This window comes from Moschus berezovskii, chromosome 8 (genome assembly GCF_049115385.1).
Source record: "Moschus berezovskii isolate FMDL1 chromosome 8, NW_MosBer_1.0, whole genome shotgun sequence".
NCBI classification, from domain to species: domain Eukaryota; kingdom Metazoa; phylum Chordata; class Mammalia; order Artiodactyla; family Moschidae; genus Moschus; species Moschus berezovskii.
In genome coordinates this window covers 68407680-68476146 of record NC_142467.1, presented here as the reverse complement: position 1 = coordinate 68476146, position 68467 = coordinate 68407680, and the positions used below count along the sequence as shown (strand labels likewise).

Here is a 68467-nt window from a genome sequence, read left to right as displayed (position 1 = left end):
ACCCTGACCCCGGTGTCTGCATCTGCCAAAGGGCTCTAACAGCACTGTGTGTCACAACCTGGGGACAGCATCTGTGCCCGCACCTGCTTTCACTGAAAGGTGGCTTGCATGCTCCTACAGATGGGAGTCTCACCGCTTCTGTGACTGGAGGGCAGGCCGAGCATGTGAAGGGGGTCTCCGCATGCCCATGACCCTTCATTTTCTGTCCAGACCCCCAGGAAGGCGACTTTCTGCCTGTGGTCCCCAAACTCAGAGGGAGTGGTCCCAGAGGAGCATGTTCGCACCTGCTGTGCAGAAGTGGGGAAGGAAGGGGTGGGGGCGTCCCTGAGCCCGCCCTGGGGGTGGACCCACCTGATGCCTGCAGCCCAGTGGGGGCACTCAATCCTCCTTGTCCACTGGCCGGGCCCTCCCTGGACCTGCCCCACTCTGCCCATTGGACCAGGCAACCTGCACCCACAGTCCCCAGGGAGGAGAGGGGCTGCATAAGTCCCTGCCCTCATCCACCCCCAAGTGCATCCATCTCCTTTTCCTAAAGGAGGTCCCGGAGACCGAGTGGAGACTGTGTGGGGCAGAGGCCAGAGAGGTCATGGGGGCCAATGGCCACACGGTGGTTCGGAGACACAGAGACACAGGAGGATCTGGGGCCGGGTTGAGGTTTCCCAGTTGAGAGTTTCATTCTCAGCTCCCAACCCCCCAAACCCCATGCCCTGACTGACCATGACCTGTTCTGTGGCCTCAGGTGGGAGGCCACCTGACCCCTGAGTCTGGGATCAAGGGTGAGCTGATGTTACCAGGTCAGGGCTCCTGGGAGTTCAGGGGCCGCTTCATGGCCACTCCCAGTGTCCGGAAGCTCTCGGGTGGCCCCATCTGAGCACCTGCTGAATGTAAGCCACAGCCTCAGGGACTGGGGAAAGTGCTGGGACACCTTTGGGCTCTGCCAGGCCTGAGCACCCCAGGTCCCTAGGAAGGGCTGCTGGGCCTGATCCTGGAGCTGAGGGGGGACCCTCTTCTGTTATTTTTTGCTGCACCATTCAGGATTTTTGTTCCCAAACTGGGGATTTTTGAAATATATTTAATTAATTAATTTTTGGCTGTGCTGGGTCTTCGTTGCTGTGGGGGTTTTTCTCTAGTTACATGGAGTGGGGGTTACTCTCTAGTTCAGGAGTGTGGGCTCTTCACTGGGGTGGCTTCTCTTGTTGCCGAGCACAGGCTCTAGAGTGCAGGCTCAGTAGTTGTGGCACACCGGCTTAGGTGCTCCGAGGCATGTAGGATCTTCCCAGACCAGGGATCAAACCTGGGTCCCCTGCATTGCAAGGCAGATTCTTAGCCATTGGACCACCAGGGAAGCCCCTGAAATGAAATTTTAGAGGATGATAAACTAGGGACTTCCCTGGTTGTCCAGTGGTTAGAACTCTGTGCCTCCCTTGCAGGTAAGTGTGGGCTTGATCCCTGTTTGGGGAACTAGGATTCCACATGCTATGTGGCATGGCCAAAAAAAAAAAAAAAAAAGATAATAAAATAATGAAGACAGAGCAATCCTGTCCTCAGGGAGCCTGCCGGCCATGAGCTCCACAAGCTGCCTCTATCTCTTTGGGTCTCTCCCTGTCCGTCTCAACAAGCTCCAAGGGAAGGGGCAGGAGGCCTTCCCAAAGGAGGTATCATCTGAGCTGAGGCCTGAAAGGAGAGGAGTGTCTTGAGGTGAGTTGGGTAGAAGGCTTGAGAAGAGCAAAGGCCCTGAGGTGGGGGCACAGCTGGGTGTGTTTGCAGGTCTACTGAGTGGCGGGTTTGGCTGGAGTGAGGGGCTAGGGGAGGGAGAGGTTGGCACGAGGAGGCCAGTGAGGGTTTGGGGAGGGTTCCAGGGAGGAGTTTGCTTCCTCCCCCGGCTCTCTGAGGTCCCTGGGCAGCCATGGCAGAGTTTGGAGCAGGGGAGGGACATGATCTGGTAGTGGCCCATCAGGAGAACCACGCACAGAGGGCTGCCTGGAGGTGGTGGAAGGAGCCCAGGGCAGAAATCCTACCAAAAGGAACTTGGGTGGTGGCTCCTGTGCCCAATGGCAAGGGTCCTGGTGCCCACAGCCACTCACTGAGAAGAGGGGCCCAGCCTCCCTTCCAGCCCTCAGCTGTTGTCTGAACTCTGAGGGAGCACCAGGCCCAGCAAGAACCCAGGGCCGTGACCAGCTGCAGCAGGGGCAGCTCCTCCTCGCCCTGGGCAGGTGGAGGGGGCCTGGTTTGCAGAGGGACCAGCATGTCCCTGTGGCTGGCACGGCAGAGTCTCTGCTGGGGGAACTGCCCCTTATGGCCCCTGGCATGGCCAGCCGGTCACCTCCACCTGCTAGGGCCTGCAGCATTCAGTTATTTAGTGGCTCAGTCATATCAGACTCTTTGTGACCACATGGACTGTAGCCTGCCAGGCTCCTCTGTCCATGGGATTCTCCAGGCAAGAATACTGGAATGGGTTGCCATTTCCTGCTCCAGGGGATCTTCCTAACCCAGGGACTGAACCTCCATCTCCTGTGTCTCCTGCATTGGCAGGTGAGTTCTTTACCACTGAGCCACCCGGGAAGCCCAGAGTCCAGTGTACAAATTAAAAAACTGAGGCTGGGGCTCTGACCTTGGCCGTACTGCATCTTAGGCCTCGTTCTGGTTCCCAGGCCCTCCCTGGCCCAGGACGCTGTTCCCTCCTGGAACACAAGGATTGAAATTCTCAGGCCATGCACACTAGCAGAGAATCCATAATGCATTGTTTAGACAGATGCCTTTAAACCGCTCTGTGGCAGGGGGTTGGAACGGCGGGGAGGGGGGCTGCGTTGGGAGGGTCACCCTTTTTTCCTGCACAAAGGTCAGCTGCAGACTGTTGCCAAGGCAACAGCCAGCTTGAAGATGGAGGTTTAAGGAGAACAGACATTCCCCTCCCTGAAGAACCCTGTGCGAGGGGCCTGGTCATAGGCTCTGGGGGAGGGGGGGTTGGGGGCCAGAGCCCAGGGAGGTACAGAGTGGCAGCCCTGGGAGGAACATGGGGAACCAGGGGCAGATCTCAGCCCTGCCCTGGCTGGGTCTGGGGCCTGCTGAGACTCCCTGAGCCTCGGTGTTCTCAGTGGTGAAGTGGGAACAACAGGACCCCTGGCCCAGCTGGTGGTGGAGTCACCTCCTGGGCCCTCCAGTGGGTCTGATGCAGCCAATGGGACCTGGGGCTTAGAGGGCATCCCCATCTCCCGAGGGTATGTCCCATCTGAGCAGTGCCCCAGAGGATGAGCTGGAGCACGGGAGAGGCCAGGGTTCTCCTTTCCTGATTCCCGAGCCCAGGGCAGGAACCCTGCCAGCCCCCTGGGTCTGAACAAGACCCGAGGCTCAAATTTGCAAACCCCAGGGCAGTGATCTCCATGGAGAAACCATCCCCCACCCCGCCCAAGAGGGATGATGGGGACTGAGACCCTTGGGTAGCAGCCACTTCTGATTCTGTGGGTTCCCAGGTCCTTCAGAGCCAGCAGGAGTGGACGTGAGCAGTCCTCAGCTTGGGGACCACATCTGTGGCTGACATTACTGTTTGGCTGTTACATAAAAACAGCCTGTCTGCACAGACATCTCTCCCAGAGAGAACTTTGAACTAAGGTGTGCGCCTCCTCGCAGGCTACAGTCTTTCATGACAGCTTTAGTTAACAGTGACCACGTCTGACTCCTGTGATACGAGGGACGGAATTAGGAAGGCAACATTTTCGTTGAGATGAACTTCACACAACATAAAATTAATTGTTTTCAGGCAAATAATTCTGTGGAATTTTGTACATTCACAGGGTTAGGGTTACTAACCATCACTTCTATCTGATTCCAGATCACCCCATCCCCCCAAAAGGAAGATTGTCCCCATCAGCAGTCACCCCACCCCCTCCCCAGCCCCTGACAACCAGGAGCCCACTCTCTGTGTCTGTGGATTGGCCTGTTCTGGACATTTCCCCTCAGTGGGATCACACCCTGCGTGTCCTTCTGTGTCTGCTTCCCTCACTGAACATCATGTTCTCAAGGTCCGTCCATGTGGTAGCAAGTATCAGGGCTTCTTTCCTTTTCGTGGCGGAGGGATGTTTCCGTGTGTGGAGGGACAGAGGCACCTTTATGAAAACCTGTGCTGAATCAGGCTCTACACGCTGATGGCACCCACCACCTAGTTGGGTCAGAGCTGCCCCAGGGGAGAAGGAGGGCCCAGGACAGTACGCACGGCCACAGGGTCCAGGGTCCCTGCCCGAGACTGTTCTAAGGGTGCTGGCCCCAGCCAGGGCTGGGGGGTCAGCAGGTCGATTAAGGGGACCCACAGCAGGTTCTCATGTGTTTGATGAGTATGTATATACTGTATGCTAGGCACTGCTCCAGGCTCCAGCTTCCCCTGGAGGCTCTGGGGGAGGGTCCATCCTGCCTCCCCCAGCTTTTGGGGGCTCCAGGCATCCTGGACTTGTGGTCCCATCACTCCAGTCACTGCCTCCATTGACACGTGGCCTCTTCTGTCTCATGAGGAAGCTTGTCAGTGGACTTGGACCACCTTAATCACTTGGGGCTTCCCAGGTGGCTCAGCAGTAAAGAATCTGCCTGCCAATGCAAGACACATAGGTTCAATCCCTGTGTCTGGAAGATCCCCTGGAGGAGGAAGTGGCAACCCACTCCAGTATTCTTGCCTGGGAAATCCCATGGACAGAGAAGCCTGGCGGACTACAGTCCACTGGATCTCAAAAGAGTTGGACTTAACAATTGAACAACAAATCAGAGCAAGGACCCCAGGGCCTTGACTGGCTGCAGTGAAGGCATCTCTACTTGGGGAATTGCTCTTTACTGGTCTGTCCAGCTGTTCATCTTCTCTTCTCTTTTCTTTAGATCCTTAACTTAAAAAAATATGGCCTGTGTGGACCACAGAGTCAGGTTGGGGGGCATTCAACTCCAATTCTAAAGTCAGAGTCACCCCCACCACATGGGTCAGGACACCAGGAGGCCTTAGTCCTCTTGCAGAGCAGCGGGCCCTCCCATCTGGGACCTGCGGGGTTGAGTACCAGCAGCTTCTTCATTTCCATATTTTAAAAACTTGTGATAAGATACATATAACATTAAACCTATCACTTCAACCATGTTTAAGTGCATAACTTGGTGGCATTAAGCATATTCTCACTGTTGTGCAACCAGCCCCCCATCATCTCCAGAACTTTTTCATCTTTCCAAATGGAAGCTCTGTCTCCATGAAACACTATCTCCCTCTCCCTTCCCCCACCCTGGCCCCACCATCTACTTCCTGTCTCTGGATCAGACTCCTCCAGGGACCTCCTGTGGGTGGAATCAGATGGTGTACGTCTGTGTGTCTTCCATATCTGGCTTCTCTCACTGATCATCATGTCCTCAAGGTTTGGCCACAGTGTAGGAGGTGTCAGAACCTCCTTCTTTTTTAAGGCTGAGTAATATTCCAGTGGTTGAATGGACCATCATCCATGGATGGACATGGGTTGTTCCACCTCTTGGTTACCATGAATCACAGTGCTGTAAACATGGGTATGCAAATATCTTTTTGAGATCCTGCTTTCAATTGGGCAAATACGCAAAGGTTACCCAGAAGTGGGATAACTGGGTCACGTATGCATCTATGTTTAATTTGGGGGGAGGGAGTGCTGCTATCCTGTTTTGCACAATGGCTGCCCGTGTTGTGCTCCGTCAGCCGTGCACCACCCCTCAGCCAGCCTGGCTGCCCAGCACTGTGGCAGAGATGCCACATTTGATTACTGAGTTTTTGCCTGCTATTTCCATAATAAATACAGATGTGGGGCACCCTCTGTAGGGGAAACTGTTTGGAGACACACCTGCTTGGGGGATCCCTGTCAGGGGAAGCTCCAAGGCAGTACTTTGGAGGGTGCACATCATGCCTAGACAGAGTATTAAAAAGCAGAGACATCACTTTGCTGACAAAGGTCCTTCTAGTCAAAGCTACAGTTTTGCCAGTAGTCATGTACAGATGTGAGAGTTGGACCATAAAGAAAGCTGAGCACTGAAGAACTGATGCTTTGGAACTATGGTGTTGGAAAAGACTCTTGAGAGTCCTTTGGACTGCAAGGAGATCAAACCAGTCAATCCTAAAGGAAATTAACCCAGAATATTCACTGGAAGGACTGATGCTGCAGCTGAAGCTCCAGTACTTTGGCTATCTGATGCAAACAGCCAACTCACTGGCAAAGATCTGAGTGCTGGGAAAGATTGAAGGCAGGAGGAGAAGGGAACAACAGAGGACGAGATGGTTGGCTGGCATCACTGACTCAATGGACATGAGTTTGAGCACACTCCAGGAGATAGTGGAGGACAGGGAAGCCTGGGGTGCTGCAGTCCATGGGGTTGCGAAGAGCTGGACACGAGTGACTGAACAAATACCAACACCACGCACTGCAGCTATTCAGCATCCTCTGGCTCTGGCCCAGTGTGTGGTTTTCTGGGGGCGGCTTTAGCAAATGACCACACATTGCATGGCTTCGAGTGACAGGATTGATTCCCTCCCAGTTCTGAAGGCCAGAAGGCAAAGGTCCAGGTGTGGGCAGGGCCGTGTGGCCCCTTGAGGCACCAGGGGAGGGTCCTTTGGGCCTCTTCTAGGGTCTGGTAGCTTCCTGATAATCCTGGGCCTCCCTTGGTTTGAAGCTGCAACATCCTGATCTCTGCCTCCACTCTCACGTGGCCTCTCCCTGTGCATCTGTGTCCCAATGTTCCTCTTCCTACGTGGACACCAGCCGTGGCATCAGGGCCACCCTTATCCATTGCGATTTCAACTTAACTTGATCACGTCTACAAAGACCCAATCTCTAAATAAGCCCTAGATCCCAGGTTCTGAGACTTGGGACGTGGACCTATCTTTGGGAGGCATACATAGCAACCCACAATACTGAGGTATGAGAAAACCCACCTTTATAGATGAGAACTGACTCTGCTGCTGCTGCTGCTGTCACTTCAGTTGTGTCCAACTCTGTGTGACCCCATAGACGGCAGCCCACCAAGGCTCCCCCGTCCCTGGGATTCTCCAGGCAAGAACACTGGAGTGGGTTGCCATTTCCTTCTCCAATGTGTGAAAGTGAAAAGTGAAAGTGAAGTCGCTCAGTCGTGTCCAACCCTTAGCGACCCCATGGACTGCAGCCTAACAGACTCCTCCATCCATGGGATTTTCTAGGCAATAGTACTGGAGTGGCTTGCCATTTCCTTCTCCAGAGAACTGACTCTAAGTTTGTGTAAATTTCATGTCAATGCCCCTGGGCGGGAGGAGTCAAGCAGATTCTTATACAACAGTAAGATCTGGCCAGAGGAGCCTGGGGATGTGAGAACGCTGAAACATGAAATGAAACATGAAATCCTAGATGAGATCCAGGAGCAGAAAGAAGAGATCAGTGGAAAAGTGGGTGAAATCAAAGACAGGCTGGTTTCCTTGTTAGGGAACTCCCCCTCCTGTCAGAGTTTCCCATGAGGATCTGGGTGTCAGGAACCCAACAGGTTGGCTTTACAACTTTTCTGAGAATCTCAAATTATTCCACAATAGACAGCTCACTTGGGAAAGACATTCTTGGATCATCTGTAGATCCATAAAGTCCTAGAAGAAATTTTAGATAAGTTTCTTTTTATTTTTGAGATGAGGGAATCCTTTTAAAATTTGCTTGAAATGCCAGAATCCATCAAGAAAAAAAAACAAATAAACCCTTCAGAGACTTCCCTGGAAGTCCAGGGTGGTTGAGACTCCATGTTTCTACTGCAGGGGGCTCAGGTTCCATACCTGGTCAGGAAACTAAGATCCCATGTGATGCTCGGTGTGGCCAAAATAAAAGGAAAAACCTTCAACTATCAGCTCATTGAAAAGTTTACAACGAATTATATATGGATAACCATTGGGACACACAATTAATAACATTAATGTAAAAAACTCTGCTGCGAATCAACAAAGACTGGCAACCGAGGAGAAAAAATGGGCAAAGTCGGTGAAAATACAGTTCTCCATGCGAGAGATGTTCAGCTCAACAGCCAAAGAAATCACTGAAAAGAGATGTCTTTTTCATTTTTTTCTGTGTTTTTTTGGACAAGGCTGAATGACTGATAGAGATTTAAATGGTTACACTCTATTTATCCTTCATATATTATATATATTGGTTAAAAAAAACAATTTTTTTAACCAATGGTCTGAATCGTCTATTTTTAAAGATTTAATGCATGCTCAGTGAAATAAGTCAGAGAAAGGCAAATACTATTTGATCTCAGTGCCAATGTAGAATCTGAAACAAAAACCAAACTCACAGATGCAGAAATCTAATGAGTGGTAGATAGAGGGGATGTTCAGGGGAATTGGTTGAAGCTGAAGGCATTCAGAAAGTACATTATTCCAGTTACGAGATCGGTAACTTACAGCTTGGTGACTATAATCAACAGTGCAGCCTATATTTGAAAATTGCTAACAGTGATCTTTAAAGTTCTCATCAGGAGAAAAAATAATTTGTAACTTGGTGTGAAAGGATGTGAACCTATCACGGTGATCATTTCTTAACATACACAAATATGGAATCATTCTGTATACACACAATTAGCACAATGTTATATGTCAATTATATCTCAATTTAGCAAAAAAAAAAAAAAAAAGGCAACATAAAAATTGTTTAAGGCCAGTTGGGGTGGGGGCATGTGGCTTCTCATATCAACACCAGCTTGGGTCCTGGGGTCGGTGGTTCTACTTTTAGGAAAACATTGTCTGAAAGCCGCAGCAGTCAGGGGGCAGCGTGTATCCAGGGCTGTGTCCCTGCCAGTGACCTGAATGTTCATCTCCAGGGATCCTAAGGATTCACTCCCTCCTGTGTGGAGGGATCCCCAGCAGCCACTGTAAACAAGTGAGTCTGGCTGTGAGGGACGCTGTCCTTGATAAGCTGGTGTCAAACTCGCCAAACAGCGTGTAAAACACTTAGGACGCGCCCCAGCCATCGCCGCGTTCATCCCTGGCGTTCATCCCAGAGAAGTGAACATTCACGTTTTGCTCACAGTCTGTGCAAGAACATGCAGGGCAGCTTATTTTCAAAACCCCCTAGTGGGAACCAACCCAGATGCCCTCAATTGGTGACTGGCCACGCTGGCTGGGACGTATGCACCACAGAAATTTCCTATGCACCACCTAGGAACAAGCCACAGGGACGGGCAACACAGTGTGTGTAACACGGGTGCCGTGCAGAACTCTGAGGGCTCTGAGCTGCACGGTTGTATCTACAGAACAGTCTCGAGATGAGAAGAGACGGAGAATGGACTTGGGACTGGGGGATGGGTGGGGTGGGGGTTACAGGAATCTCCTCAGGAGATAGTGATACAACCAATTCACACACCTGTATACAATGGATACAAAGAAGTCTGCATCCACCCAGCCTTGTGTAGCATCGTAGTATCAGATGCCTGGTTTTGACCGTGGAGGGAAGCTGGGTGATGGGTATATGGGCTTCTCTATGCTGTCTCCACATCATCATGTGATTTTGTCATTATCTTCAAATAAACAGTAAGAAAAAAATATAACAGCATAAAAAAGTATGATCCTGTTTGTGTGAAAGCACAGACTCCCTAACAGGGTTTTCCTGGGATGGTGATGTCTGTGCAATCCAGGGGAATGTCTCCTTTCTCCCTTTACTGAACGCTCACAGAGTTTTTCCATAGGAGTTGTATTTTTTATCATACAAAAAAAAAAAAGAGCAATTTTTCATTTTTTGGAAAAGACGCGCCTTTGTTCTGGCCAGCCTCCGTGTGTGTGTCATGTCCTTGGTGCCCAAATGGATGAATGGGAGCCGCATTACATGTGGTCCCCGTAGACGCGACAGTGTGATTTAACACTTGTCACGGCTTCCTGAGGAGGGTCACGCAAGGGCAGGGGTTAACCCTGCTCCGACAGGGAATTAGTGTCAGCCCCGGGCTGGGGTGCGAGACTGGCCGCCCGACACCTGCCCTTTCCCTGGCGGGCCAGTGACCCCCGGGTCTCCCTGTGGCTCTCTCTTCTCCTGGCCATGACAATGGGGCACCGGCATCGTAGAAAGCGTGGAGAACACTGAAAATAGTTCTAGACCAAGCCACAAACTCTCACTCGAAGGTCTTCACCCAGGACCCACTCTGGCACCAAGGAGTGTATACCCCCCTGCCCCTCCTCTCCCGGATCTGCATGCACGCGCGTGTGTGTGTGTCCGAGTGCCTGTGTGTATGTACGCACCCACTTTTCCTCTCCTGATTAGGGGTGTTTTGCCTACTGATTTGTAACTTGTTTACCTCCTAACAATGTCTCTGGAGCTACCACGGCTTTTCTCTCATGAGGATGGTGCTGGGACAGAAGTTTTGGCGGCTGCAACCATCATCCTTCCGATCTGGGCAGTGGTTTGATGCTTGCTGGGACTTCTCCCTGGAGGCAGCCCCCTCGCCCCCCTCCTCCAGGGATCTGAACAGATGTCCTTGATCGCCCTCCAGGAGGGCAGCTCAGGTCCACACTCCCGCTGGCCATGGAGGACAGGAGAGGCCGGGCAGGCGAGGCTGATTTAAAAAGCCCCAGAGGTAGGTGGCTATCTAACATGGGTGGGATTACAGGCGATGCGTGGCCTCTTCCTCCCCCCAGGTATTTTTAGTGGTCTTGTATCTTCTGACACCTGCTGCCGTGTCTCTGGTTTGTTTTTCTCTCCGGAGTCTTTGTTTCCTTCCCTCTGGCCAGGCGGAGCTCTTTCATACAGCCTGGGAGTGTGGTGGTGTTGAGCAGTGTGGTTTAGGGGTGACTGGACAGTTTCTCCTTTCTTGATGGCCCCGGACCCAGCAGGGGCTGATGGCCTGCCTTTGGGAGTGGAGAGGATGAACAGCTTGGGGTGTCCAGGTTGGCTGCCCACCCGGTCCCCTGCCCAGAAAGCCTCACTCAGGTCTGAGTGAGGTCCTGCCCCCCATTTGGCTCCAGGCAGAATACTTCTTTCTTTTTACCCTTCTGGAAAATTTCCTGCAGATTATATTCAATTCTCCCTAAACACCCTCTGCACATTCACCCCCAGCCACCAGGCAGAGCCCCTCAGATCTGATGCAGACTGGAGAACAGGCTGGTGTCTGGAGGTGGCCAGGAAGGACCCCTCACAGCTCGGCTTGTCGTATGATCAGGGGCAAGACCCAAGCCTCGGCGCCCCGACCCCGGGCACGATGCTGTGCGGGGGCCCATGCTCAGCGGGACCCCAGGCATCCTGGAGGGGGTTGGGGCGGGTGAGGAGGGGAGGTGGGGACACAATGGGCCCCTGAACCCTCCCTCGGGGTCCGGTTCTCCTGAAATCAGACGGACACGGCTGTGGAAAGCCGAGGCTTGTGGTGCGGTGAGGCGCTGGGCGTACAATGAAGGCTGTCGTCCCGAGTTTTCTGCCATCCCTGCGGCCACCATGGAAAGTGGGGGCCAAGGGCCCTTCCAGGCCAACTGTCTTTGTCCCCTTTCTGTGCATCCCTTGGGGGAGACAATAGGGACACCTTCCCTGCCACCCTCTGGACAAGTCGGGTGACAGCTCTCGGTTCATAGCGGTCACGGTCGGACTCTTGCCATGGGGCACTTGGGGGAGGAGTGGGAGTGGGGGTGGGGTGGCTGGCTCAGTGGGTACCGACACATCCCTGCTCAGCAGAGTTCTGACCTGGGAATAGAGTGTTTCCTGTGGGGACATGGGGTCTCCCTCCGTGGCCAGCTAGGGGAAGGTGCGAGCAGTGACTAGCTAGGAGGGGCTGGAAGCCAAGTGGGCTTGGGCTGAGGGTGGGGACTGGAAACACGGGTGATTATCTGACTCCTGCAGATCAGGGGCTCCTTCGGGTGAGCAGGAGGGAGGGGGGCTCTGGAACCCCCAGCCCAGCCCAGGCCAACACCTCAGAGCTGCCTGGTGCAGAATTACAGAATGGCGCTGAAAGGCAATGAGCACAGACCCAACTTCCACGATGGTTGGAGACCAAAACTCAGGCAGCAGTAAACTAAGCTTCTCCTTTTTTATAAAATGAGAAGCCCGCTGCCCCCCATCAGCCGGTCCCGAAAGTCCCTGGGATTGGCACATTTCCGACCAGAGCCTCTCGTTCTCGGGGCAGGACCCTTGGTGGGCGCTCCACCCTGGAGATGCCGCTGCTGTCCTTCCCCTAACCTTCAGAGTGGCCATGGCATGGGGATCACAGCTCCTGGTGTCTGTGGTCCTGGCCTCCCTGCTAAAAACCTGTAATGGTTACACAGTGTCGGGTTCCATGAATAAAACAGGAGGCCAGCCTGGCGCTTCCTCTCCCACGGTGAATGTATAATCAGAGCAAACTGCAGTGGCTGTGGCGGTGCGTGGGGGCCGCGCCCCAGCGACAATCATTGATTCATACCCAGTGGCTGATGGCCTGCCAGTCGGTGGGTTATCCTCGCTCTGGTGCGTCTGCCAGGACGGGGCCTCTGAGGTATGCATAAGTTACCGTGGGAGCCCCCAGGGCCAGGCAGCACCCTCTTCCTCAGGGTACCTGTTTCACGGAACCAGGGTTGCGGGTCGGGGGAGGAGGGGAGAAGCTGGCAAACAGGGTCGAATTCTCAACTGAGAGGTGGTGGCTGTTCCCCCCCGGGGGAGTGGGGGCGGGAGTCCCCGTCTCTGTGAAGCCCTGGGTGAGGTGTCACAGCCCCACCTGTGGAGAATGTCCTCCAGCCGGCAAAGTGGGCCCTGTTGGATGCCAGGGCTGATGGGACAAATTCCCCCCTGAAGTGGTCCTCTGAAGTTCTTTTTTTTCCCACTGATGTGAAATTTGCATAAAACGAAAGTAACCGTTTTAAAGTGAACAATTGTGCTTAGTACCTTCATAAGGTTGTGCAACCATCACCTCTACGTAATCCCAGAACCTTCCATCACCCCAAAGGAAGCCCTGTCCCTGTCAGCAGTCAGCCCCACCCCCCTTCCCCCAGCCCCTGACAACCAGGAGCCCTTTCTCTGAGTCTGTGGATCTGCCTGTGCCTGGCTCCCAGGAGCTTCCCAGGTGCACAAACAGCATCACAGAGACCTGCTTCCAAACCATGAGCGGGGGGGCGCCCATCGTTCACCTGGAGCTGAAAATGTAAATGGTGTCAGAATTGCATCAGGGCTGTGGGGGAGATAGAGTCCCCACTCCCCTGCCGTGTGCCTTCTGGGGTGGGAATGGGCGCATGTGGCTGCCGGCGGTTACAAAGGAACCCCTGATTCCCAGCACAGGTCTAGGACCCGACCTCCACCTCAAGTCAGGAGGGCTTTGGTCAGGGCAGGAGGACTGGTGACTGTAGGGCAGGGATCCCCAGTCTGTTTGGCACTAAGGATGGGTTGCATAGAAGACAATTTTTTCCACAGACCGGGGTGGGGCGGGGCTTGTTTCGGAATGATTCACGCGTGTGACATTTATTGTGGACTTTATTTCTATCATTATTACACGAGCTCCAGTTCAGATCATCAGGCATCAGGCCCCGGAAGTTGTTGTTGTGGTTCAGTCACTCAGTCATGTCCGACTCTCTGCGACGCTGTGAACTGCAGCACAACAGGCTTCCCTATCCTTCACTATCGCCCAGAGTCTACTCAAATTCATGTTAATTGAGTCGGTGATGCCAGAAGTTGGGGACCCCTATTCTAGGGGACAGACATAGCGTAGGCCTTAGCTGGGTGTCCACTGACCCCTGGAGAATGACTCCTTGGCTGCCCCCGGGACCAACCTGGGTGACTGCTTCACAGGACAAGGAACACTGTGCTTGTAAAGCATTTTCTGAACGTTTGATTACTCTTCTTACTGTTATTAATACACTCCACTTTTTTGGAGAGTCTTAGAGTCACAGAAAGGTTGCAAAGACAGCACGTGGCTGCCATATGCCTGTCCCCAGTACCTCCACTGATAGATAGCAGCTCACCTTGACCTGATCAATTGATCACAACAAACAGGCCAGCACTAACTGCTGAGTCAGGGCTCTCCGATGCCCACATGTAGTTCCCTGACATCCTCTCTGCCCCAGGGTCCCTCAGGCTCCCCCTGTGACAGCCAGGTCTCCTGTCTCTGGGGTCCCTCTGGGCTGTGATGGTTTCTCGCATGCCTTGTTTGCTGCCCTGGGCAGTTGTGAGAAGGCTGGGTCAATTCTGTGGATACCCCTCTACTGGAATTTGCTGATGTGTTTCACATGGTCAGACTGTGGTGATGGCTTTTGGGGAGGAAGATCAACACATCACACATACTGACAATCAATAAAAGCACTTAAAATTTTTTTTTAATAAATAAAATATTTTTAAAAATAAATTTAAATAAATTTATTTAAATAAATTGAAGTATACTTGATTTACAATGTGTTAATTTCTGCTCTATAGTAAAGTGGTTCATTTATACACATAAGGGGCTTCCCTGGTGGCTCAGACAGTAAAGAATCTGCTTTCAATGGAGGAGACCCAGGTTTGATCCCTGCATCGGGAAGATTCTCTGGGGAAGGAAATGGCAACCCACTCCGGTATTCTGGAGAATCCCATGGACAGAGGAGCCTGGCAGGCCACAGTCAATGGAGTCGCAAAGATTTGGACACGACTGAGCGACTAACGCTTTCACTTTCACTATACACATATATATACACATTCTTTTTTATATTCTTTTAAAACATTTTTATTTGTTTATTTATTTTTGACTGTGCTGGGTCTTCATTGCTGCATGCGGGCTTTCTCTAGTTTCAGTGAATGGGAGCTACTTTCTAATTTCAGTGCACCAGTTTCTCATTGCCGTGGCTTCTCTTGTTGCAGAGCATGGGCTCTAGGACGCATGGGCTTCAGCAGTTATGGCTCGAAGGGTCCAGAGCACAGGCTCAATAGCTGTGGCGCACGGGCTTAGCTGCTCTGCAGCATGGGGGATCTTTCCGGGCCAGCGATCAAACTCATGTCTCCTGCATCGGCAGGTAGATTTCCATCCACTGTACCACCAGGGATGTCATCTTTTCAATATTCTTTTCCTTTATAGTTTATCAAAGGATATTAAATATAGTTCCCTGTGCTATACAGTAGGTTTTTGTTTATCTATTCTATATATAATAGTTTGCATCTGCTAATCTCAATCTCCCAATCCTTCTCTCCCCACCCCTCCTGCCTTGGCAACCACAAGTTTGTTCCTCTATACCTATGAGTCTGTTTCTGTTTTGTAGATAAATTCATGGAAATGATATCATATGGTATTTGTGTCTCTCTGACTTACTTCAATCAGCATGATAATCTCTTTTCTCTCCTTTTTTTTTTGCTACATTGCATAATTTCTGGGATCTTGATTCTCTGACCAGGGATTGAGCCCATGTCCTTGGTAGTGAAACTGAGGAATCCCAAGCACTGAACCGCCAGAGAATTCCCTAGCATGACAATCTCTAGGTCCAATGATGTTGCTGCAAATGGCATTCTATCATTTTTTTATGGCTGAGTGAGAGTCCCTTATACTGCAAGGAGATCCAACCAGTCCATTCTAAAGGAGATCAATCCTGGATGTTCATTGGAGGGACTGATGCTAAAGCTGAAACTCCAATACTTTGGCCACCTCATGAGACGAGTTGACTCACTGGAAAAGACTCTGATGCTGGGAAAGGTTGGGGGCAGGAGGAGAAGGGGACGACGGAGAATGAGATGGCTGGATGGCATCACCGACTCTGTGGACATGAGTTTGAGTGTACTCCGGGAGTTGGTGATGGACAGGGAGGCCTGGCGTGCTGTGATTCATGGGGTCGCGGAGAGTCGGACACGACTGAGCGACTGAACTGAACTGAATATTCTGTTGTATACATGTATCACATTTTCTTTATCCATTCCTCTTTCGATGAGTGATAAACGTTTAGGTTGTTTCCTTGTCTTGGCTATTGTAACTAGTGCGGCTATGAACATGGGGTGCGTGTGTCTTTTCAGATTATAGTTTTGTCTGGATATGTACCCAGGAGTGGGATTGCTAGATCATATGGTAGTTCTATTTTTAGTTTACTGAGGAACCTCCATACTGTTCTCCATAGTGGCTGAACCAATTTGTATTCCCACCAACTGTGTAGGAGGGCTCCCTTTTCTCCACACCCTCTCCAGCATTTGTTATCTGTAGATTTCATAAAAGCAATTTTTAAATTACAAACTTTTTAAGTGGTAGAGATTTCGGAGAGAACAAAACTCAGAAAAGAGAGCAAAAAAAAAAATCTATCAAACTAACAATACATATACAAACATGTGTAAAATATAAACATACATATGTATATATTTTTAAAAATTAAACATAAAATTTAAAGGTTAAGATCATAGCATAATACTGAATTTTTAAAAAACAGGTTTATTAAAACATGATTTACATATCATACAATTCACATATTTAGAATGCACAATTCAATGATTTCTGGAAATATTACATTATCAATTTTTTAAAAATTGCGTCAAATATATATATCACAAAATGTACCATTTTAACCACTTTCATTGGTACAGATTCTTGGTATTTTTTTTAAAAAACATGACAATTTGGAGTTAGTCCCTATTTTCAATTTCCTGCTGAAGATAAAGATGTCTTTCTCCTGAGTCAGTTCAAAGTGCAAAGTGAAGTGTTAGTCGTTCAGTCATGTCTGACTGCGACCCCATGGACTGTAGCCTGCTAAGCTCCTCTGTCCATGGGATTTCCCAGGCGAGAATACTGGAGTGGGTTGCCATTTCCATTCTCCAGGGGACCTTCCCGACCCAAGTTGATTAGCCATTTGTATATCTCTTCTTGTTGGCCTCCTGCTTGTCTTTTCCTTGGGGACCTGCTGGCTCCCCACGGTAAGTGATGAAGCCTTTCCCAGCCAAGCCCTGCAAACCTGCTTCCGTCCTCCACTCTGCAGCCAGGCTCCCATCCTGGGAAGTAGGTCAGGGTTTCAGTTCGTGGTCTACTTCCAAGGACTCTGGCAGCTGTTGAGAGGAGGGTTGGAAAAATACCTTGGGAACGGCTGGACCATGAGGCTTGTTGGTTTCCCATCAGGTATAGAGCGACACCAGCCTCTGTGTGCGGCTGGCGGTGTGTGGAAGCCTCCAGCGGCTATCTTCAAACCTCCTCCACGTCCCCCACCCCGCTGCCCTGGACCCTGCGCTCCCAGCCTCTGGCTGGTCCCTCTGGAGTGCTTCCTGCTTTCCAGCTCTGGCAGGAACGTATATAAAGTGTTCTGAGAGGCAGATTGTGTTTTTATTGTTTAGAGCGGGCTCTCATTGAAGTCTTAGGTCTTTGGAGTCAGAGGGATCTTGAGGCTGATTCCTGGGGCTTCTCTCCACAGCCATTGGGTTTCCTACAGGGGCTGGAACAAACCACTGCGATCGTGGTGGCTCAAAACACAGCTTGATTCTCTGACAGTCCTGAGGTCAGGAGTCCAGCTCGGGCCTCACGGGGCTGAATCCAGGCGTGGGCAGGGCTGGTCCCTCTGGAGGCTCCTGGGGAGCACCGGTTCCCCACTTTTCCAGCTTCTGGAGGCGCCACATCCCTGGCTCACGGCCCCTCCCTCCATCCTCACAGCCAGCAGAGCAGGCTGTCTCTCTTGGGTCTCTCTGCCTCTGACCCTTCCCCTCCCTTTTGTGAGGGTCCTCACCGTGTGAGATGATGCCTCCACAGGCCCTGGGCCAGGGAGCGGACACCTCTAGAGGCTGAGTTCTAACACCTGCTCCAGGGGTTGGGAACATTCTGTCTGGGCTCTCGGCACCCTGTCTCTGTGGCCTTGAGACAAACTGCATACAAAGCTCTTACGAGCTGGGTGGGCCTGGGGTCTGGGGAATTCCAGGCATGGCCAGCGGGCAGACACGGTGCCCCTCCATCCCCTAGGGGCCCAGTCTGAGGCCCAGGCCTCAGAAGGTGGGTCCTTCCTGGTGTCAGGGGCACAGGCCGGCCCTGAGAGACTGAACGGGGCAGAGAGGTCCCTGCAGGCCGGGTCTGGGGATCCCGTCCAGAGAAGGGCTGGAGAAAGCCGGGAGTCGCTGCAGAGGCATCAGTCCATGAGCCCAGGGCCGGGGGTTTGTGAGCTGTCAGGCCTCATGCCATGCTCTCTCCTGGCCATGGTATATGGCTTCAGGTCGGTCTTTGAGCTGCCACAGCCCCTCAGCCAGCTGGAAACTGTGTCATTGCAATAGGAGCCGATAACCAAGGAGCACAACTCGTGGCTGGGCTGTGGGGATCAAGGTGGACCCTGGGGCCTCAGCATTGCTGGAGTGTACACAGCCGGGGTTGGGGCCCACACAGGAGATTGAAGCTCCCCCAGAGGCCCCCTCAAATCTGTAGTGGTAGGGGGAGAGAGGGGGGTCCCCTGGCAGGAGCCAGCCTGGGACCCCCTCAAAGCTGCAGAACTCATGGGCAGCTGTGGGGGAGCAGGTGAGCATCCTGGCCCAGGAGGTGAGACTGGGCACCAGGTGGGGTCCAGGCAGCGGGAAAGAGCAGGAAGGCACCCGGCCAGCCCTTGAGATCCCGAATGAGATGCCCTCAGGCCTCATCACATCATGGGGCCACGTGGAGCTGCATGCTGGGGAAGAAGGGAAGAGAAGGTTCCAGGTGCCCATGTTAGCTCCCAGCACGTGTGGACCAGTGTCCTTAGAGTTCAGGTTCTGTTATCAGTTGAATTGTGCAATCCCCCACCCCCCAAAAAATTCCAAAACTGAAGTCCTGACTCTGAATCTCAGCACGGGATCTGTGTGTAACGGGATCTCTGCAGGAGGAGTTAGTTAAGGGGAGGCTGCCCGGGAGCAGGTGGTCTTGATGAAGCAAGACTGGGGGCCTCATGCGAGGGATGCTTGGACACAGACACACGGGGAGGGGCTATGTGAAGGCAGAGGCAGAGTTGGGGTGAGGCCCTTTACAAGCCCAGGATGACCAGCAACCCCCAGGAGCTGGGAGACAGTGGGGTAGGGGAAAGAGGTGGTCCCTGGGCAGGAGCCAGCCTGGGACCCCTGATCTCCAGCATTGTTCAAGTCTGTGCTACTTTAACTTAACACGGGTGTTGATTTTTAATGTTATTACTGAAGACAAACCCGTTGTCCATGTTCCTCCCTCGGGGTCAGGGGAGAACTGAGTGTGGACACTGTCATCAGCTCAGTGTGTAGCTTCCCCAGGGGGCCGAGGGGCTGGGCTGCAGGGGACCTGCGAACCAGACCACCCAAATGCACACCTCGAAGCCCCGGTCCCCTCATGCCATCCATTTGTCACAGCCAGTAGACTAGAGATGCTTAGGACTCATACCCGTGCTTCGATTGCATTGGCTCGGGTTCTCTGATGTCCGAGGGGTCCCCGGTGATGTCCGGGCCTCCCGTCTCCTGGGCCCCCCAAGCTGTAATATTTGGTGCCCTGGGCAGTCAGGAGGGTTTCACTGGCTGTTTTTCTGGTGATTATCACCCTGGGAGGTGGTTTTGGGGAGGTGTCCTTAGTCCACACCCACCTTTGTGGTTCTCCTGCGAACTCGGGTCACATATCTTCAGGATCCAGGTCCTGGAGAGAGACCCCAGGACACATACCAGCATCTCTAGTGTATTTCACATTGTTGATAACTGGGCTTTTCCGTTTCCTAGACTTATTTTGTTCTGGTGTTCTGTATGTTTTACTCATATTTTACGACCTTTAAAAATGAAAGGATGCCACCTGTATCTGTAATTCTAAATGAAGTGTCTCCTTCGTCCTGCTTTTGAACTTTAAAGGGAATCATACTATGAAAAAAAAAATTAAAGGAAAACCTCAGATCTCAGAATCTGAAAACAAAAAGTAACACTTTCGTGTCCCTAAAAAAAACTACTCAAGTGTTTGGTCATTCATATTGAAAAAAAAAAGTGCCCTTTCTCGAATTTCAGAAGTTAACACCGCTTTTAATCGCTGGTGGCCTCTCTCTAGGACATTTTAAAGGAAACTGCATGTTCTTTAAGCTGAAAAAGGCAGCACTTTAGCTGAGATGAGTTTAATAGAGGTTTATCCACAGCTATGAGAGTCGGACACGACTGAGCGACTGAACTGAACTGAACTGATGGGTCTCACTTGGGCAGTCCTGCCTCCAGGGGATGCTAGGTGACATCTGGGGTGTCTGTGGTCTAGGGGGGCTCCTGGCATCAAGGGGGTGGGGCCAGGGAGGCTGCCCCACACCCCATAGCAGCCAGGATGTCCCCCCAGACATCCTGAGGGGGTTCCTCAGGACCCCAGAGGGGTCCAGAGGATGACCAGTGAATGTCAGCAGCCTCAGGGGATGGGGCAATCCTGCCCTATGCTGACAGAGCCCAACCCCGAGTGTGTCTGTGTCCAAACGTCCCCTTTTTATAAGGACACCATCCTGTTGACTTAGGGCCCTAATTACACCAGCAACAGCCTTATATCCGAACAAGTTCACATTGTGAGATTCTGGGGCTCAGGTCTTCATGTGTGGACTTGGGGGTCGGGCTCATGCCCCACCACTGCCCTCTCTTCACACAGTGGACTCGCCACTGCCGAGGGGGTCTTTACCTTGTCAAGGTCACCTGGAATCTAGTCCTGTCCTTGCCGGCATCTTTGTGTCAGCACCATCAGCCTCAAAAGGCAGAAGCAGCATTTAAAAGCTTCCTTTCAACTTGCCACCTCCATCCTGGGCTGGCACGGTCTCTGGAGTGGCCTGGAGCAGCCCCACATGGCTGCCTCCCTGATTCCAGACGCAGTGCCCTGGAGGACAGGCACCTTCAGGGAGCCCTGGACATGCTCAGGCCCCCCCAAAGCCAGCATGGGGGTGGCGGAGGCGCTGCTGCAGTCAGGCACCTTGTTTTAAGACCCCAAGGGGCCCAGCTGTGGCCTCCCTCTGGCCTGGAGTCCCAGAGTCCTGCAGTCCCATCGAGGCTATGTTTTCAGAACAGCATGTGTCCATTACTTCTGGAACCTTTGGTTGCCAGTAGAATATTGGAAGTGAAAGTGACAGTTGCTCAGTCGTGTCTGACTCTCTGTGACCCCATGGACTATAGTCCATGAAATTCTCCAGGCCAGAATACTGGAGTGGGTAGTCTGTCCCGTCTCCAGGGGATCTTCCCAACCCAGGGTTTGAACCTAGGTCTCCTGCATGGCAGGCATATTCTTTACCAGTTGAGTCACCAGGGAAGCCCAGTAGAATATTAATGCCCTCTTTCATCCCAACAAGGACACGGGCACTGTCTCTGTGTAGGGCACTCTGACCCAGACACGGGTTTGCGGAAACATGACATGCTGCGGGGTTCTAGATGCCTTACAGGGCTCGGTCCCCATGGAGCTGGGCTCTGTCAAGGATACCTGTAGTCTGGGGCCCCTGAGTTCCCTACTTGCAGATCTGGGTGGAGGCGGGCATACTGGGAATGCTGAGGAGGAAAGGGGCTGGCAGGGGTAGCCAGGGCTGCTCCGAGACCCCCAGTTGGACAGACAGCAACAGGTCCTGACTTGAGTGTGAGGGGAACACAGTGTCAGAAATGGTGCATCCCCCCCAGGAGGAAGGACCTGCCTGCATCCCCAGGCATCCTGCTCCCCGCCCCACTGTTCCCCTTGGGGTGGGGTCACACAGGTGTCCACTCACCTCTGTCTTCCTGCAACTCTGCTGGCTTGGAGAGAGAACTGATTTCTGGAGTGTTGTGCTCATTTTTTTAAAATGCATTTTCAAACTTTTTACTTGAAATAATTATAGTCACAGAAAGGCACAGTGAAATACACAGGTAGTTGTGCACGTAAGTGTCCTTGGCCCAGCCTCCACCAGTAGCGACACCTGGTAACCATGGCACCAGGACCTTACAGCATCTGGTACCAGAGCCCCAGAAGGAAGCTGATACCAGAGTAAGCAGAGTAACTAGATTAACTAGGTACTAGTGCACACAGATAGTAACTAGGCACCAGAGTAAGCAGATGGTAACTAGATCACCCTGGTACTAGAGTGCCCAGAGAGTAAGGAGATCCCAGGAGAGCCAGACAACAGAGTAGCTGCCCTGCAGAGCATCATCAAGTCCAGGATGCTGCTATTGGCCCAACCCCAAAGCCCACTTGGCTCTGCCAGGTCCATGCACGCCTCTGTTTGTGTTTCCCTGCCATCCAGTCACAAGCACAGATGTGAGTAATAGCTCCCAGGGTCAAGTTACAGGAGGATGTGGGCCCCCTTCCTGCCCCCCCACAGGTCCACCCTCACCTGGGTGCCCTCCATCCTGAGCTCCACTTCCACCAATGCCGTGGGTGCCCGAGGACTAGGCAGATTCTGGAGCGGGCGGCGGGAGGATTGAGAACACAGAAAATGCACTGTGTGTCTGAAAGTCTGTTCTGATTATCTTTCCTCTCTTTCCCTCACTCCTTTATATTCTGATGTATGGTGTCGATTAAAGTAGGCATCAGAGCCTAGGATTTTCATACAAAAAAGGTGAGGAGATGGTTTATGGAAACATTCACAGCTCCACTGTACCACCGATGAGGTGTGTGTTGATGAGCAGTGACCGGTGACGCGGGGCAGCTCTGTGGCTGGGCAGAGGGCATTGGCGATTGGTGCTAAGCCCTCTAATGAGGACAGAGGCTCCCTAACAATGGGAGATGGTCAACACACAGATCCAGGTGGCCCAGGAGAGCTTTGCACACGGGAGATGCGAATGTGGTTGGTCCTCAGCTGGAAATGTGACTTTTCCTCCAGTTGCCATCACTCTGATAGGCGATCGTGGGCTTTCACACTCTTCATTGATCAGTTTCACATTCAGAGAATGAAATTCTGGATGGTAGGAAGATAGACACCTCCCAGCACCATCCCACTTCATTTTGATAAGATTGTTGAGCGAAGTTGTCTGGTCCTTATCAAAAGAATTAAGAGCCTAAATACACCACGGTTCAGGTCATAAGCTGACCCGTGAACCGTGGCAAATACAAAATATGACTCAACTAAATTAACTAGACACTTGCAGTTTTCATCTCTTAACCAGATTTATGATGGCCTCTTCTGTCCAATGACAGCTTTGGATGGACACAAAAAGTAGAACCCAAGCTTCTAAACAGGCCCTGAGTAGGGGGTTGGGGACAGGAGAATTTCATGGGGACAGGGTTACAGTTTGGGAAGATGGAAAGTTCTGGAGATGATGGTGGGGATGGTTGCCTGACAATGTGAATGTGCTGAGTGCCACTAAACTGTGTACTCAGACAGTAAATTTAAATTATGAGTGTTTTACCATAATTTTTGAAAACTACCCTGTATAAGAATTAGACACAGAAATAAATAAACCCTTCTCATTCACCTTGAATCTATACCACGGAACTGAGGTGTATCTGCCAGATTAGAGGCAAGTGACAGTCCCTCTTCCTCTGGCGTGCAGCCCGGTTCCCACCAGGGTCCAGCCTGGAGTGAGGACCTGGCCCCGTGCTGCAGTTCTGGGTCCTTTGGGCAGCTGTTGACTGGGAGAGGCGGCCAAGGTTCTAGGGGACTTAGAGAGGCAGAATCCTTATTTTTGCTCAGTGTGTCTTGTGAAACTCGCCCAGCTGTGTCCGACTCTTTGCGACCCCACGGACTGTAGCCCGCCAGGCTCCTCCATAGAAATCTCCAGGCAAGAATACTGGAGTGGGTTGCTATTTCCTCATTCAGGGGAATCTTCCTGATCCAAGGATTGAGCCCCAGTCTCCTGCATTGCAGGCAGATTCTTTACAGTCTGAGTCACCAGGGAAGCCATTGTGTCTTGGGTGGAATGGAAACAAGGTTGCGGTGACCCTGAGAATTTGAGTTTTTGGTGCCCCGTCAGAGGGCTGGCTTGGAGCCTGGGGGGACTGGAAGGGGACGGTCAGTGCTGTGTCCATGTGGACGAGCTGCAGACAAAGAGGAAAGTTACTGCCTGGAACAATGTGAGATAATATGATAGAGGACCTTGAATAAAACAAATAAAAGACGGTTGTAGATTACCGACGTCTGGGAGAAGAACAAGGAAACAGAAAAAAAGCAAGAAAACAAACCCTCACAGCGGCGCTTGTTTGAAATGCAGATGACACTGTGCAGCCTGCCCTGAAATGCCTAATAGTTAAAATGAAAGGCTTTTTTAAAAAAATCAAAGGCAAACAGGATGGAAACTCAACGGGGCCTAATCCTTGACTCTTTGTTGAAGAGACACTGCAGTGCGCCGCCCTCTCCTGGTCTGGGGACGCGGGGATCTCCATGGAGTGGGGGACGCAACGACAAGAGAACAACTGAAGGGGGGCTGCGGAGGGGTCACTTTCCCAGCAGGGTGTCTGCTGCCCTCTGAGCCGAACAGTGAACAGACATGGAGGTGTCCACACGGTATGGGAAATGCTTGCTGGTAGGGATGAATTTAGAGAAAAAATATTTTTTATGTGGTAAAATATACATAGCATAAAATGTACCATTTTTAAGTGCACATCTCGGCGGCATTAAGCACGTTCACACTTTGTGCAACCAGCCACACTGTCGCCTCCAGAACGTTCTCATCTTCCAAAACAGAAACTCTGTCCCTATGAAACACTGACTCCCCAGCCCCTGGCCCCACAATCTACCTCCTGTCTCTGTGGATCTGACTCCTCTAGGACCTCCTGTGAGTAGAATCAGACAGTGTGTCCTTCTGCGTCTGGCTTCTCTCACCGAGCATCACGTCCTCAGTGTTCATCCCTGTTGCAGCAGGTGTCAGAACCTCCTTCTTTTTTATGGTGCAGTAGCATTCCAGTGTGTACATGGACCACATTGTGTTTATCCGTCATCCATCCATGGACACTAACACTGCGTCTACCTTTTGCCTGTCCTGAATGGTGCTGCTAAGAACATGGGTGTGCAGATATCTCTAAAAATTCCCTAATCTCCCTTCTTTTGGGTCTGCAACCAGGAGTGGGACTGCTGGAGCATATGGCGATTCTATGTTTAAATTTTTGAGGAACCTCCAGACTGTTTCCACAGCAGCTGTACCTTTTTACATTCCCAGCATTCATGGAAGAGGTTTCCAATTTTCCTGCATCCTCATCAAGTTGTTATTTCCTCTGTTGTTGTTGTTGTTTAGTATTTGCCATCCTAATGGACATGAGGTGGTATGTGTTTTCGAACTCCATTCTTAATAATATGACCAGGCTCAATATTTTTTACTTCTATAAAGGTGGCTTTGGAAATACGTAAAATGGGGATTAGAAAGCATGGGTAATTTTCTTATTCCATTGTCCACAAAGGCAATTTTTTTCAAAGGCTTAAAACTACATACATTGATTATCTCATAGTCCTTTACAGTCCTGCAAGTCAGGAGTCTAACATGGGTCTCTCAGGCTGAGATCCAGGTGTGGGCAGGGCTGTGCTTCTTTCTCAAGGCTCTAGTCTGTTTCCTGCCTTTTCCAGCTTCTAGAGGCATCTCTGTCCTTGTCTGGTGACACACTTGTTTCTCCAGGGGTAGCCAGAGTGCTCCATAGACAGGGTCTGTGGCCAGGTATTGTAGCTGCTGCCCAGTTAGCATTTCATCTGCAGGGCTAGTCCCTGGACAGGACAGTGCCGTGAGTGGCATTGAGTCCCAAGCCCCAGGAATGACCGTTCAGGAGCCAAATGCACACGGTTGATTATTGACGTGCTCGACTGGATCCGTCTTGGATCTCAGGAAGAAAGGTTTTGGGTGAAGAGGAAAATCAAGCTGTTTGCCAAAATCAGTTTGGGAATGCCGGGAGATGGCAGGCGGGGTGGGGGAAGATGGGGTGGGCTGACATTGGGAGCTGGCGAAAGACCTCATGGGATATGCCACCTCACCCCGGGCTCTCCCCTCCTCCTGCTGTGGCCCCTGCCCAAAGGGCAATGCTGACCTACGAGGGGAAGTTCAGGAGATCTGTCTGCTACAGACGGCTGCCTTTCATTTGTTCAGACACCAGGTGGAGGGTGCACACTGGGTGCCGGCACCGGGCTTGTCCCGAGGACACCCCAGGAAGCGAGCTGACCCAGGCGTGGCTACTTCCAGGGCTCCGGCAGGGATGCAATTAGTCTATGGCTGTGGGTCTCCCCCGAGGGGCACTCTGCTCCCCTAGGACACGGGGCCATGTCTGGGGACGTGTGTGGTTGTCATGACTGAGGGTGCCCCCGGCATCAAGTGGGTGGGGGCCAAGGATGCTGCTCCATCCCCCACAGTGCCTGAGACAACCCCCTCCCCTCAGAAAATGACAGGCCTCAGCATCAGCAGAACTGGGGGAGATGCCACTCTGGCATTAAACTGGTCAGCACACAATGGGATCAGTGCTGAGCAGGATACACAGCTCCTTCACAGAGGTCAGTGGAGCCACGGATGACACCCAAGGTCAAATGAGGAATATGGGCTCCCAGGACAGCTGGCAATGGGGCAGCTGTGGGAGAGGGTTAACAAGGTGTGGGAAACAGCAGTTAGCTCAGTGGCACCTGATGACCCTTGGGGCCTGGATGGAGGCAGACACGGATCACGGAAGAGCTAGCATTGTATAACTGGTCTTAAAACTTTTTACTGTTTTTTTTTTTTTTGAAAGAGCAATACAGGGAATTTCCTGGCAGTCCAATGGTTAGGACTCCGAGTTTTCACTGCCAAGGGCCCGGGGTTGGATCACTGGTCGGGGAACAAGGATCCCAGAAGATTCACACTGGGGCGAGCAAATAAATAAACAACTTTTTAAATAAAAGAAGAACAATACAAAAGTAACACAGGCCAAAGGCAATGGGACAAAAGGAACAAGATGGAACCCCACTGGCCCTTCCTTTAGTTCACTCACATCTGGCTGACATCAGCATGAGATAAGCTGGAGTCTATGGGGATGTGGGCATGTTAGGGTTTCGTTGTTTTAATCGGTAGCATGGTTCTCCTTGGGCTTTTGTGAATCGCAGGCATCTTCTAATAACCACGTTAATACTCATCTTTGTCAGACATGATTGTACCACACACCTGCTGAGTGATGGCCAGGGAACCTGGGTGCCAGGCTCCAGCCAGCTGGCTGACTGGGTTGTGCAGGCTAGTTCTCTGCTTTAGCTGAGCCAGTCTGGCTCTGCCAGGATCTGGCTGATCCTGCCACATAGTGCAGGGCATGAAAAGGGGATGTTGGAGGTCCCTGACCACACCTGCTCTGCCATCTCCCGGCTCTCTCTCTGTCTCTTGATCTCCGTGGGTCCCCACCTCTCTCGGCTCCTCTTCCTCTCCTTTCAAATAACAGCTATTTTCTCACACAGAGGTGTTGAGCAGTCTCTCTGAGTGCCCTTTCATCTCACATCCTCAGGGCCTCACTCACCGTCCCCAAGTACTAATTAAGGTATTTTCCTAAACAAGCCCAGTTGCATCTCTAAAATGAGTTCTGGTGCCAGCCGGTAAAATTAATTTCTTTCCTAACCATCCTCTATGATACAATAACAAACGACATGCCGTCTCTCTTCAGTGGGAGGTCAGCGTCTGGGGAAGATGAGCGTGTAGACAAATAATTACATTACAGCATGAGCCAGCGAGGCTTCGCGCAGTGCTGCTGCAGTGACAAACACCCCGAAGCTCGGCATCTATAAACAACTAAGGTCCGTTTCTCTTGGACACTAGCGGGACTGGGTTGAACATCGTTCCCCCCAATTCACTTCTACCCAAAATCTCAGAAAGTGACCTTGTTTGGAAACAAGCCTTTGTTGACATTAATTTATTGAGAAGAAACTGTACCGGGTCAGGGTGGGCCCTAAATCCAATAGCTGGTGTCCTTATAAGGGGAGACACAGGGACACCAAGCAGGGAAAAGGGCCAAGTGAAGATGGAGGCAGAGAGGGAGTGGTGTGTCTACAAAGTTAAGGACAGTCAGAGCCCCAGTAGCTGGGAGGGGGCAGCTTCTCCAAGTCCCCAGAGAGAACCAGCCCAGCCCACACCTCAGTCTTAACATCTCCACAGATGTGAGGTCATGGACACTGCTGTCTGCATCCAGGGGCGCTCATCCACCAGAGCTGACAGGGTCCCTCTGCGTGTCACCGTCTTCCTCGATCTCAGGCCCAGCTAGTGAGGCAGCCAGCATCAGCAGTAGAGCCAGACCCCAGGGTGGACAGAAAGGGGAAATGGGGACATGCATGCTTGCCATGGCTCTCTGCTCATATGTCATCAAAGCAAGTGCCCTGACCACATCTGTATCAAGTGGGCGGGATGTAGGCATGGAGGAGAGAGGACCGCAAAGATGGAAACAGTGCCAGTGAGCACGAAGCTTTAGGTTCAGACTGGCTGTGGTCTCAGAGGGAGAACCCAGCTTCCCGGGATAGGCTCCCAGGAGGGTTTCCTGAAACTCAAGCTGGGATTGGAAGGGGATTTGGCCTGGGGAGCATGGAAACAGAGGAAGGCAGGTTAGGCAAAGAGGGAGCTCTGCCTCAGTGGACCAAGAGACACCATGCAGCAGGCACCAAACATAGCGGCTTAAAACAACACCTTCTGAAAGTATTTGTGGGTCAGAGGCCTGGGCATGTATGACTGGGTGTTCTGCTAGGGTCCCCATGGTGACTCAGGTGTCACAGGGGCTGTGTTGCATCCGAGGCTGGGGCCTTTTCCAAGTTCATTGACTGAACTTTCTTGGCACTTGGGGCATCTTTCCTCCCCGTGAACCACAGGAGAGCCTCTGTAGCCTCTAGGGGACCCTAGTCTTCTCCCTCTTCTAAATGGCTCCTTCGATCTGGCCAAACCCAGCCATGATCATCTCCCTTGTAATTAACTACAGGTCAACTGACTAGGGGCCTTCATTCCGTTGTGAAAATCCTTTTGCTTTTGCCAGAATATCAAAGGATCACATCGCAGGTTTTACCCACACTCAAGGGTGTGAGCTGTTGTGGACTGGCTTAGGACTCTGCCTGCCACAAAAAGACACTGACAGTGAGGGCAGGGGGAAGTCCAATGGTACCACAGCTAGGGGTGTGGCTGCTGGCTGTTGGCACCTGTGGTCTTGGCAGGAGCGATTCGGAATGTGCAGATGCCTTTCTCTTTGGTTTTTTCCCTCGGCCCCCAGAGTCACAGCCAGCCTCCCCTCTATTTTACGTGCTACAAGCAAGGATCCTGAGTAACAAAAATACTGCTCTGGGTTACACAGGGGTGATGTATGGATGGCTTCTGCTGTGACTTCTCAGATGCCTCCCAATATCCCTTCTCCCCCAAATGGAAGACCCCAGTTCTTAATTGGGAAGGTGGTTCCCAGAATAAAGACAGCTCTCCCAGGCGGCCTGCCCCCCTAGGCATTACTGGGAGGGTCTGTTTGGGCCCTATGTGGGATATGGGACAGAGTTGGTACAATGAAGTTCTAGGTGACTCAGGCCGTCCACTGCCCCTCGACCCCTTGCTGTGGGCAGATGGGCCCCAAAGATGTCTACCCCTTCCTCTCTGGAAATTCTGTATATATCATTGAGATGATAGAGGAGAATATGCAGGTGGGATGAGGTTAGGCACCTTAAGTTAGGGAGGTCACCCAGCATGTGCTCAGTATGGATTACTGCTCAGTAACAAAAAGGAAGGCAGTCCTGATTTGTGGGTGGGCTCAGAGGAATCTCTCGAGAAGAGCTCCAAAGGTTCCGGGCTGTACTATCGCCTCTCTAGAGCATTCTCAGGATGCCAAAGACAGAGAAGAGTCCTAGAGCCCATGGGTGAGGCATGGCAATGGGGTGGGGGGCAGTCTATGTGGGTGGGGTAGCTGGAGGAAGCTCTCTATGGGGATAGAAACGTCCTGGAACTGGGTTTGTGGTTACAAGAATCTACACAGACTGTTCCCATGTCACTGTCCTGGTTTTTACACTATAGTTACATAAGTTATAACATTAGGAGGAAGCTGGGTGACAGGTACACTGTTTTTGCAAATTTCTGTACTGGTTTTGCAAATTTCTATGAATTTATAATTATTTCAAAATAATAAGTTGGAAAACCCCCAAAACCTTCCGAGAGCACATCCAAGCCCCAAGGGACTCTTGTGTGTCACTCCACCCCTCACACACCTTGGTCCTGACCTCACTAGGCTTCACCCAGTTCCTCTGTGCAGTTGGGCCTGATGCTACACCACAGCCTTTACAGTTTCCTAAGCTCTGAAAGCTTGCTCCCAACCCATTTAGGCATCAGGTTTCAGGGTTAAATGTTATTTCCTTTATCCTGGCCCCCCACCCCCTCACTGCAGACAAAGTTGTCTATGTTATTCTCAGGGTTCCCTGCACTTTTCCTGTACAAACTTCCTTACAACCTGTATTTATCTTATGGTGCAGTGGTTGACACTCTGGACTCTGCAGCAAGACTTCCTGTTTTTAATCTTAGCTCTGCCTTAGACAGGTGATTTAACCTTTTTCTATCTCGGTTTCCTTGTCTGTACTATGGCTGGGCGCAGTGATGCCCAGTGATTCACGTTTGCTGTTACAATTGTTTTCTCTTTTATCTGAGCTGGGCCTGAGACTCACTTTCACCAAGAGAACGTGGTGGAAATGAAGCCGGGCTAGCTCAGAATTTATGCCTTAAAAAGTACCTGCAGTGTCCACTATTGTGGTCCTGGAAACCTTGAGCAGTCGTGTAAGCCAGAAGTCAGCTTCCTTGAAGGAGTGAGCACCTGGAGAGAGGCAAACTCCACATGCCCAGGCTCTGCTGAACACAAGCACCCATTTGGCCATTGGCAAGACCAAGAGAACAACCACATAGGCGAAGTTAGGCCAAACTGCACACCTGTGAACAAATAAATCGGTTCTTCTGGCTAAGTGTATACATCTTCGTGTATGCTTCATGATGCTGTTGTACAGCGATAACTGAAACAATGGGGCTTATTATTACGCTATCCTTTTAGGGCTCTTGTGTTAAATAACATTAATTATAAGGCACTGGAGAAGGAAACGGTAACCCACTCCAGTATTCTTGCCTGGAGAATCCCATGGACGGAGAAGCCTGGTAGGCTACAGTCCACGGGGTCGCAAAGAGTCGGACACGACTGAGCGATGGAACCGAACGGAATAGTAGTGGCAGCAAAAAGTGTTACAGTGTTACTTGTGATTTTATTAAATGTCTTCCCCATAAGGCTGAGTTCCCCAAGTGCTATTTTTCTCACCACTGTATGCCCAGTTCCTGTCACCAAGTAGTCATTCAAATCTTCAAGAATAAATACATGCCCCAAATCATCGAGACTCACAGTTGCAGCAAAGGGCCTCCTTCTAAAGCGGCACAAATGACTGGCAGAGTTGCTGAGAGAACATCCTTTAACAAGATCCATCCTTCTTGGATGTCTGTTTGGCTTTAATTAAAAAATTTTCCCTTCTATTGGAAATGTATCACAAACATTTCTTGTGACTGAACACATTCTTAAAAATAGTTTCCACTGTGTTTTTGCTAACCAGCCCTCTATTGCTGGACATTTCAGGGCCTCCTGGTTTTTTTCCATGATACAAGTAACATTGCATAAAACACTGCTGTACATACATCTTTGTGCACATCTGATTATATCCTTACGATATGTCTCTGGAAGTGGAAATTGCGGGGTTGGAGGGTCTGAAGCATTTCCGAGGAATTTGACAGATAACGTCAAGTCATTTTCCAGAAAGGTACCAATTCACACGTCCCAACAGCCCCGAATTAGTGCTGCCCATCTCACAGCCAGCACTGAGGGCAGGCGCAGGGCCTGAGTTCTCCTCTCCTCTTTGTTAATTTGATGATGGGAAGAAAAACATACTAAGTTACTGAACCACGAACCGAATCAAAGATGAAAACATATTTACACACACCTAGCAAGGGAGGCTGTATCAAGACGGAATCTGTATTTTCTTTTCTAAAACATCTTTATTTGACTGGACCGGGTCTTAGTTGCCCCCGTGTAGGATCTCCCTTGCAGCATGTGGGACATTTAGTTTTGTGAACTCTCAGCTGTGGCATGTGGGATCTAGTTCCCTGACCAAGGATGGAACCCTGGCCCCCGGCATTGGTAGCTCAGTCTTGGCCACTGGACGACCAGAGAAGTCCGCAATCTGGTATTTTCTAAAACGATGGAAACGGAGCATCCAAATCGCTCAAGGACTGAGACACCTGACCCCTCCCACGATATTTCTACCATGAAGGGATCCCACTGGTCACCTCAACCTCTTTAACCCAGACTCTGATCCCCGCAGGACGGGCCAAGCGGCCACGTGTCCCTGCGTGGGCTCGGCCCCAGGGACCAGCCACGTTTGACACAAAACTTCCCAGAACGAGGCGGGCCGAGCAGCACAGGCTCCCGAACGGGCCACCCTGAATCCCAACTTCTGCCTTCGACGGGACAGACACACTTTGAGCTGAGGTGGGGGCGAGGGCGGTTTGTGGGGTCGCTGCGTCGCACATCTCACTGCACAGTTTCTTCACACTGACTCTACAGCGGGAAGGCGGGCCCGAGCGTGGTAGCTGCTTCCCGGGTCACTGCCCTCACGAGTGGGTCATTTGCGACAACGTCCACTCTGGTGGACGCTGGTCGGAACCGCCGTGGCGCCTCACGTCAGGCACCTCGGGCCTTGGGAAGTTCTGGAAGGCTCTCAATGGTTCCTCCAGGGCCTCGGCGGGAGGGGCCTCGAGGGTCGCGCGGACCCGACCGGGGCAGGCGGAAAGCGGCGGGGCCTGGGCCGGGAAGATGGAGGCCGCTGCCGTCGCCGCCCACCTAGCGCCAGCCATCGCGGCCCGCGCCCGTCAGTCAGCCTCGCGCGCGCGCGCCCGCCCGTCACTCTGAGCCTTGCGGGGCGGAAGGGGCGGGGTCAAGACGAGAACGCGGGTATCTCATTGGTCTATGACGGGGGTGGGGCTTGGCGCCGACGCCAGGCTGGCCCCGCCCCCTGCCCGCGGGAGCGGCGGCGGCGGCGGCGGCGGAGGCGGTGAGCGGGAGCGCGGGCGCGGGCGGCGGAGCCGCCTGGGGTAGCAGGGTGCCACTGCCGTTAGGCAACCGCGGCTTCCTCGCCCCCAGCACCGGGCTTGGGGACGCCGCACTGGGGAGGCCGGGGGCCTGGTGAGCCCGGCAGGCTGCGCCCCTCAGGCCGACCGTGGCGGCGGGGCTGGGCCTGGGGGGAGGGGCGAACCCCGAAAGAGGCTCCCCGGGGCGGTGAACCGCCCTGCCGCGGATCTCCCATTTCTGTTCATTGAATCTCTCTGCTTTCTGAACCTTTGCTCACTGAACTCCTCCTCTGCCTGAACCCCTTCTTCTGGGCCTTGAAGCCTCTCCTTTGCTTCTTGAGCCCCCTCCTCCCTGCCCTGAACCCAGCCTCTGCTGTCTGCACCCCCTACTTCTGCTCCGTGAACCTGGCTTCCTCTCTTTGAATCGCCTCCTTGCCGTCTGAATCCCCACCTCTATTGCCTGAATCCCCCTCACCTGCTAATGGACCCACAGTCTCCTGCTGTGGTGAACCCCCCAACTTTGCCCGAACGAACCCCCACCCCCCAGCTCCTCTTTTCTGTCAGCAGCCAGATCAGCCTTCCCGGTTGATGTAATGAATGGCCCGCAGCTGTCCCGGTCCTTTAAGAGCAGTCGTTTTCCTCCGATTTTATTTTTTTTTGCGCCGGGGTCAATTGTTAGCTCCTCAAACACGGGAGGGTTGTAAGCTTTGACCGTTTAAAACGCCTTTCCTGCCGAGGTCAGAGGCAGGCCCTCAGCACGGGGACGATTTATTCAGGAGCCTTTTAAAAATCATCTAGGCAGAAACTTTGGGAGGGAATTTGGCTGAATTTTATTTGTGAAAATAATCCAGGCGACCTCCCCAGGCATCACGGCCAGTCATTTCTTTTTGGCACGGAGCCCCTCGGTACAGGATGATGGAATTGAACCATCTACTTGAGGATCAGCCCGGCTCACCTTCACCCTTAAGAGTTGTGGCTGCGTCGAAGCGGGAAGCAAATGATGTTATAAACCACCGTGCAAATTTTGTTGCAGGGCACATCGCGTCAGACCTTCAAGTGCTTTGTTTGTGCCAAATCATTACCACTTGCCACATGAGTCTAAATCATGACGGATGCCAAGTATGTCCTCTGCAGATGGAAAAAGCGATTATGGCCTGCAAAGGTGACAGCCATTATTCTGTAATTTCAGGAATTAGAAATGACTTTCGGGTGACAAGTAAAATCTTTATCAGGAGATACCTAGGAGTCGCTTCAGCAAAATAATTGAGTTTGAGCAGTTGGTGCTCAGATCTGTTGGCACCGGTCCTTGCTCCTGGTCTAATGGGGTTTTGGTCTAGTGCTTACACTTCTGGAAGTGTCTTTTTTCTCACGCTTTAAAAAAAAAAAAAGAATTTTAGCAGTGTCAGCTATAAAAAGGCATGTAAGGCTGTAACTCAAGGAAATTTTTGGCAAGCAGCCCTGATAGTAAATAACAGGACTGTCTCGGGGATGCTTTCCAGCAGTGTGGTGGTAAGAGAGCCAGATCTTGAGGCAAGACCCTGCTTCTGGTCGCAGTCTGCTGCTGTCCCTTCGTGCCTCAGTTTCCCTGTCTCTGCAATCCTATCTTATATTCTTTAAGAACCATCCACTGCATTTGTGTTTATATGTCGCTACTGCTTGTCAGGGTCAGTTGTGTTTTTTGGCTTGTAACAAGATTGTGTTGTTGTTTTTTTTTAACGTAGGTCCTGGCCGGAACTGAAAAGTCAGCCAAAAATAAGAAGAAAAAAGGATTTTTTCTAAACGTTCAGATACTCTCTTTAGACAAAAAGTTAAGTGTTGTGTTTTTGTAGTCCCCCTGCATGGGATTTGTGATACCACCCCGCCCCCCAGAAGTGAAGTCTGCTGTTTAGTCTTCTCACCTCTTTGCTTATCAATGTGGTCACAGTAACCTGAAGAGGAAAACAACAAATTTTATTTTATGTACATTTGGAAATTGAAGAATCTCTCTGTAGTATTGATGTCCAGAGAGATCAGTACAAAAATGGGATGGGTGTAAATTATATGCTGGTAGACTCTCGTTGGGGTTCAGGTAGGCCTGTTTCTTTCCTACAGATATGTTTGTGTGACTGTCTTTCAGAAATGTGTGTCAGCCCCCTATGTTCTGGGATATTTGATGTTTGAGCCTGTGCTTGTAATAAGAAAGTGTTGTTTAGCATTCAGAAGGCAGATGCGTGGAGGGTGCAGGGTAGCACGTTGCATCCCACGGTGGGAGGACACGATAGCTGGGGACGAGTAAAATGGCCCAGGCTGCACGTTTCTGATGGGCGAATTCCCGATTCTAACTAGAGAGTGAGACAGGGTCAGCCCCTGCTGCTGCGTTGCTGGGTCCCCATCCTTCTTTCTTTAGAGCCGATCCTAAGCCTGCTTAGTCCACAGCTCACACTTTCCCTGAGGCTGACAAAGTAATTGAATACTTGAGTTTAAAAGGGAAGCGCATCCTTTTAAACTAAAACACACCTGCTGGGCTGTAAACAGCTTTTAGTGACATTATCATCCACTCTGGAAATCTAACAAAGGAGTTATTTGTGCAGTTGAAAGTGGGATGTACCTCATAAAAGTCACAATTTGAATTCATTTTTACTCTTAAATCCAGCCAAGCTTTTTCTGTCTTAAAAGGGGAAAGGGAAAAAAAAAAAAAGCCGCATTCACAAGGGTCCTCGCTGCCTCTAACCTCAGGCACTTGAATTCCTGGTTGGCAGTGACTCCTGGTTTGAGTGGAAGGGTGCAAAAGAAGAAAACGAAACTGATTCTTTTGTCGTCTAAAGCAAAACATGTTTGCGAAGGTCTCAGTGGCATTGCTGGTGGCGCATAACGGGCGTCCCTGTCCCCGCAGGATTAAGGTGAAGAGTGCGGAAGCCAAGGTCCTGAGAAAGGTGCACATCGAAGACATCGCCTCCTCGTTAGGTGAGAGCGTGTTTTTCCATCCCAGTGAGGTCTGGTAAGAGCATGGGGCATTCTGGGAGGAAACAGACTTGGCCTTCTAGATGCAGAGCGACCCCGTTCCCCGTCTCTCCTCTTCCTGCAAGGAAATGTGATTTCCCTGAATTAGAGGAGCTGCGTCTGTCTGCTGTCTCTAACCTTCTAGAATCTGCCCCTCGAGCCCGTCCTGTCCTTGATTCCCCCCCCCCCCATGGCCAGTGACAGCAACATCAGGTCCCACTGGCTCCGTCCACGACCTGCAGTGCACTCAGAAAGGGTGTGCCTCCCCCAGGAAAGGACAAGAGGCTTCTCCTCTTTCTGTGTGTTTTTTTTTTTTCCATTTATCTGTAGTAAGACTATAAAACGGTTCTGTTGCTGGTCCGGCCTCCGCCCAAGGTTTAAGAAGCAGTTGGGTATATATTTACATTCTATCACCCAAGCCCAGGGGAGGAAAAAACAGTGTCACTGCCACCAGCCTTTTGGCCATTGGTGTCTGCAGGGCTGTGGGGGCCAAGGGCAAGGGCAGGGCGAGGCAGGCTGGAAGTGGAGCCCTGACTCCCATCTCCTCGAGGGTCAGTGTCATAGGTGAGACAGACCTGGCTGGAGTCTGGCTGAGCTTAACCCCTGCTGCACTGCCCCCTCCCAGACCTACTCGGTGCCCACCTAAAAGCTTATTCCACGTGCAGAGAATTTTCTGTCTTGTGAAAAGATTGCCCAGGATCTCCCAGTGGCAACTGGGAAATCAAGTCTGTTTTCCTGCATTTTTGGGGAATGGCTTTGGCTCAGAGCAGGGTGCCCAGCTCAGGCAGCATCCACCACCACCTCTCGGCCACTCTGATCGTGCAGATCGTGTTGGGGGGCTGGTGTTTGTGGGCGCCTTTAATATTAAACAGGGCAGTCCTGTGCCGAAGGAGGTGTTATTTATGCCTGCTGAGTTCTGATATTGCGTCCCTCATCTTGTTCAAATAAAGGGCGCCAGAGCCGCGCATGGGAATGAATGAATAAACTGTGGCGGTGGGGAGGTCAGGCCGGAATCTCTGCACCTGCGATGCCGTCCACTGGCTTTGAAATGCCCTTGCAGGGAAGTGTGGACAATTTGCTGGCCCACAAAGAGCCTTTTAGGCAGCTGTTCTTACCCACCCCCACCCTTGCCGCCCCCACCCGAGAATACCCTGCCAGCAGTGTCCTTTATTTATTGACCCTGATTGAATTGAAATTGTAAGGCTGAGAGAGAATTTGAGAAATATCTGAATACATTTTGTGGACGGTATTGTTTTGTAATCTGGAGGAGTATACCAGCCCAGGCAGGGCAGGCTCAGTCAGTGTGCTTTCTGGGGAAAGGAAGCATTGCAGTCTTGAACCGGTAGCTGTGGTTTGATGCCGAAGTCCCTGTTCTGGGGAGGATGCCGGTGAGAAGCATCAGTCCCTCTTCAGGTGCGAGGACCAGCTTTGGCGACACACCAGAGCTGTCAGGGTGTTGCTGGGTGCTGGAGCCCAGGGCCCACTCATCACCAGGCTTTTTTCCTCTTCTTCTGTTCCACAGCCTCGCAGGATGGGGCTCCCGCTGCGCCTCTGGAGGAGCTGGCCTACCGGCGGTCACTCCGTGTAGCTCTGGATGTCTTGAACGAAAGACAAGGGAGCTTTTCCAGGGAAGAAACGACCCCTCGGCCTCCAAGAGTGAAGCCCATGGAACCAGCCTCCTGGCCCTCCAAGCCTAGCCTTTCCCCATCATTCCTTGAAGAAGCGGCGGGCAGTCCGGGCCCCACAAGGAGGGAACGCGTGTCCCAGAGGCTGTCCAGCCTGCCAACTGGCAAGGAGGATCTGGAGTGCAGCGTGGACCACAAAGAGAGGCTCAAGACAGGCGGAGGCCTGGATGCCCCGGCTGTGTGTTCAGCCAGTGGTGGCGCTCAGGACAGGGGGGCATCTAGAAAACAGCAGGCAGATTGGATGACACCCTCCAGTAAACAAGGGAGGAACCCTGCACAGGGACCCTGCTCGGGTCAGAGAGCGGCTCCATCCTCAGAGGGAGCTGGCCAGGAAGATGGTGAGACAGGGGCCGGCCTGGCAGCCCTGTGCTCACCTCCCAGAGGCAGGGACCTGAGTCCTCTGGATGGCTGTCCCACCGATCGCCTGGGCCTGAACGGTGGCCAGAGGCCGAGGGCTCCCATGGGTCCCCACAACCCTGCTCAGCTTGGCCCCGCAGAGGAGACAGCAGACACCCGGCCACTGGAGGAAGGTAAAGGCCCAGAGAGGGTGAGTTGGGAGAGGCTGGCGGTGGGTTCTCCTGTGGCTGATCCAGAGCCAGACCCCAGATCTTAATGAGATCATTACCAGAACAGATCCTGAGTAGAAGTTTCCTGGGGCCTCTCTCTCTGTCTCTCCACCACGCTCTAAGCACTTCAGCTGCCTCCCATACTCGTGTTTTTATTTTTGTTTGGCGGTGGTGGGACTGGAGGGGTACATGGTGGCTGCGGTACCGCCGTGTCTGCTCCTGGAGGATTAACTCCTTTCTCCTCCCATTGCAGAAGCCCTAATACACTCCCGTTAAACTGGCAGGAATATCAGAAGTGATTAACTCATTTAAAAGGCCCCTGACTTTTTCAGGATTCCCGCGTGCATGTGTTTTTGTGTGGCTGCAGCCATGCGCTATGGTTTTCTCTGTTCGGATGCCTTAGCATCCCACTTAGTTTTGAAATGCTAATTTGGAGATCTTCATTTCCGCATGGCTAGGTACCGCGCTCTGCCTGCCCACACTCACTCCGGGTGTCTGCCTTTCTTCTTCCCCTTTCAAGGGGCCCCCTCCCCAGCAGTGGCAGTGAAGCAGGGACTACTACTTTGAAGGGGGCCAGCCCCAGAGCCGCATCCTCCCCATGTGGCCGAGTGCACCCTAGGGAGGGACAGGCCCCTGGTTCATTCATCTGCTCTCCATGCACTTGCAGCCACTCCTGCCCTGTCTCCTCTGTTGAACATGCTTTCACTGAGCGAGGCTGAGGGCAAGTCCACATTGTGGCTTTGCTCTCTGAGCTGACGTTTAGGGATCGGGGTGATGTTCCCTTGGTAAGTCCCCAGGACTGTGACTGGTAAAGTCTGATCTAACCTTGTTGGCAGCCCGACCATTGTCTGAAGAGTTTATGGAGCCGAGCGCTGGGAACTCTCTCCTGGAGGAGGACGAGGATGATGAGGAGCCGCCGAGAATCCTGCTGTATCATGGTGAGTGACTGGCACCTTCCTGGGGTGAGGTCCCTGACGTCCCTGTGTCCTGGGGAAGGTCTCTTCGCTGTTTGGCTTTTGTCCTGAACCCGGACCTCACAGAGAGGGAGCCCTGGTTCCCCTCTCTCAAGGACAAACACGTGTGGGGGGGTGGGGGAGGCTCCCAGGACGCCATTCGGAGGGAAAGGCGGAGGGCGGCCAAGTGAACAGATGGGCTCTGTCACCACTTTTTGGTGTGGCCTGGCGCTGCCTCTCAGTCCTCCAAAACAGTTTCCCACAGCAGGGTGGGTGCCCCCCGAGGTGTACGCAGGACCCCCGCCCGAGCACTGAGCAGTGCACAGGTCAGCTGCCCTGTCCTCCCGGGCAGGGGTCAGACACAGGCCCAAGCATCCAAGCCAGCCATGGGAAAGTTAGTTGCCTTGAACTAAACAGTTGAGGACTGGCTTCAGTTTTCCACTCACCCATTAACCGTTCGTCTTAATGTCTAGTTTTGTTTTGTTTTTTAATCTTTTTAGCCTGAGATATTTGTGCATTCAGAGACCATGGCCGGAGCTGCACGGGGTGGTCTGGGGGCCCTTCCTTCCAGGCTGGAAGGCTGACCTCCTTTCTTGGGTATTTCCCACGGGCTCTTGCAATTGTTCTCATGGTGGCTGGTCATCCTTTACTGGGAGGGACAGTTGCGGGGGAGTCGCTCACCAAGCCCTATCCCGTTGTTGGGGGTCTGGATGCATCCAGCCTGGGGGCCTGCAGTGTGTGAGCTCCTGGGGCATCACTGGGGTCAGTTCCTGCCGGCACAAAAAGGGGCGCCGTACCTTCCTGAAGAGGGCGTTTCTGTCCGCCTAGGGGTCACTCAGCCCCCAGAGGACCTAGAGTCAGCTCCTTTCTCCTGCTTTTGTCTTCCATTGGGTTTTGGTTGCTGGTGTTTGGGTTGACTGCACCTGTGACTGTTGTCCTGGGTGGCCCTGTGCTCCTCCCGAGGGTGGCCAGCTTTCCATTTGTGCCCCAGGCATCTCCCCTTCCTCCATCACGGCCCCCTGTCTCTCAGAGCTCTTCCTATTGTCATATGCTGCAGCTTGGCCATGAGCCTCGCTCTGGGGTCTGCGAGCAGCCTCTGTTCCCTGCTTGCTTTTGTTACTTGGTTTTTTAATGTTGAGTTATTTATTTGTTCTGGGTTTTGGATTTTTTTTGGTTGAAGATATAGTTAAATTTTGTTCAGAAATCCTTTGTAGTTACCATATGATTAAATAGTTCTTCTTTTTTTTTCCTCCATTTTTTATTTTTATTTTTCCACCCACTTTTTAAAGCCCCAGTTCCTCAGATGAACTTCTCCGAAATTTGCCCCCCATGTGGGGTCCTCACTGTGTGCCATGGTCTCCTTTCTGTTTATGTGCTACATATAAAACGTGCTTTGCCCTGGAGTAATCTGAGACTCAGAAAAGTGGCAGAGGTGGCACTGCCACTTGTACACGCGTGGTCCTCACCAGGAAATCCATGTGCACCCCAGCCGCTGGTGGCCAGCACTTAGGTTCCAGGGTCCGGGGTACACCCTGCCCTCCCGACTCCTGGGTCTGTCCCAGGAACCACATTAACACTGGGCTTGAGCAGCATCTCTGTGGTTGTGTTTTCTCAAGCCGCTTTGTCTAGTGCTCGATATGGATCTAACATGTCTCTTTTTTGTTTTTTTCTTTTCTTTAAATTCTAGAACCACGTTCATTTGAAGTAGGGATGCTGGTCTGGCATAAATACCAAAAATACCCCTTCTGGCCGGCCGTGGTAAGAACACTTCTCTGCTTCCCGCTTGGTCATTTGGTTGCCTAGCGTGCAGCCCAGGGTGCTCCATTCTAGACATGGGGCCCGGACAGGGTTTTCACTGTTGTTGCTGGTGAAACGGTAGGTCCGTGAGCAACAGCGTAGAGACGAGTTCACCTAAGCAAGGGGTCTCAGCCTCCCGGCACTGCTGAGAACCTTGTAGGTCAGGTTTTCACCAAGCAGCTTTAGAAAGTCCGACTGAAAAAATGCCCACTATTTGCTCATTTTAAATTTTGTACATTTGAGTTTTTTAGTTTGTAGGTTAGGGTGGGGGTCCACCACATGTATAATTGCGGGTGTTTGAGGTTCTGGCTGTACCCCCAGCGGGATGGACACCCTTAAACATGGTCGTGCCTCCTCCATGTGCCCGAAGGGTGCACACAGTGTGTCAGGTGGAGAATGTTTGAGCCAGGGCACCACCTGCCTGCCTTTGCCCTTTCTATTTCCGCCTGGATTTATCCTGTGTCCTCTTCCAGCAGGGACAGGATTCTCAGGGTTCTAGTTATAGGTCTTTAATTTGGGGAAGAGGCAGTGAATTGGAACGTCTCTGCCCTGTGGAGCAGCATTCTTTGCTGCGGTGAGTCTTGGCTCACGCGGTCAGCATGGCCTCCAGGCACATGACTGGCAGTCTTGGGAAGGACAGGATTAAACCTGTGTGGTGTCTGTGGAAAAAGCTTGGCCATGCAGGTGAACCTGGCTCCCCTGCAGCTCCTCAGCAGTTGGGACCTGACCATCGGGGCCCCTTCCCTCCCTCCAGCGCTTGCTTGCCAGAGGCTCCATGTCCCTCTGTGGGTGTCAGCCTTCTCCATGCCCCGTCCTGTTTACCAGTTCCTGGGGGAGCTTTTGGTTAACTGGGGCCAGCACTGTAAATGCCCAGTGAGTACAGGAAATGGGGTAGTCAGGCCAGCCACCCCCTGGCTGTGGATCTCCCCAAGCTCGCTTAGCTTGTCCCCCAGAATGAGGAGGAATGCGCCCTGAGCCTGAAGAGAGTCAGCGGGAGGAAGGGCGCTCACAGCGGCTGTGGTTCCTCTTTTATAAAACTGACCAGAACCCACCCCACCCACTTCTGCTCAGCTGTAACAGTGCTGGGAGCCGGGTAGCACTTGCTGAGCATTTCCTGGTGTCAGCTGTGTCCTGGTCACCCCGGGCCAGCCACCTTTCTTGTCACACACTCAACAAGGTGACACCACGAAAGTGTTGAAAATGCAAACACAGCCTCCTGGGTCCTGGGTGCTGGACACCTTGTGTTCTTGGGTCTGCCTACAGGTCAAGAGCGTCAGGCGGAGAGATAAGAAGGCGAGCGTGCTCTTCATTGAAGGGAACATGAACCCCAGAGGGAGAGGGTAAAGCACCGTTATCTGCTCTGCCCAGTGCTCCAGGTTGGGGGGCCCTGAGGTTGACCCCCGATGGAGCACCCCCACAAAGACTGTATTGAGACACCTGGCCAGACAGTCGGGTTTTCCAGACTGCTTGTCGGCTTCCAGAATCAGCCCTGCCGGACAGCCATGGGCCCCCACAAACCACAGCACAGTTCGCTCCCTAAAGGCCTGTGAGCGACCCTCCGCCGGATGACCATTCAGTAACCCCCACAGACCTTTATCGTGGGACAGAAGCACCGTCTGCCCAGAGCTGGTCTTAGAAACACCCCACTGCCAAGGAGGGGGGCCTAGGGACCCCTGGAGGTACACCTGGGCCCAGGCCTGGCTCCCTGGGGCCTCCTCCCTCATGAGTGGGGCTCTCACAGAGGAGGGGGGCTTTTGGGTCGTGAGATGGCACCTGTCCCATTAATCTCTGCTCTCTGCTCCTAGTATCTCAGTGTTGCTCCGACGACTGAAGCACTTTGACTGCAAAGAGAAGCAGGCACTTTTGGTGAGTGGGTGGTTCCTTGTGCTGCTCTGAGCTGCTGGCTTTGTGGTTGGTAACCCTGTCCCCATGTGTACCTTCAGACAGTGGCCATCGCAGGAGTGGCACTCGGCCCCGGCTGCTCTGCTGAAGGTCGTCACCCTAAAGTCTCAGCCTCCAGGGACTCTGCCCACTATTCCCCCTGACCCTGTGCAGGGTGGCTGTTTGGTGGTGGACAGGGTGCCCCCTGTAGGGGAGGTGGTAAGGCTCAGGCTGAGGCCGAGGGCTCTAGCTGCTGCCCCCAGATGGGGCCGTGATTCTGTGCACCGCGCTCCTCAGGGAGGCTGCCTCATGGCCCTGTGATTGGCCCGCTTGTGCCGCGGGAGCTGGTGCAGGCAGAGCACCATGTCTGATTTGAGATAGTGCTTTGTGTCAGCTCCACCGTAATGCCAGCGTTTGCTTGGCCCAATCAGCAGGTTCAGGCTCTGTATGGGATGAGGCTTCCCTGCTTGGGAAGCAGTGTCTTGAACATGGTCAGTGAGCTAGGGCCTGGGGTGTGTGGGGGCTGTTTGGAAGGTCGGCACCTATGTGGAACGCATCCTTGGACTTTCAGGAACGATGGTGGGGGGTAGAAGGAGAACAGGAATTGAGGTTGAGATCATGTGCATTAAATAAATACCAGGGGACACCTGGGTTTGCAGAGATGGCATGTGGTCCATAAATGACCTGGTGTCTGGGCATCCCTCGCCATTCTCCTGTTTCCTGGAAATGGGCTGTGGGAGTGGTTGCCTGTCCTAGGGCCAGACCCCAGTTGTCCCAAGCTGCCTGCCTGCTCCCATCAGACTTCTGTGGGTCTTGGGCTGGTCTCACTGGTCCTCCCAGCTCAGGGGTCTCCCACCCTCGGGGTAGCACCCTCCTCCCACCAACACTCTGGGAGGAGTGTTTGTTTGGAGTCGCAGGCATAGAGGCTTCTCCTGTGGGCTTGGTCTCGTGCACCCCATGTCCCCTCCATCTGCTGGCCCGTCGGCTGCAGTGGGGTGGGGTCTCTCCGTTCCTGTTCTCAGGTCTGTGCTTCTCTCTTGGCCCTGAGGGCTCGGCCCACGAGTGACCATTTTCTGAGCAGCCCTGGCCTCAGACGTGCCTCGGGAGCCCCGCTCAGGTTCCTTCCTGGCTGAGGGACTGAGGACACAGGACGAAGGAGGCTACCTGCGGCCTCCTGCTGACAACTGCCATCCGGGTCTCATTGCAGGACGAGGCAAGGGAGGACTTCGCCCAGGCCATCGGCTGGTGTGTCTCCCTCATCACTGACTACAGGGTCCGGCTCGGTGCGTGGGGCTGGGGCGGTGGTGTGGGCTTCCCTTCATGCCCCCAGGGTGAGCACGGCCTGGCCCTCAGGTGGGCTTCTCTCCGAGAAGCCTAGCTCAGGTCCATCCTGGGCCCAGGCAGGATAGTGTCCTTTGTGTGCAGGGGGTTTCCGTCCCTGGGGGCTCGTTGCCTGGGGCGGGGTGGGGTGCTCTGCCTGGTCCTGATCGCAGCAAGCTGTGCAGCCGGCAGACAGCCTGGTACCATCAGTCCTGTGTAACCGGCTCCCCTCCTGCCCTTGTAGGCTGTGGCTCCTTCGCTGGCTCTTTCCTGGAATACTATGCGGCTGACATAAGTAAGTCCACCAATTCCCCCAAAGCAGGACTTGCTTCCTGGCCCTCGAGAAGTGGTAGTTTCTCTGTCTGATCTCTGGACGGGGTGTGCAATGGGCATCGCGTCTCAAGCCTGAGGCTGACTCTGTAGCCACCCCTGGGTCTCCAGGCCCCACAGATCCCCCTGCTGAGGGGCCCCCACCTGCTGTCTGTACTCGGGGCCAGTCACCAAGTGTGTAGAGCTGGGGCATCTGGGTGGCTCCTCCCCTCTGCCTCATCCTGGGCATTTTCAGTGGCACTGGTCCTTATGGAGCAGTGCAGATGAGCTGATGCTGGTTCCATGGGGTGGGTGGTGGGGGGCAGAGCTGGGAAGGGCGGTGAGGGTCCTGTGGGGGTTCCCACCCAGGTCGGTTGTCCTGGCCCCTGCTCATGTGGTTGCTGAGGGCGCCCAGTTAGAGGAAGCTGTGCGTTTCCTTCACAGGTTCCCCCGTCCGCAAGTGCATCCAGCAGGATGTCCAGGGGACAAGGTTCCCCCAGCTGAGTGGGGGAGACCCCGAGGGGCCTGTGTCTGGGAGCCCACAGGGCAGGAGGCCAGCCTACAGGAAGGTACTGCCTGACCGCTCGCGGGCTGCCCGGGACCGGGCCAACCAGAAGCTGGTAGAGTACATTGTGAAGGCGCGGGGTGCTGAGAGCCACCTGCGGGCCATCCTGAGGAACAGGAAGCCATCCCGGTGGCTGAAGACCTTCTTGAGCTCTGGCCAGTACATGACCTGTGTGGAGACCTACCTGGAAGACGAGGAGCAGCTGGACCTGGTGGTCAAGTACCTGCAGGGCGTGTACAAGCAGGCGGGCTGCCAGCTGCTGGCACGCGGGCACGGAGACGGCATCCGCTTCATCCTGGATGTGTTACTGCCTGAGGTAAGAGACCGGTGGGCCTTCCGTGCGCAGTGTGTGTGTGTGGGGAAGGTCTCCCAGGGCGTGCAGGGGTGGAGGGGCCAGGTGTCGTTCTCCAGGAATCTTCCCTGAACATGGTGCCACCTGAGCCTCAGTTCAGAGAGGGCACTGCCAGATGGGAACAGAACGTGTGGGACTGTATCAGAAGGCTCAGGAACACTGAGCTTTGTAACCACAGAGAATTTCAAGTATGTTAAAAAATAAAGCAGCGCTGTGAACCCTCATGTGTCCATTCCCATCTGCAGCAGTGGCCTTGCTCCATATGCTCCTCCAGCCCCTTCTGGACACTCTTTAGTGTGAATGTAGGAAGGGTGACCCTGCCCCCTGGGGACACTGGGGGCATCTGAGGTTATCACAAGTCAGGTGCTTCTGGCATGGAACAGGACGCTGCTCCACCCTCTACAGCCCAGGATGGCCCCATGTCAGCCATACCCAGGTGAGGGACCCTGGTTGGAACGAGAAGGACTTTCTAAGAATTTTGAAGTAACTGCAATACTCTTTCATGTGGAGAAACTAACAATGATCCTGTGATACCAGACATCTAACGTGTATTCAGTTTACCACTTTGTGTTTTTTTGTTTGTTTCGGTTAACTCAGATTTTTACAGCTCTTTGTTTGGCGGCCTGCCTTTTGGGGGAGGTGCGGGAGGGCACTGCTTATCTTGCTTGTGGAATCTTAGTTCCTGACCAGGGATTAAACCTGGGCCTTGGCAGTGAGAGCACTAAGTCCTAACCACTTGGTGCCAGGGACATTGTGGGTCCTGCTTTTCTCTGCTTGGAGTGCCAGGAACTCTAATCTTGTCGATTTCACTTGGGAGCCTTACTGGGAGCAGAGATTTCACAGATAGTGTACATGTGTGTGACCCCGGCGCTGGGAGGCCCCTTGCGACTGGACTGTCCACCTTTGTGGTCTCCAAGCCTGGTGTGAGTGGCCACACACAGCCCCAGCCTGACCTGTGCTGCTATTTTGCAGGCCATCATCTGCGCAATCTCAGCGGTAGATGCGGTAGACTACAAGACGGCCGAGGAGAAGTACATCCGAGGACCAGCGCTGAGCTCCCGGTAGGTGGGCCACACACACTATGTCCCGAGGGCTCTGTCTCTGCATGCGGGTGGCTGGGCCTTGGGGCCGCTGGTCCAAGTGGGCAGAGCTGGGCCCACCTCGTCCGAACTGATCCTCAGGGCTGACGTCCACCTCCCCCTTGTCCTCCCCCATCACCTCGCTGCCACGGCTGTTTGAGGAAACCGTGAGATTAAGCGGCAGCTGCCGCCTGCCGTCCCTGGCTGGCAGGAAGAATGCAGTGATCAAGATGTTCCTCTACATCCATGGTGAGCCGCCCCAGGCTGGCCTCCCAGCCCCTAATCCCGGCTCTGGGCTGGCTGCCAGTCTGGCTGGGAGCCGGCTGGCCGCGTGGCCCTGACAGGCTGAAGACTCAACTAGGGTCTTGGGCTAGGGCCGAGCAGGCGCTCACAGTGGAGTTTGTCCCCGGTCTCAGCGGTCAGCTGGCCACCCTGTAACCGCATAGAGAGAAGGTGCTCTCGGAGACCGAGGTACAAGTGGCGTCTCCCCATCCAGTGCCTCCCTCGTGCTCAGGCACCAGTCAGAGGGCGACCAGTGTCTACAACCCAAGAAACTGCACATGTTCCAGGGCCATGGGCTGCACCAGTCACTCTGCTGCCTTGGGGACATGGTCCAAGTGGCTGAGCCTGGGCGGCCAGGGTTCCGTTGGGCTGGGTTTTAGTTGTCCAGCGGGTCCATCCCAATGCACCCACCTCCCCCGTCTTCTCACACCATAGTTGCGTTTAGGTTCTTATGCACAGGCCATTGAACCTCCACACAGAGACAAGGTCAGGTCTCTCTGTGGGGTCCTTAGGCTGCCATGTCCCATTTCCCTCAAGGGCATCCCCCTCAGGTCACGTTTCTTGTTTAGCCTGAGAGGAGCGGCCAGTCAACTACCTGATAATAGACAGTCACTTAAGGATGACTTGATACTTCATCTTCTTTTCTTTGTAGTTTATTTTTTTTCCATTGTGGTGAAATATACATAATATTCACTACCTTCCCTGTTTTTAAGCATACATCCTAGTGGCATTAAGCTCATTCACATTGTCATGTAGCATCTGCGCCATCTCCAGGACACTATCCCCAAACAGAAACTGTGTCCCCCCTAAACACTCACTTCTTGTTTAAGGGATGACGGGGGTTGTTCGTTTTTAACAAGACGTGTAGTTGATTTATATATTACGTTATTTTCAGGGAAACAGCAATTCAGTATATATGTATGTATGCTTGTGTGTATATCTTTTTTTTTCAGGTTCTTTTCACTACAGTTTGTTAGACGATATTGAGTATAGTTCCCTGTGCTTTATAGTTAGTCTTTGACGTTTATTTTATACATAGCAGTCTGCATCTGTTAATCTTAAACTCCCAATTGATCCTTTCCCCCCTTCCCCTGTGATAACAGTAAGTTATGTCTGTGAAGTCTGTGTTTTGTAAAGAAGTTCTTTTGTGTTATTTTAGATTGCATACATAAAGTGATATCACACAGTATTTGTTTTTCTCCATCTGATTTATTTCATTTAGCATGGAAATTTCCTGGGTGGTTGGGACACCACATTCTCTCTACTGGCATCAGGTTCCATCTGTAGCTGGCAACTAAGATCAGGCACAGCATGCTGTGTGGCAAACAAAAATAAAAGAACTACAAATATTTCACTTAGTATAATAATCTCTAGTAGCATCCATGTTGCTACAAATGACATTATTTTATTCTTTTTCATGGCTGAGTAGTATTCCATTGTGTGTGTGTACACATTTTCATCCAGTCATCTGTCGATGGACATTTAAGTTGCTTTCATGCGTTAGCTGCTGTCAGTAGTGCCACTATGAACATTGGGGTGCATTTATCTTTTTGAACTATAGCTTTATCTGGATATTCGTCCAAGAGTGGGATTGCTGGATCATATGGCAACTCTGTTTTGAATAATTTTGAGGGGAGCCTTCATCCTGTTCTCCACAGTGGCTGCACCAATTTACATTCCCACAAACAGTGGAGGGTTCCCTTTTCTCCACATTGTCTCCAGCATCTGTTATTTGTAGACTTTTTAACAGTGGCCATTCTGACCAGTGTGAAGTGAGACCTCATTGTAGTTTTGATTTGCATTTCTCTAATAATGAGTGATGTTGAGCATGTTTTCATCTGCCTTTTGGCCATCTGTCATCTTTGGAGAAATGTCTGTGTAAGTCCTCTCCATTTTTCAATCGCATCATTTGTCTTCTGGTTATGGAGTGGTATGGGTTGTTTGTATGTTTTTTGGTTATGGAGTGGTACGACCTGTTTGTATATTTTGGAGATTAAGCCCTTGGCAGTCACATCATGTGCAAATATTTTCTCCCTGTCTGTAAGCTGATGTTTCTTTTGCCATGCAAAAGCCTGTAAGTTTCATTAGGTCCCATTTGTTTATTTCTGCTTTTATTTCTGTTGCCTTGGGAAACTGTTGACATTTATTAAAACATAATTACTGAGTAAAATGAAGTGATCTCCTTTTGTTTTTTCAGGGAAAAAGAAATATTTGATAACCAGCTCCTAGAAGAACGGAATCGGCGATGCTGAAGCAGGCGGTGGCAGTGCTCCATGCCTGCGCTCTGGGGGTCGGGCCAGCTGTTTGCCTCCTGTCTGCAGGTTCTATTGTCCTGGCTCTTGTGGAAGGTATACTTCCCAACAGGCTTTTAAAGAACAGAAATGCATTTTTTTTTTAACTTCACGTCATTACCTGTGATTGTACTGCGTAGGTTCATAGAAGGTGCACATTTGTTTTTTATGTTAAAAAGCATCGTATCTGACATTCAACAGGAGTTTTAAAGACATACGAGTGTGCTGCTCCTGGCACATCAGTGTGTTTTTCTATTTGTTTCCCTCCTCTGTGTGGTTCCTCTCTCACGGGCTCCTGAGTTTGCTGTGCCTCTGTTCTGTGTTTTTGAGAAAACCTGGTGTTTGTGAGAGGCACACCAGAGACCATCTGCCATCCACACTCTTGCCTCTGCTGGCACTCAGGCAGGGGAGAGGTAGACCTTGAACCTCTCCGGCCACTTCCTCCTTGGTCTTGCTGTGGGTTTCTCCACCCAGCCCACTCCTGGGCCAGTGTGACAATCCCTCGTGGTCATCGCTTCCATCCAGCCTGGCCAAGGTCACTGTGAGTGTGGCCTGGGCTGTGGGGTCATGGCCTGGCACCTGCAGAAACCAGCCCTTTGTCCTAAAGCCCGAGCACGGACAGGTCCCCTGCTGCCTGAGGGTCCCAGACTAGGGGCCCCCACTTCGGAGACAGTTGCCTGAAGGCTTGGTCCTCAGTGTGGTCACAGAAATGCTATACACCACAGATTATTTATTCTAAGCTGACGTGGAGCTGCTTGTGGAAGGAGACAGCCAGGTCCCCATTGTGATGGCTGCACTGCAAAGTCTGAGCCCGGCCAGTGGGGAGAGGTTCTTGTGGGGTTGAGGGGGTGGAGGGGTGAAGGAGTGGGCCCTGACCAGAGTGGGGTGGTCCAGGAGGAAGGAGGTACAAGCCATCACTGCAGGCACTGGACACCGGCATGTGACCTCCCTGCTGGTTTTGCATGATCCTGAGCAGAGGTGCAGTTGCTGGCCCGAGGTCCGGCTGAGCCACCCTTCAAGGAGACCCCAGGAGTGTCCTGGCTGGGATGGCTTGGAAGGACTCACCCGCTTTTAGAAGGTCCTTTGACACTGAGCCTTCTTGAAGTGGGTCAGGGTGAAGAGCAGTACGCTGTTGGGGGCAGGGGACCACATGAACTATTCCATTACTGTAGGGTATTTTTATATATCTCTGTTCTGAGCTCTGCTGGTGGAACTGAACTGTAGAGACTGGAATTAAAGGCCGTTTTGCAGCCCTGCTTATTCTCTGGGACCCGCCTTCAGCCCACTATGTGCAGGCACTCAGGCAGCCACACTGTCCCCAACAACTGCTTCTGGAGGCCCATACCCCACTGGGGAGAGGGTTCCCACACCAGGCCGAGTAGAGCAGGTGTCTATAGAGGCACTGTGCTGTGCTGAGCAGATGTGCTGGGAGCTTCCGACCCCTACCCCCTCCCCACCCGGCACCTCGGCTCTCACTGTGTCTTGTGTTCTGTGGATTCTGAGCATGTCCGTCTTCAAGCTTTGTCCTGCATCCACCAGGGCAGGCGGTGGTGGGTGGGACCTGCTGATGCCCCCATGTGGCATTGGACAGCGGTGAGGAAGCTGGAGCTAGCTGACCTAACTGGCTCGCCAGGTGAGGGGTGTTCAGAAGGGCCTGCCAGGTGGCCCCAGCTCCCTGGGGAAGTCAGCACACTGACTGCTTCTGAAGCATGAAGAATACATACCCAGCACAAGAGTGCAGGCAGGGGCCCCCACCAGCTGGCCTGTGGCCTCCTGCATCCCTGTCCTCCAAAGCTCCAGATTCCCTGCATGCCCTCACCTGCGGTCCCCTCTCAGCTATCCTGGGCTCCAGCCAGCTAGAGACAGCTGCCTGCGCCTCTGCACGGTCACCTTGCTGTCCCTGAGTCTGGTCATCTCCTACCTGGTCACACTCCCGGTCCGCCCTCTCTGACCCTCCTTCCACCCAGACCTTATCAGTACACTCTTCTTACATTTGCTTCACCTGTCTGGCTCCAACCTGGATGGTGTGAGGGGTGATCAGACCCCCAATGGAAGGAGCAGCACATTTCAACAAAACTGCTTCCTGGAGGGGAGTTACCTGCGTTTACTTGGGCACCTCTTCAAGCCCATCATTTATTCGGGAAATTGATTAAAATGAATGCCTGGCACACGTGTGCACGGTGAGAATCTCAAATCAACTATGCATGTCTGGGCAGTGTGGTCAGGGCCTCTCAACTCTGAGGCGGGGCTTTTCCCTCCTGGCTTTCCTGTCAGGGCACCCCCTCCCCCAGCCCCTGCTCGCCCTCCTCCCCCACCCTGCAGCTTCCCTCTAGCTCTGGCCTCTCTGCCTTCCTCCCTGCTCCTCTAGCCCTGCTCCCCGTCTTCCTCCCTCCTCCCTGCGTGCCCTGTTTACTCCCTGCCCCATCAGACCTGCTTCTGGTGGGTTGCCTGTTTGAAGGTTCTCCCTGGACACCCCAGGCTCCAGATCCAGGTTCTCCCCTCCCTATCCAGCGCCTGTCTGAGTTATCCAGCCCTGCCTGCATCAGCAGTGAAACTGGCCCCTGCTGTCCAGAAACTACATTCTCCCGTGTGCCACTCTGTGGTCTCAGGAGGTCTCTGGGGCTGCACCATCTGAAGGCTTGGGTGGGGCTAGAGGCTCGGCTCCCAGGTGCCTGCCTTACAGGACTAGGACGTGAGGAGAAAACAGGAGCCCGAAAATGTTGTGACATGATCATGTTGGCGATGTATCCACATTGGTTCCTGAATCGTGAACGTGAGTGTATGATGTTAGCAATAGGGGACACTGGGTGTTGAACATAGCAAGCACTGTACTATGTTCACAACTTTTCTTTGAATCAACAGTTTATTTATGGCTGTGCTGGGTCTTTGCTGTGTGTGTTTTTCTCTAGGGAGCAGGGACTACTCTCTAATTGCAATGGTCTTATCACTGCAGTGACTTCTCTTGCTGCTGAGCACAGGCTCTAGGGCCTCCTGGGTCAGTAGTTGTGGCTCGGCTGCTAGAACACAAGTCAATAGCTGTAGCACAGGGCTTAGTTGCTCCAGGGCATGTGGGATCTTCCTGGACCAGGGATTGAACCCATAACACCTGCATTGACAGGAGGATTCTTTACCAATGAGCCACCAGAGAAGCCTACCCCCTACCACCACCTCAAAATTTTTTTTTCTACTTATTTTTGGCTATGCTGAGTCTTCATTTTTTAAAATTAATTATTCGGGTTTATTTAAAATTTAAAAACAAAAATCCAGCTCCACAGCCTAGCCAGTCGTGGGAACTGAGGACTTGTAGGGTTCCCCTCGGCCCCACCTGCTCTTTACTCCTGCATGTTCTGGAGATGGACAGTGAGGGTGGCCAGAACCCACCTGCCCCTACCGGGATCTCTATCGCCAGGCTCCCCGACACCCTCGGACTGGTCCTCGCCCGCCGGGAGGAGCCCTGCTGCTCACCTGAGTTCCCCCGTTTGAGCATCAGTTTCCCTATTCGTAAAATGGGTAGAACAGGTGCCCCACAGGATTGTCACAATTAAACCACATAGGAGGGACTTCCCTGGCAGTCCAGAGGTAGAGTCTGCCTGCCAATGCAGGAGTCACGGGTTGGATCCCTGGTCAGGAAGATCCCATGTGCGTCGGAGTAACTAAACTCCTGCAACACGACTACTGTCCCGCTCTGCGAAAACAAGCAGACTCAGTGAAGCCAACTTAACTTTAAGAACACACACACACATCGGAGACAAAGGTGTTTTTCGGGTGTTCAGCAGTTTCTTTTTACAATTAGCATTCGTTATAATCCTACCACTTAAAATACATTGGAAATCGAGGTAGGAGGGGGCGGTACTTTGGGGCTGGAATCACAGTTTGGGGGATTAGCCGGGCAGGGAGGGGCGGGTTTGAGGCCTTTTCCCATTCAAGCCCTCCCGCGTTGTAAAGCCAATGTCAACATCCACACATTCTTGATAAACGAGCTGGGAGCAGATGGATCAGCTCTGAGTCAAAGAGAAGGTTTATGCCAGCAGCGCCAAAACTCTTGCCGAAACCCGGGATCGAACCAGGGACCTTTAGATCTTCAGTCTAACGCCCTCCCAACTGAGCTATTTCGGCTGGGTAGCAGGGGTTGCCCTCGCCTCCTGACTCCGCCCCGCTGTGTGCGGCTCGCACGCCGGCGTAGCTCGGGCCACCCATGCGGGCCGCGCATGCCTCGTAGGGTCGTGTCTGCAACTCCGCCGCAACGCTGTCTCTGTGGCGCAATCGGTTAGCGCGTTCGGCTGTTAACCGAAAGGTTGGTGGTTCGAGCCCACCCAGGGACGAGACCTGCCCTTTTTGCTTCCCCGGGTAAGAAGAGAGTAGGCTCTCTTCTTCCTTTTGCCAAGACGCTCCGCGCGCACCTCTGTGTTCTTCTATTGCCGCGTGGGGTGTCCGGAGTCGCGCGGCGGTGGGACGTCCACAGAGGCGGAACGTCCCCACCCGAGTTCCGGTTTTTGCGCACCAGCCGAGCCGCTTTGGGCGACGGCCCGGGGTATCCGGAGCGCTACAGAGGACGGACCGTAGAGGTTGTCTGAAGGCCGAGGCCAAGATGGCGGCGCTGGCGGGTGAGTGAGTTGGGGCGGCGGGGTCGGTGCTTGGGTCGCTCCGGGAGACTGTCCCAAGCCGCTCGAGCAAGCGGAGGCCGAGGGTTATGCAGGCTGCTATCTTTGGGAGGAATTCCAGGCGGGGGCAGAAGGGGCCCACATTTGGCCCAGGATGCTGCCCCTGAAATTCCCGGGAAGAGGCGGCGCCGGTGGGTACAGCCCTGACAAGGAGAAAAGTGAGGCCCAGAGAGAGGCTGGGACCCCTGGAGGTCACGCGGCCTGGCAGGGCCCGAACGCGACCCAGGGCAGCCTGCCACCCTGGGAAGGGGTCGGTCACCCGCTGAGCAGGCGTCTTAACGCTGGCTGCTTCAGGGCTCTTTCCTCCTCCGATTAGCGATTAAGCGCATAGGATGGATTCCTAAGATTGTAAAGGAAAGTGTGTATACTGACAGCTTTCAAGATACTGTATGGGAACCAGGGATCTGTTCGCAGTCCGGGTGCTTCATTAGTCATGCCTGGAAGGCCAGGGTCTAGTGGCGGGTCTGCCAACTGCTGTGTCCTTGAAGGAATGGAGTGGGCACATTCCTTTACACAGGGTTGGCAGAAGTCCCTGTGGCGTAGTTAAGAAACCACTGTCATTTCTGTTGGTGAAATGCCTGCGTCCTGCTAATACTGCTGTAGTTTTGGCTATACTAAGGGAAGGCCAAAATTTTAGTAAGACGTGGGTGACCATAAAATGGGTGTTTTTCCTTCCTTTGCAAGTTCGCCGGCCTTCTGGATCCTTACCAGCAGCCTCTTGCTAAGTCTGGACCAGAGGTTGGAATTCCCTCACCTTGGAGGTGAACGGCATTTACTGTGCTGTGAGCTTACCCAAAGCCCTAAGATCAGGTTGGGGGGCTGAGGCTGACACAGAGGCAGCTCTCACAGGAGTCTGGAGTTGCCCAGCCTCTGGGACTCCAGAGCTCCCAGCCCAGGGCCTGGAGCCTTGCTGAAGTCTGTGGATATGTTGACTTGACATATCTGTCAGCCTGAGTCAAGGCCATGATAGACACTAAGGGAAGCCAGGGAGGCCCTCGCATCTGGGTCTGGCAGGCACCACACAAGAACATGCAGATGCGGCAGGATCAGGAGGGCCTAGGAAGCTAGTGTAGACCCAGGCAGTTGAGCTGAAACCCGTCCCACAAGAAGGGCCAGGTGTTCCAGGCAGAGAGCATGGCAAGTGCAAAGCCCTGAGGCAGGTGGGACACTGATGTGCCTGAGCAAAGGAGCACAGGCCTCCAGTGTGGACTGTGTTATTGGAAACAGGGGAATGACACTGGACACTGTCTGGTGTCTGCTTCATATTCTGAAAGATGGCATTTTTTTTGGCTATACCTTGCAGCTTGCAGAATCTTAGTTCCCTGACCAGGGATCAAACCCGGGCCCCTTGCAGTGGAAGCACGGAGTCCTGACCCCTCGACCACCAGGGACGACCCCTGAAAGATTGCTCTGTACCAAACATTTGTTAAATGGAGTTTAGATAGACTGAGGGTGAGAGAGGTGGGGTGCTAGGTCCTGGCAGGCAAATGCCTGGCTGGACACTCCCAGCCAGTGTGGCCTCTGACGCTGCCTCAGCTCACTGCCTCCACCCTGTGGTTCTCTCTGCAGCTCCCCGCCTGCTCCATCCGATCCTTGCTGTGCGGTGAGTGCCTGCCCCAGGCTCTGATCCTGACCCTCTAACCACAGCAGTGAGGCCCTGGCTGGGAGGGGCTTAGACAGGGCCATTAGAGTGCCTCAGACTTGGGAGGGCCCTCCAGCAGTGCCAGGTTTGGGGCCGCCTGGCCTCCAGACCCATGTCTCCCTGCCCTCGTCCCCTTAACTCAGCCATTACCTGGCACTGGAAGGCTTCTGGTGCATTTGCTCAGGCAGCAGCCCTGTGCAAACCTCCTTGGGACGAGAAGACAGGTGACTGCCAGGCCCTTGGTACAAACAAAGCCCAGAAATCCAGCCCCAGCCCCGAGCTTTCAGGGACAAAGCAGATCTCAGGGGAGGGTCTTCTTCTTTTTTTTTTTAATACCAAAAACATTTTGTTTTGGGTTGCAGCTGATTAACAGTGTTGTGATAGTTCCAGTGAACAGTGAAGAGACTCAGTCATATATATATACATGTATCCATTTTCCCCCAAACCCCAGGGGAGGGTCGTCTTAATGGAGGGGAGTTGGGGGCTCTGGGGACGGCGTGGATTTGGGCTGATTTTATTTTGATAGGCTTTTTCCCTAGGAATAAAATAGATAATGCAAAACAAAGGGAAAACGGGAAAACAAGGAAAGTTTCAGATGCAGAGCAGGCACTTTCTAGACCAGGGATCAGCAGATTTGTTTATGCAAAGGGCCAGATAGTGGACGTTTTCGGCTCTGGCTCTTTAGAAACAGTCACAGCCACCAAGAAAGTGAACAGGCATGGCTGTGTATCAGTAAAACTTAATTTACAAAAACAGGTGGAGGGCTATATTTGGCCCCTGGTCGGTCCCCCCATGCTGGTCCCGGGGTGACCCTGTCAGCAGGCGCCCCAGGCTCCCTGTCATGTGTGGTCCATCTCCTGACAGCTCTGGCATGGGTGCCGCTCTGCAGGTGCGAGGGGTCCATTCGAGCATGGCCGCTGACAGCCCGAGCAGGTGAGGCCAGCCTTCGCGGGAGCTACCCCCTCAGCTACCCACCCCCCCACAGCCTGCACAGCAGTGGACCATGGCAAATCTGGGGCCTTCCCACCACCACGTGGGGCAATACCAGGAATCCTTGCCCTCAGAGTCCTTCCCAGCCCCCTCCTGCACATCCAGGCTGATGGCTGCACATGTCCAGACCAGGAGCTTCCTGACAGAGTGTGTCAGCCAAATACATTTTCCAAATGAGGAGACCGAGTCCCTGAGAGGACAAGGTCCCACTGGGACTGCAGCGAGGCATGTCCTGCCCCAGGCCTGGGCAGCAGGTGGGGGCAGAGGGGGCGCCTGCATGGCTGACGCCTCCCCATGCCATGTGTCCATGCCTAGCACCCATCCTGCCGTATCCCAGGCCAGAGCCATGGTCCCCAAACCTGCCGCACTTCCCAGCAGCCGGGGCGAGTATGTGGTGGCCAAGCTGGACGACCTCATCAACTGGGCACGCCGGGTGAGCCCCTCCCTGTCTCCGTCCCTCAGGCCCCTGCTGCCAAGTGGCCACAGAGCAGGCCAGACTCCTGTGTGGAGACCTGAGGCTCTGATTCTCAAGATCTCTGCCCTTCCCCCTGCCACCTCCCAGAGAGGATGACCCACCTCCTTCCTGTCCTTCTGTCCCCTGTTCCTCTCTTTGCTCTTTTAATGTAAAACCCATGTTTTTAACTGGAAATGGGTGATGAAAACAATAGCTCCTTCCCAGCAGATATCCTAATTTCCACCCCACCCCCCGTGTTGGCCTTGAGACAGTCTGGGTATCCTCGTGCTCATCTGTGTCTCCCTCAAGACATATGTCCTCTGCCCTAGGACAGGGGCTCCTTTCAATGCCCCTAGGGCGCCCCGCTGGGGAACAGGCCCCCATTGATGGTGCTGTACAATGTCCATGTGTGACTAGGAGGGCTGCAGTGAGCACTCCTCCAGACCTGCAGCTCTAGGGTGGCCATGTCATTTTGGCCAGGCACTGTGGAGTCGGCCACTGTGGGCACCGCTTGGGTACCCTGCCATGTTGGGCTGCCCTTGCCCTCTGGGTGGCCCAAGCCCTGTCACCTGAATTAGCATATCTGCAGGGAAGCAGGGACCTTGGTCAGATCCCAGAATGGACGCAGACAAGCAGAACAGCTGGGGTGACAGGGGGAAAGGGGTGGTGGGAATCAGACACCACAAATCGGAGGGAAGTCAGGGTGCATCCAGGAGGGCTTCCTGGAGGAATTGGCCCTTTGAGTTCAGGCACTGTTGGGAACAAGGCCCTGCAGGGGCTTAGTCGCAGGCTCTAAATCTGTGCTAGGTGTGATTACTGGGCGCCCAGAGCAGCATGTGCCATATTGGAGGTCAGATTTAGGGGAGACTGGGGTTGTGTGCACTGTATCATTAAAACTATTTGCAGTTGGTTTTAGGGCTTTTCTGTTTGTTTTTCTTTTTGGTAACGTGGCTGCTGGGAAGCATGGACCCACTGGCCAAACTCACTTTGCCATCCTGGCAGGTAGTCCTGGGCTGGGGGGGCATGCTTAGGCTGGTGACCAGCATCCAGAATGCCTTGGGGGTCCGGAGGTCATGTAGTCACTGTGGGCTAAGGTGTCATCTTTGAAGAAAGGCTAGGCGTCTAGATTTTTCTTTGTGAAATCGCCCAGTTTCTTTAAACACAGTGGGCCCCTCAGTCTGCTCACTGGCCACCCACCCTGCCCCGCAGAGTTCGCTGTGGCCCATGACCTTTGGCCTGGCCTGCTGTGCTGTGGAGATGATGCACATGGCGGCACCCCGCTATGACATGGACCGCTTTGGCGTAGTCTTCCGTGCCAGCCCACGCCAGTCCGATGTGATGATCGTGGCTGGGACGCTCACCAACAAGATGGCCCCTGCGCTCCGCAAGGTGGGCCCAGCCCCAAGGCTCACCCTTACTCCCCATCCCCCACCCCCCAGCCTTGAGCCACACACAGACTCCTGTCTCTTCCAGGTCTACGACCAGATGCCGGAGCCCCGCTATGTCGTATCCATGGGGAGGTGAGTGCCCAGCGGGGCAGGGTTGGATGACAGACACACCGGTGACCCACTGGCCTCTCTCCTGTCTCCTTTCTGTGCTGCCTTCTCACTGGGGTCGTCCAGAATGTCCCCTTCTGTCCCGTGACAGTCGTGCCCCTGTCCAGTTCCTGTCTGTGTCCGCAGTAGGACCATGGGAGGGACGTCCTGCTCTAGGGGGGCTGCAGCCTTCTCCCCATCTGGCCAGCTATTTCTCCACGCCATTAAAGGCTGTGTAGTCATCTAATTTCTTGGTGGAGGTGGAATTCACATATTATAAAATTCACCTTTTCAGAGTGTACTATTCTGTGGGTTTTGGCGCATTTACAGTGTTGTGCACTCATCATATCTATGGAAGAGGTGTGGGTTGGGGGCTGGGATGGGGGAGAGAGGTGGCCAGGGTGATGGGAAGGGCCCTCACAGCCCTGCTCCCCTCCCCCAGCTGTGCCAACGGAGGTGGCTACTACCACTACTCCTACTCAGTGGTGCGGGGCTGCGACCGCATCGTTCCAGTGGACATTTATGTCCCAGGTGAGCCCCCACCGGGTACACAGAACCCCTCTCCCCCACTGAGAGGGCTCACCCTGTTAAGCATGAGCAGACCTAGGGTCCCAGAAGAGTGACACCCCAGCCTTTTACCCCGTTGTCCCTGGAAGGTCTCCCCAGCTGTAGCTCTTTGGACTTTACCCGGATTCAGCTCGCTCTAGTCTGCCCCCACCTCTTTGCATGGGTCCTGGGGGGCGGGGCAGTGTGGCCTGGGGTGTCAGCAGGCCGCCCACACTTGTCTTCTGGGTCCCGAGCCAGGTCACATGGGGGTAAAGGCTGTGGACAGGGCAGCTCACCTGGGCGGGACCCTCCGGGCCTTCCCCCACCCACCCACGTCTTGTCCTGGAGGTCCAGTCCTGGGTTCATTCCATCTGGCGGGAGGGCCTGGATCCCGAGGGTGGCCCCGCCCACCTGCCCACCCCCTGGCCCATCCCAACTGCAGTTGGGTGGAGGGGTCAGGAGCTTGAGGCACCGCTAGCACCGCTCCCCTCTAGGCTGCCCGCCTACGGCCGAGGCCCTGCTCTATGGCATTCTGCAGCTGCAGAAGAAGATCAAACGGGAAAAGAGGTTGCGGATCTGGTACCGCAGGTAGTGCTGGCACCCGGCCGCCCTGTGCATCGTCCCCCCAAGAGGCGGTCAATAAACCCGACCAACCAACCCTCCCTGCGCTCCAGCCAAGCGTGCTCTGTGGGCCGGGGCTGGAGGGCGGGGCCTTGCTCGTGTTGGGGGAAGCTGAGACCCCGCGAGGGTGTCGAGTCAGAGGAAACAGGAAGACGGGAGAGCTGGGGTGCAGCCTGACTGGGTGGGACCAGAGGGTCTGGATCTTGGGGCTGCCACTCTGTATGGCCCTGACCTAGTTCCGCCTCTTCTGAGGACCCCAGGCGCCCACCAGCGGGAAGGCAGGACGGCCCATCAGTGATTGATTGTCAATGTCTGCCGAGGGCGGGACGGGAGATTGGAAACGTGGGGGAATGGCCACTGGCTCCGAAAAGCCCTTGTAGCAGATGTCTTTCCTTTTACCATTCTTTGGACGGGCAGGAAAAGTAAAAGCAAACACACACTTGTGTCCCACTGCTGGTGGGCCAGACCAGCATTAGCGTTTATTTCATCCCCAGGTCCTCTGGCAGAGAGGGACAGGGACGCTGGCGTGGGTCTGGACCAGGGCTGAGGGCTGGAGCCCTCAATTCCGGTCACAAAGGCACTGAGTAGGGGTAGGGGTTGGCGAAACCCAGGGCCCCCAGGCGGCGTGGGTAACTGGCCCTTGGGCTTAGTGCTTGGTGACCAGGGGCGTGATCATCCGCGGGAAGGCGTAGTAGCGGCACTCGGCTGGCGGGACCAGCTCCAAGACCTGCGTGCGGATGTTATCCCGCCGGAAGCCCGCCTCCAGCAGGGCCGGCACCTGCGTCTCCTGGCCAGAGGGAGGCGCCAGGTCATGGGGAGTGGCGGGCAGTGGTGACGCTCTGCAGCCCGCCCCTCAGCCAGGTACCCTGGGGGCTAGGCGGGGTCGGAGGCCTGGTGTTCAAACACCACTTCCGGGCTGTTAGGGGGTATCACCTAGTACGTCCTCGCAGATAGAGGAAACCAAGTGGGCAAAGGCCCGAGACAAAGGTGGCCAGACCAATAAAGAGAAGCCTGGTTGCAGGAGGGCAGAGGGAGGGGTGCAGGAACTCTGGGCTGCATCCCTGTATCCCCAGGGCCTGGGGGAGCCACCAGTCAGCCTGGAGAGACTGACCTCTCCTGATGTACAGGTGGGCGCTGAGTCCACCGAGGAGATCAGCCCCTAGGGCCAGCAGAAGCCAGGGACCCTCCCCAGATCATAGCTGCCTCCCCACCCAGACTCACTGCCCAGGATGGGGTGGGGCACCTCAAACATGGTGGTGATGTCCGAATACTTGGTCTTCATCAGTTCCCCCCAGGAGGTGAGGTTACAGTAGGTGAGGATACCCCCTGGCTTCAGCAGGCGAAAGGCATGGTCCTGGGGGTGAGGGTGGGGGAGAACAGTGGTCAGGAAGGGATGTGAGGGTGGGCAAAGGTGTTCCCAGCAGACCTCCCAACTCCTGGCAAGTCAGGGGAATAGTGGAAAGAGAGGTGAGCCCTTCATAAACAGCAGGTGCCCCCCAAGGGGTTGGCCCTCCATCGTGGCCCTACCCGAATGAAGTTGAACTGGTGAGTGTGCCAGGTCTCCTCTGACAGTGGGTACGTATCGTACAGGATCCCTGTGTGGGAGGATGGAAGTCACATGGTTGGGGGGGCAGCCTCACCGGGCAGGGCTGCCAGTGGGAGTCTTGGGGAGGCCCCAAGTGCCACAGCCACTTCTATGCATCATGTCTCTTCCATTCTTCAGGAGGTATACGCGCACCTGCATGCCAGGCTCCTGGACATGGATCTGTTTGTGCCTGCCTCTTGGCTCTGTGCCCCAGTGAAACGTCAAGGCTTCATAAGCAGGCAGAGGGGCTGGCAGGCTCTACAGAGCACTGGCCCTCCCCCCCGCCCAGTTCCCAGAGCCCCTCACCATCAAAATGACTGTCTGGCAGGGTGGGTGCCACCTCCTCCCACAGGCCTTTCAAGGGAACCACCTTGGGGCAGAGGAGAAAAAGAAGGCTAGGTCAGAGGGAACCCAGAACTCCAACTGTTACAAAGGAGGGGGCAGGGCCTTCACCCTGAAGATGGGGGCCAAGGGCAGAGACAGGCACCTTGTGTGGCTGCTGCAGGGCCCAATCCTGGAGCCGCTGGAAGACGCCCTCGTTACACTCAATGATCCAGTGCTCCTCGATGGGAGCCTCCTGCACCTTTGTGGCTGCGATGGCCATGCCGAAGCCCACTTCTAGCACCCGGCCCCCTAGGCAGACAGAGAGCCCAGGTGTTACCCACTGGGTGGGGCTGGTGAGGCTACCTGGAGGAGGGGGCATGGGGGCAGGGCTTTGGCGGGGAGAAACATTTGCCACAAGGACCAGGCAGCACAGCAGAGCAGGTGTGGGACAGAACACAGCAGCTCTGAGAGGGAACAGCGTGGGCCTGGGCCAGTAGCCAGGGAGGGTGGCCTGCCAGGGAGGCCACGGACAACAGCTACAGGACTGGCCGGGCCAGGGAGCAGGAGAGACCCTGGACTTTGAACCCTGGCCCAGGCTTAAAGCACTGAGGGTGCTTATCTGCCCGATTTGGGCAATCCCCAGCCCCGCAACAGTGAAGTCAACAAAAGGAAAAACCAGGATTCAAGGCCCAGGCCTGGAACAGACAAGGGCGGGTATTGATCCCCTTTGGGTCAAAGATGGAGGTAGAAACACCCTAACCACAGGGACGTTGACTGTGCCCATTTGGTAGATGGGGACACAGAGGTCCAGAGGTGGCACGCACAGCCTCTGGGGTCGTGGGGATCCCTCAGCACCCCACGGTCTCTGACACCTGGTGCAGGGCCACCTCCAACAGCTGTCTCCCGGCCTTAGCTTTCCCGGAGCTATTCTTAGCTGAGGCGGGCCTCCCGCGACTCCTAGGCAGAAGTCCCCACGTGGGCTTGGGCAGAACCTCGCCAGGCTTTCATTCCCCGTCCTCGACCTCGCGCGGGGTGGGGAGTGGGGCGCGGAGGCTCAGTTCCGCGTCTGAGGACCCATTCCCCGATTCATCCCCATCCCCGAGTCGGGGCGTCAGTGCTCTAGGAGAGGGCGTTTCTGGTACTCAAGGCGCCCGCAGCGCCCCCAGGACAACCCCGCTGCCCTCGCGAGCGGCCCTACATTCCGGACGAGGAAAGAAGGCGCACAGAGACTCCGCCACGTCGCCAGAGAGCGGGCTGGCCTCGGTCGGCCCCGCTCGCTGGGCCGGGCTACCTCTAGAGGCGGCGGCGGCCGCCAGCGCGTGCATGTAGGGGGTCTCCCAGCGCTCCATCACCGGCTTGCCCAGGATCTGAAGGTGCGTGTCCGACGCGTCGTAGGCCGCGGGCGCAGCCCGCCATGCGGGGCTGCAGTTCTCGCCGGGCGCGAAGATAGGGGTCGCGGCGGGGGCGCTCATGCTGCGGGATAAACCGCTCACCCTGCAAGCTCCGGAGGGGCAGGGCCGCGTCCCTGCAGGGCCTTCTGGGCAGAGGGCGGGGCGGGGCGGGGCGGGTGGTGGGCGGGACGGACGGCCCAGGGCACGGGGAGCGAGCTCACTGCGCGGCGGCACTAGCGGCCTCTAGCGGCCGTGGTGGAAAAGGCGGCCCTCGGTGGGTCCCGGATCCCCGCGACGGTCCCTCCTCGCTAAGCCTCCAGCGCCTGGCTGGTAGACCAGGCACTGGAGCCCTCGGGGTCCTCACCCTGTCGCTTTCCTGCCTCAGTTTCCTCATCTGTCACCACCGACCGCATCAACATCCCTCTCCTTGCTGGGGTGTGAAGGTCAAAGGATTTTCCCGGCAGAGTTGGAAGTGCTTTAGTGTTTACAATTACTCATCCTTCGGAAGTGTGGCAATGGTTTACTTTTATCCTCATCATTTTTATCTTATTTATTTAAATTTTAGTTTTGGGCGTGCCACATGGCTTATGGGATCTTATTTCCCTGACCAAGGATTGAAACTGGGATGCGCAGTGAAAGTGACATTAAGTCCCAACCACTGGACCACCAGGGAGTTCCCTTATCCCTCCTCACTTTACAGGTAGGGAAACTAAAGCTCCACAGGCAAAGCTGGCAACCTTGCAGCTGTGAGTGCAGGGGTGCGGGGACCCAGAACAAATCCTGACCACCCTTCCTGAGTTCAGATCACTCCCCCATGCCACCTGAGACCCCAGAGGCCTGATGAGCAGCTCAGGGCACAGAGGCCTCCAGCTCTGGGACTGAAACACCCACCCCAGCAGTCAGCAGTTGCCAGATCCTCCTCCCCAGGACAGTAGGCAGGACAGCCCACCCCTGCTGTCTCGCCCTAGGACAGCCCACCCCTGCTCTCTCGCCCTAGGGCAGCCTGGGAGTCAGCTATGTCCTCTGCCATACTGGGACCTGGCCGCAAGTGGAGCTGGGATGTCCTCCAGGCTCTTCCTTTTCCTGTCTCTCTGCACACGGGGGCCCCCGGGTGTGAGTCTGGAACACTCCATCCCTGCCAAACCTTTTGTACATCCCAGTGAACATGTGGGAAAACTGAGGCCCAGAGAGACTGAGGTCTGAACAAAGATCCATACAGCCAAAGCTATGGTTTTCCCAGTAGTCATGTACGGTTGTGAGAGTTGAACCATAAAGAAGGCTGAGCACAGAAGAACTGATGCTTTTGAACTGTAGCGCTGGAGAAGTCTCTTGAGAGTTCTCTGAATTGCAAGAAGATCAAACCAGTCAATCCTAAAGGAAATCAATCCTGAATATTCATTGGAAGGGCTAATGCTGAACTCCAATACTTTGGCCATCAAAGAGCTGACTCATTGGAAAAAATCCTGATGCTGGGAAAGATTGAAGGCAAGAGGAGAAGAGAGCGACAGAGAATGAAACTATTAGATAACATCCTCGACTCAGTGGACATGAATCTGAGCAAACTGTGGGAAATAGTGGAGGACAGGGAGCCTGGCATGATGCAATCCATGGGGTCACAGAGAGTCAGACATGACAGCGAATGAACAACAACAAGCCACGCCCTTCCGTGTCCGCCTCTGGATGGCTGCTAACAGCCCTGACCTGGCTCCAGACTCCTCCCCACAGGTCCTGCCCACCCCCTGCAGAGCTCCTGTGTCCCTCCTGCCCCCAGTCCTTTGCACACACTCTTTCCCCTCCCTGGACAGCTTCTCCTCTCTCCTGGCCTGGTTGCCTTCTCTTTCTGCTTCATGGCTGCAGCCACACCTCCTCTGGGAGGCACCCCCTTCCAGGCTGAGTACAGCCCATTCGAAGCTGTTTTATCTCTGGTACCTCTCTTTGGTATTTTACTCACTGAAGGTATTTCTTTAAGGTGGTATTGTCTGTCTGACCCACCTGGTACACAGAAAGTGCTTGATTAAATCTTGGGAGTACATTGGTCCTCATGTGGTCTGGATGGAAGAGACTCTTAGGAAGGGGCACGGTGAATAGATGTCCCAGGCACCAGGCACTAGGGCTCGGCTCACACTGCTTTTTGTCTCGCGTGAGTTCATGTGTAGTTACAACTGTGCTGGGCACTGTGGTGGGGGCTTTGCAGGCATGCACCCCAGCATCCTTGAGCCACCTATGTACACAGGAGGCACTCACTAATGTCACCCAATTCAAGCGATGCCCCAGAATGCCCAGCCAGAGACAGGGGAAGGCAGGCTGTATTCATTAGCTATTGTTGTTGTTCAGTCACAAAGTCATGTCTGACTCTCTGTGACCCCATGGACTGTAGTCCACCAGGCTCCTCTGTCCATGGAATTCTCCAGGCAAGAACACTGGAGTGGGTTTCCGTTTCCATCTCCAAGGGATCATCCAGACCCAAGGATCGAACCCATATCTCCTGCATTGGCAGGTGTGTTCTTTACCGCTGAGCCTCCAGAGAAGCCCTCATTGCTATTGCTGTATAACAGATTGCCCCAAATGTAACCGCTTAAAACAACCCAGTTTAGCATCTTTCTGTGGGTCAGGTTCAGGTGCAGCTTAGTAGGTCCTCTGCTTCACAGCCTGTGGTATGGCTGCAATTGAGATGCTGTCCAGGGCTGGGGGACTCATCTGAAACCCCAGCTGGGGATGGGTCCGCTTCTAAGGTTGCTCACCGGTAGTTGGCTGCATTCAGTTCCCGGTCACGTGGGTCTTCCTGAATTTTCACCTTGGCTTCTAGCAAGACGGAAGTCAAAACCATTTACAGTCTGGTCACAGAAGGACCTCCCCACACCCTGGCCATGTCCTGTTGGTTAGAAGCCAGGTGCACAAGGGTAGGGACCCCAGGAGCCCATGAAGTAGGGGTCATTCTCAGAAGCTGCTGCCCACTCAGACCCTAAGAGGAAGCCATGCGGCAGAGGAAAGGAGTCAAATGGTACTGTTACCTGCAGCTTTGCTGCCAGGAGATATGGAATCTCCCGTGTCTGGTCAAGCTGCCACCTACCAGTGGTTGCTGGCAAACAGCCGGGACCCCCATCCCCAAGAGTGGCTGAGAGCATGGCACAACCTGGCTGGCAGCTCAGCACAGGGGTCTCTGTTCCAGCCTCAGTGATGGTGACCTCTTCTCTCAGTGGAGTGACCACTCTTGACCCGCTGATGTCTTCAAATAAATGACACATGGTGGTTCCTTGTGTCCACTTTTCTCAAGAGAGCCTAGCATGCATGCCCTGTTATCTGCATTTCGCAGACTTGGACTCAGAGAAAAAAGGTGACTTTCTCAAGGACACATAGTGAATCAGTGGCATAGAGGATGAGAACAGGGGTGTACCTGACTCCAGACTGCAGTCTTCAAATATGTTTAAAAAAAAGGAAAATATTTATTTTCTGATTAGAAAGGTGACACAGTTGATCAAAACATTCCAACATTATAGAGCTGGCAAACTCTGGCCTGCGGGTCACATCCCCTTTCTGTGGTTTTGTCATAGCCTCAGTAGATAAAGAATCTGCCTGCCAATGCAGGAGACACAGGAGATGCAGTTTTGATCTCTGATGAGAAAGATCCTCTAGAGAAGGGAATGGCAGCCCACTCCAGTGTTCTTGCCTGGGAAATCCCATGGACAGAGGAGCCTGATGTGGTACAGTCCATGAGATCACAAAGAGTCGAACACAGCTGAGTGACTAAGCACGCAAGGATGTATGTGAGCTAAGAATGTTGTTTTACATCTTTAAATGGTTGAATGAAAATCAAAAGTATTTTGAGACACATGGAAATTATATGACAGTCACATTGGTGTGTCTGTAAATAAAGTTGATAGTCACAGCTATTTGTTTCCATATGAACTCTGGTGCTTCCGATTATAACAGCACAGAGTCATTGCCACGGAGCTTCAGAGCTGAAAACATTTACTGTGTGGCCCTGAACAGAAAGCTTCCCAGCCCCCTTCCAGAGCAGCCCGCAGCTCCTTCCTATTCAGCACATATCAAGTTCCTCACCCTGGGGGTCCTGCCCTGGCCCCACCCAGAGCTCAAAGCATATTGAGGGATGGACAAGAAATAAATAATAAGTGCATGTCACCTGGTAGCTATGACAAAACAAAATCACCATGATCCCTGCCCCCTTTCCAGGTCTCTCCTCTACCAGGCAATGTCCATGCCATATATTTTCTCTGTACACAATGTTATATATAGTTTTTAAATTAAAAGGGTTCAATGGGCTTCCCAGGTGGCACTAGTGGTAAAGAACCCACTTGCCAATGCAGGAGACATAAGAGACGTGGTTTGATCCCTGAGTTGGGTAGATTCCCTAGAGGAGGACATGGCAACCCACTCCAGTATTCTTGCCTGGAGAACCTCATGGACAGAGGAGTCTGGTGGGCTACAGTCCATGGGGTCTTGCACAGAGTCGGACACAACTGAGCAACTTAGGAAACACAAAAGGCATTTGTACATCCACGTTCACAGCACTATTATGCACAATAACCAAAGGCTAGAAATTACCCAAGTGTCTGTCGATGGGTGATGGATAAACAGTGTATGGTCCTTCCACACACGGGGGACTATCACTCAACCATGAAAACGGGTGAATCGCTGACACTCGCTACCACATGGATGAACCTTGAGGACATGATGCTCAGTGAGAGAAGCCAGACACAGGACACACGCTGTTTGATTTCACTCACAGGAGGTTCCTAGAAGTGTCAGATCCAGAGCCAGGAAGTAGATGGTGGGGCCAGGGACTGGGGGAGGGGATGGGGAGTCAGTGTTTCATGGGGACAGAGTTTCAGTTTGGGAAGATGAGAAAGTCGGAGATGATGGGGAGGGTTGCTGCATGACTGTGTGAATGTGTTTAATGCCACTTAGCTCTGTACTGATACATGGTTACAATGATAACTCGTATATTTTACTGCAATTGAGAAAAGGGCAAAAACTATATTCTGTGTCCTGGGTATGCCTGAACCAACCCATGTTAGGAGTTACATTCAAGAAAGTGTGCATATACCTGTTTTTGATTCACTGTTTGCCCTGGGGCGGAAGTGAATGGGGAGGAGGGAAAAGCAAGCCGTCAAGTTGATCTTTTTTAAAAGATCTGAAGCAAAAGTTACAAAAGTGCTAAAATATGTTGGCTTCAGTGACAGGTACATGGCTGCTTATTTTATCTTGGGTAAGTGTCTGTGTTTTTATTTTTATTTATTTATTTTGCTGCATGGGGGATCTTAGTTCCCCCACTAGGGATTGAACCTCTGCCCCCTGCAATGGAAGGGTGATGTCTTAACAATTGGGCTGCCAGGGAAGTCCCTAAAAATAATTAAACGATTTATGTCTGCCTTCCTTCATTTGGCCACATCCTGTGCATTTCATTCACGCCCTTGTGGTTTATTTATCCAGTCAACAATGGACGGACATGTGAAGTGAACTGAAAGTTGCTCAGTCGTGTCCGACTCTTTGCGACCCCATGGACTATAGAGTCCATGGAATTCTTCAGGCCAGAATACTGGAGTGGGTAGCCTTTCCCTTCACCAGGGGATCTTCCCAACCCAGGGATCGAACCCATGTCTCCCACATTGCAGGTGGATTCTTTACCAGCTGAGCCACCAAGGAAGCCCGGACGGACACATGGGTTTTTTTCTGATTTTCTGATCTTCTAATAGTGGGGTGTGTGCATTAGGGCATGTCTGTTTTCCCACTTGGGCCATGCTCCTCCCACTCCTGCCAAGTGTTACAGGTTTCTTCTGAGGTGAAAAACTTTGCAAAGTCCCAGGGGAAGGACAGAACACCTCCCTGATGCTACCTGAGCTCAGTGCTTTCCCCCTCTGCTGAGCCTCTGTTTCTTACCTGCAAATGGGGACTGATAAGTT

At 53.4% G+C, this 68467-nt stretch overlaps 3 protein-coding genes and 2 non-coding genes across 9 annotated transcripts; 3 read left to right on the top strand and 2 right to left on the bottom strand.

The window, feature by feature from the left end:
* The first annotated feature begins 32651 nt into the window (after positions 1-32651).
* PWWP3A (PWWP domain containing 3A, DNA repair factor) lies at positions 32652-49014 on the top strand. Of its 4 annotated transcripts, none has more exons than XR_016038036.1 (15): positions 32652-32722; positions 33772-33900; positions 34460-34545; positions 35611-35681; positions 37240-37932; positions 38805-38906; positions 40609-40679; positions 41982-42058; positions 42524-42584; positions 43807-43882; positions 44164-44214; positions 44673-45109; positions 46118-46206; positions 46327-46473; positions 48704-49014. XR_016038036.1 is itself a non-coding variant. In XM_055430504.2 (14 exons), exons 2-14 carry the CDS (start codon positions 33844-33846, stop codon positions 48756-48758), a joined length of 1926 nt encoding a protein of 641 aa, XP_055286479.1. In that variant the 5' UTR covers positions 32652-32722; positions 33772-33843; the 3' UTR covers positions 48759-49014. The 4 variants fall into 4 exon arrangements, 2 of the variants coding, with proteins under 2 accessions (XP_055286479.1, XP_088694816.1); XR_016038037.1 differs by having other exon boundaries at positions 32719-32853; XM_055430504.2 differs by lacking the exon at positions 46327-46473.
* A 3826-nt stretch (positions 49015-52840) lies between these two features.
* On the bottom strand, positions 52841-52913 carry TRNAF-GAA (transfer RNA phenylalanine (anticodon GAA)). Its single transcript has one exon. It is a non-coding gene; the product is annotated as a tRNA-Phe (tRNA).
* Positions 52914-53038: 125 nt separating this feature from the next.
* On the top strand, positions 53039-59287 carry NDUFS7 (NADH:ubiquinone oxidoreductase core subunit S7). Of its 2 annotated transcripts, XM_055430219.2 has the most exons (8): positions 53043-53401; positions 55028-55061; positions 55965-56033; positions 56406-56523; positions 57754-57933; positions 58018-58064; positions 58522-58610; positions 59120-59287. In XM_055430219.2, the coding sequence occupies exons 1-8, from the start codon at positions 53386-53388 to the stop codon at positions 59215-59217; spliced, it is 651 nt and encodes a 216-aa protein (XP_055286194.1). In that variant the 5' UTR covers positions 53043-53385; the 3' UTR covers positions 59218-59287. The 2 variants fall into 2 exon arrangements, with proteins under 2 accessions (XP_055286195.1, XP_055286194.1); XM_055430220.2 differs by lacking the exon at positions 55965-56033 and having other exon boundaries at positions 53039-53401.
* TRNAN-GUU (transfer RNA asparagine (anticodon GUU)) lies at positions 53046-53119 on the top strand. The gene has a single exon. It is a non-coding gene; the product is annotated as a tRNA-Asn (tRNA).
* A 399-nt stretch (positions 59288-59686) lies between the features above and the next one.
* Positions 59687-62697, bottom strand: GAMT (guanidinoacetate N-methyltransferase). The gene is made up of 6 exons (XM_055430218.2): positions 62447-62697; positions 61319-61464; positions 61138-61201; positions 60774-60841; positions 60490-60600; positions 59687-60033 (listed from the first exon to the last, which is right to left on the bottom strand). The coding sequence occupies exons 1-6, from the start codon at positions 62625-62627 to the stop codon at positions 59893-59895; spliced, it is 711 nt and encodes a 236-aa protein (XP_055286193.1). The 5' UTR covers positions 62628-62697; the 3' UTR covers positions 59687-59892.
* Positions 62698-68467: the final 5770 nt, after the last annotated feature.

Coding starts and splice junctions, on each gene's coding strand:
- PWWP3A (XM_088838690.1), top strand. CDS start 33,844: ATGACGGATGCCAAGTATGTCCTCTGCAGATGGAAAAAGCGATTATGG. Junction 33,901..34,459: donor AGCGATTATGGCCTGCAAAG/GTGACAGCCATT, acceptor TTTTTAACGTAG/GTCCTGGCCGGAACTGAAAA. Junction 44,215..44,672: donor ATACTATGCGGCTGACATAA/GTAAGTCCACCA, acceptor TTTCCTTCACAG/GTTCCCCCGTCCGCAAGTGC.
- NDUFS7 (XM_055430219.2), top strand. Junction 56,524..57,753: donor TCATCAACTGGGCACGCCGG/GTGAGCCCCTCC, acceptor CCTGCCCCGCAG/AGTTCGCTGTGGCCCATGAC. Junction 57,934..58,017: donor TGGCCCCTGCGCTCCGCAAG/GTGGGCCCAGCC, acceptor TGTCTCTTCCAG/GTCTACGACCAGATGCCGGA.
- GAMT (XM_055430218.2), bottom strand. CDS start 62,627: ATGAGCGCCCCCGCCGCGACCCCTATCTTCGCGCCCGGCGAGAACTGC. Junction 60,601..60,773: donor ACCAGTTCAACTTCATTCGG/GTAGGGCCACGA, acceptor CCTCACCCCCAG/GACCATGCCTTTCGCCTGCT. Junction 60,034..60,489: donor ACATCACCACCATGTTTGAG/GTGCCCCACCCC, acceptor CCCTCTGGCCAG/GAGACGCAGGTGCCGGCCCT.